Consider the following 72,089-nt stretch of genomic DNA (forward strand, 5'->3'; position numbering starts at 1 on the left):
TGTTCAACCCATGCCTTACCAGGGGCTCTTTCCCCCACACCAACCATGTGGTGTGTTCACCCAGAAGGAAGGAAGAGAGGCAAACAGCGTATCTTCTCTTCTAAATGTGCTGCTTCTCTTTCTAGAAACCACTTTCGAGATGCAAGCTGATGTCATGGGAGGAAGCAAGCAACACCAACCTTTCAAATACCTCCAAATGTGCCACCGTGGACAAGTCTTTAAACATCCCTGCCATGTTTTCCTCATGTGCAAACTGGCTGTAAATTTCAAATAGCAAAAAATGCATTTACCAATTATTGATGATTTTCATTCTTTCTTAAGTGTCCGAGTATCCCTTTTGCTTTCTTTCTGAGGATTCTTGTCCACCAGACTGAAGAATTCTATTGTGCACCATTTTTTAATGCTCAGCTAGAATTTATTTTTCATATTCACATACACATAAGTCCGACTGGATGTACATCTGTGGGCTCATACGGCTATAACAGAGTTCACAAATCCTAATCAGAGAATGAGACTGAATGAAGGCAACCACTTCCGGCATCCACCACAGGCATCTCATTCTCTTGGGTTCATAAAAGCATTGCACTGCAAGGCATTTAATGTTACAGTACATGTATGACATATAATACATATGTCTTTTTTATTGTTTTATGTTTATTGAGCAATTCTTGTAGTGGAGGCTTGGTGACCGTGAATGTATTAGTTTATCAGAAAATTTCTTTTTTTCTTTCTATAATTTTTTTCTAGATATTAGAATCCTGAATTGGCGGATTTTCTCTTACTCTTAACTCTTCAAACATGTGTCATGGTCTTTTGGATTTCATAGTTTCCTATCAGAAGTGATCCTGCCTGGTCCCATGCCATCTGTGGTAATTATATAACAGTTTGTCAATTTGAGGATTATGAGTGTAGCGGCGGAGTCTAGCCTGTAAATCCTGAGATTGCCAATAAGACCTCTATGTGGGCATGGCCTTCTACTGAGAATTCTGGGAAACCCGGTATTTCTTCCTTGGAGACGGGAGACATCTCTCTCTCTCTCTCTCTACTCACACCCTGGGAGACATTGCAGCTGACAAGACACAGAAAGAACTGTGCTAGTGCCCTGAGTTGGAGAAGCCACATGGACCTACCCTGATGCAGCCAGAAGCATGGACCTGGAGAAGCCACGTAGAGACCCCCTACCAACACTGAGATGCTCACAACACCACTGAAGCCAAAGACTTTCTACCCACCAGCCTGTGATCCTCCAACCCAGGCCATCATTGCACATGCATCGTTGCATGTATTTTGTGCACCTGAAGAGGACTTTATAGATTGGTATCAGACCTGGGGACTAATATTGGACATATGGACTTGATTTGGACTGGGCTGGGATGCTTTCTCAATATTCAATTGCTCTTGTATACAAACCTCTTTCTTATACACATGTGAGTTTCTGTGGATTTGTTTCTCTAGTCTACCTGGACTAACACACCATCCTACAACTGTTTGTCTGTTTCAGCCACTGTGCCAATCAATTCATTTTGTCAAGGGTCTTCTTCTTTTTCAATTTTTTTTTCAAAATGTTCATTAGGCACCGTGGAATCCATTGGTGATCTTAGCAATAATAGCATCATGGCTGGGATGGGGACAAAAATGAGGCTGTCATGGGCTGAAGAATATTTTCTTTATAGAAGTAGATCCTGCAAGTATAGACTAATTACTTGGAAGCATAGCAGTGAAAATAAGGAGAAGAAATGTGGGATCCTTTGAGGCAGGTGACTCACTACATTAAGCCTCTTATTTCTTTCCCAAACATCTATTGCTCTGTCTCCTCACACCAAGGCTAATCACATGGCCTTTCTGCGCTTCCTCACTCATGCCAAGCACACAGTTGGGTCTTAGATATTTGCACCAGCTGGTCCCACAGTCTGAAACTCCTCAGGCACCTGGTCTCCTCTGCACTGCTCACACATGTATTTTCTGTGGCCCTGTGTTCAGACATCTCCTTCTTAATTACATAAGAGGCTTTCCCAAGCACCACGTGTGAAGTAGCAATGCTGTCGTTGTTACATGATATCAAGTTGGCTGTAATTCATAGAGCCTCTATCCACAATAGAAGGAAACCCTGTCTGGTCCTCTTCCATCCTTATCCTTGTTGCTATGCCTGAGCCCATGGTTGCAGCTGAGGTAGTTAGTTTATTGTGCCAACCTGGCCGATAAACACCTGTGGGGTTAATTGAAGGGCGGAGGGATAAATGGCTCAGTGAGCCTCACCTTTCTAGTTCTTGGGTCTCTTGCTTTTTGATGGTCAGGCCAGGGTGCAGCTGCCTTAGCTAGTTTCCTGCTTCAGCTGGCAATGCTCACTTCCTGCAAGATATCCCCAAAGAGAAGCCACATGGACCTACCCCGATGCAGCTCTGGGTGCTGGGGCAGCCATGTGGAGACCCCTACCAGTGCTGAGATGCTTACACATTCACTGGTTCAGCTATCCTCCTGCAGTTGGAGTCATAGTGTGTGTTTTGTGAGATAGAGGAGGACTTTGTGGATTGGTGTCAGACACATGGCTATTGTTGGACTTGTGGGCTTGGGCAGCACTGGGTTGGGATGTTAGAATGTTTTCTTGATGTGCATTTAACCTTTATATAAGACTTTCTCTTATGCATGACTTTCTGTGGATTTGTTTCTCTAAAGTCCCCAGACTAACATAGCAGCCATGGTGTCAATTCGTGGAGATGAGGGCCTTCCTATCCTAGCTGCCTTTCCACTTTGCTGAAGATAATGTCATTCTCCAGGGACTAGTCTCTGCTGGCAATATATCCAAGGTATATAAGATGACATCTAGTAATAATGCTCTCATTTTCTTGCTTTCATTCTTCTACTGGTATCTATAGTACATTTTGATATTAATTTACTGACTCAATTTTTACTGTTTTCATGTTTCCCCTCCTCTCTCCCTCCCACTTTCTGTCCACTTAAGGTCCACTAATGGGAAGCTTGTCTGGTGTTTTCACTGCTTCATCCTTAGTTCCTACAACAGGGCCGCCTTGCTTTGTCCTATTCCGGCTTGCTTTGTCCTATTAAGTTCAGAGAAATCTACAACTTTCCCAGGCTGCACAGATACTGGATGGTGGAGTAGAAATGTGAAGCCTATTGTTAGGATCCTCACACTCTCCTCGCACATCTATCTCCATACCAACGCTGGTCAGTCCCACAGTATGCTGCTGGAATTTATTGCTGCAATTTCTTTACACCTATCACTTTTCAATCAGAAAGCTTAAGCCATCTGCTTCATCAGCCCACTTCCCTTCGAAACAAGACCCAACTTTAAAGTTCTTAATTTGCATCGAATAACTTTTACATTAGTTGATCAATATCTCCTTTCTAGATGAACATACTAGTTTCTATAGAAGAGGCGTGTCATAAGAGAAATTTTAGTCTAATAGAACTTTTCTATGAAAAACAACAGAGAAATCTTCAAATGTCATATTGAAATGAATGTTTTCAGTTAGCAAGAGGAAATGCAAGTGTATGGAGCAATATTACATGTATCTGAATATACTAAATAAGCATTAATTTATACATAAGAATTTTCTAAATACATCATGAAGCAAATGTATCCCACTTCTAGAATCTTACAAAGACAGAGAGACAGAAGTAAATATGGAGTAGATTACATACTCATGGAGTGAAATATTTCTAAATCTTTGAACATTCCAAATTCATTGTTCTGTTTGGTTTTACAATGTTTTTATGAGGAGTGTGTGTTATCTTGTATTAGTAAAACTACTCTTTAAAGCGAAAGACATTAATAGTCCAGGAAGCTATTATTAATAAGTGGAAGAGTTAAGATCTGGAGCCAGGTTTTCTAAATCTAAATACCACTTCCTTAGGAAAAATGAGGTTATTTACTGCTGTTGTAGAAATAAATAAAGTGAAGTATTTACTGTATCTGGGACTGGAGGGGATGATTTGACTATCAGATATCCAACCTAAGGTGAGATGAAATTGATTATGTGTGTATATATGCTCCTGACACATTTTATGTGTGCATTTGTGTGTGCATATTCATATCCTTGAAGACAAGCACCAAAGAGCAGACATGAGAAACTGTTCCTGCTGCCTGTTGCCCGTCAATCAACTCAGCAGGGTTGTAATGAGTCTAGCCCTCAAACCAGGGCATCCGACTGCTTGAAAATGGTTTAATCATGGTCTCCTGCATAGAGTGCTTGAGATTACAGAAAGAGAACAACTGGAAAACCTACCAAAGCAGTGACCCCGGGTTGGACACTGTTGTTGCTGGTGCCATCACAACCTTGTGAACAGTAGGAGAAAATGCTTCCCCGTCCTGCATCATCCTCGCAGCAAGGCTACGTTTGAGTCCATTTGGAATCCATTATGTCAATATCTTTCCTTGAGGCTCCTTCTACTTTATGAACATGATATTTTTTTCAAGGATTGAGCCTTCCTAAGGACATGTTCCATCTACATGAACTGAAATCTCACCAAGGGACAGTGGTGATGTGCACCTTCCAAGGCAAATGTGTCTGTTCTGAGGGCCTGGGGTGGCATATTCCGTGTTCTTCAGCAGCACTGGAATTGCTATATGCAAGCTGTTTAGTCTGGTTTATTCATGCTCCATCTTTTGCTTGCATATGAAGTGATTGAAAAGACTATGGTTTGGGTCAAATACTTCTTTGTCCTAAAAGTGGCATCCTTGTCCTTTGCTGTATAGTCACCCGATGCACTGCATCATTTTATTTCTTGACTATTGCTTCCAGAGCCACTGATTATGGATCCAAGCAAAATGAAATCCTTGACAACTTCAATCGTTTTTCTGTTATTGCTTACTGGTCCAATTGTGAGCCTTTTGGTTTTCTTTACATTGAAGTTGGATCCTTACTAAGGCTGACGTTCTTGATCTTCCTCTGTCAGTTCTTCAAATCCTCTTCATGATCTTGTTGACAAGCCTTCTTCCAATCTCGTGCTGCATTCTTTTTCACATAGCCCAGCCTCTCAGGTTGGACTATATTTCCCTACAGTCCAATAAACAGACTGAATAAATTTGGTGAGAGGATACAATCTGGATGCTAACTTTTTCTAGTATTAAACTGCACAGCACACCCTCGTCCTGTTTGAATGACTACTTCTTGGTCTGTGTACAGGTCCAACATGAGCACAACTAAGTGGTCTGAATTCCTATTCTTCTCAATATTATCCATAATTTTTAGGAACCACCCCGTTGAATGTCTTTGCATAGTCAAAAAAATACAAATATTCTGTGCTTCTAGCCAAGATCTCTATGTCATCAGTGATATCCCTTGTCCAGCATTCTCTTCTGAATAAACCTTGAATGTCAAGCAGTTTCCTATCAATGTACTTCTGCAACGCTTTTTTGAATTATCTTTGCATATTTTATTAGTATATGATGTGGATGATATTTCTTCAGAATTTTCTCATTCTGTTGGATCACTTTTCTTTGAAGTGGGCATGAACATAGGTGGACCTTGAAGAGTGGGGAGATATGGAAGAAAGGAAGAATGGAAGGAAAGAGCAGAGGGATGGAAGGCAGGAGGGAGGGAGAGAGGAAGAGAAAAGAAAGAAGCCAATTGCTTTGAGTCTTCTAGTCAATTGTGACTCCTGATGACTCCATGTCAATAGAGTATTATTGTAGTCCTAGTATCACAACAATTAGATGCTCAGCTGCTAACTGAAATGTGGCGGTTTCGACCCACCCTGAAACTCTATAGAAGAAACATTTGCTTCTGCAAAACCTAGAAAGCCGCATAGGACAGTTCTACTCTGTCACATGGGGTTGCTATTGGTCAAAAACAATTGAATGACACCTAACAGCAGTCTTATGAAAAACAGCTCACCTTTCTCCTGTGCTACTGGTGGAATCAAATAGCCAGACTTTAGGTTCATAGCCAAACCATTCGTGCCACCCAAGGAGTAGTGGTTGACAATGCAAGGAAGGAAGGAAGAGTAGCCAAGTTTACAGATGAACACAATATGATCACCTGAGGGTTTCCCTGGGCCTGGGTGTTTCCGAGACCAGAGAGAAACAAGCAAAGTGAGGAGGTACATGGCTAGCCAGGAGTCTACAGAGGCTGGAAGAGGCCGCACAAAGAAGGATTTGCTTCTCCTGTCCCCTCTTGTTCAGTTTCCACTTACCCTCCCCTCAGACTGTCTGACCAGGAATTTTGTTCATTTTTATAACAAATGTGATGTTCTTTTGGTAGACAGTCTAAGTCCTGAAATGGAGTCAGATTATCGTTTTGTTTATTTTAGTCTCACTTTAAGGATCTTATCTAGAGCAAATCTCCCATTATGGTCCACCCGAACAGGACACAATAGGAAGAGCCTCTTTATAAAAGAGAGAGAGAGATGGCAATTATTTACCGCAACCCATTAAACTGTCACGAAGTTATTCCTTAGTCACAAGTGCGGATTCATTGCTTACAGTCCACAGGCCCCAAACAAGGAGGGCAGAGATAAAACCCCGAGGTGCAGGGTAATTCTGTTGTCTGCATTTGGTGGAAAATTTGTCAGGGTTTTATGATGAATTAGTTTTCATGCTAAACTTTATTAAATTCTGTCATGGAATTCTTTCCCCTTTGGAAAAGACCACTCAGCCAATAAGACCGGAGAACCGCCCATGTTAGACCAATTCCAACAGCTATGGAGTGAAGAATCTGGAATCCTCAGAGTACAGACACATAAGCCTCATTAAATGAGTATAGACACTCTCCACAAAGCCCAAGAATGGTGGTTGGAGAGACGTGTGCGCCCTGGTCAGGAATCCTACAGGCATGCACTATGAAGGCTGTGGTGAAAAGGCCAATACCGACCACTCTTCCCTCATAAAACTTCCTCTGACCAATTACAATGAGAAAACTCTCTTAGAAAGGCCCAATTAGACTTCCTTTTGGTTTGGGTGGTAGTAGGAGCTGGGGAGTCCATTTTAATTCCTTTCCCTGTGACAAGTCAAGATCTGTGATGGCTTGATCCAAACTCAATGCTTGGGTCAAATACATAGAGGGCAAAAGGGACATAGGAAACGGCTGAATGAAACACTGGCCTGTGATCCAAAGAGAGGACTACATCATCTTGCTGAAACAAGCATGTTAAGCAATCAGCTGCTAACTGAGAGGTTGGCAGTTCAAGCCCACCCAGCTGCTCTGTGTGGGGAAAAAAAAACACATAGCAATCTGCTTCTGTCAAGTATCTAGCTGATAAAACCCTCTGAGGCAGGTGGAGTGTCTGACTTAAAAATGGCTTGACGACACCTAATGATAAAAAATTACCTGCACTGTTTTGAAGCTGATTATGGTAGCAATTCAATAACACCGCTTGATATGATTGAACTGTGGACTGATGCTGACTGGATTAGGTTTGAAAACAATGGTTCGAAATAAAATGATTTGAAAAAAGAGTAGAAGAAAAATACTTGCATTAGGCTGGGTTGACTAGACACAAAGCCAGGGACATTCATATATATATATGAAATAACTTTATGTCAAGGAATAATTTTATATCAAGAAGGCATCCTAGCCCATCTAACTCAAGTTCCTGGGTCTGATGCTAACCAGTGCCTTCTTCAGATTCATCTAGCTATAGGCTAATGATGCAGAAAGGTAGAGCTGGATGCTGGGAGATCACTTACTTCTCCATGCCCCAAAATTTGGAAAACAGCCTACCTAGCCGACCAACTGGAACAGATCCATGTTTGTGCTTTCTCCAAAGAAAGAAGATCCGATAGTATGTGGAAACTGTAAGAAAAATATATTGTTAATATCGCATGTAATTGAAATTTTGCTGAAGATCATTCAAAAATGGTTACCGCATTACATTGACAAAGAACTGACAGAAATTCAATCCAGATTCAAGTGATGACTCAAATAAGGGATATCAATACAGCTGTCATATAGATCGTAGCTGAAAACAGAGAATACCAGAAAGATGCTCATGGTTTGTTTTATTGACTTTGTAAAGGTAGTTGACTTAATGGCTCATAAAGATTAGAAATCACATTGAGAAGAATGTGAATTCCAGAACCTTTCTTTATGCTTATGCAGAACCTGCACATAGAGTAAGGGGGTGTTGTACAAAAAGAGCAAGAGGATACTGATGGGCTTAAAATCAGAAAGGGTGTGTGTCAGAGTGTGTCCCCTCACCATACTTGTCCCGTCTACATGCTCAGCAAAAACTCAGAAGTTGGATGATAGGAAGAAGAATGAAGCATCAGGCTTGAAGAAGACTTGTTCACAACTCACATTATGCAGATACATAGAGGACTTTAAGCACTTGATGAAAACAATCAATTACAATAGTCTTTGAGATGGAAATCAGAAGCTCTCACAAGAGAACCAACACGTCACACGGCAATAAAGGGATAAAGGATTAAGGTCATCAAAGATCGTCTTCCGGATCCTCAATTAACAGCCATGGAAGTAGCAGTCAAGAAATCAAATGACGTATTGTATTGGCACATCGGTTGCAGATGATGTCTTTAAAGTGTTCAGATGCAAAGACGTCACCTTGAGGACTATGGTGTGCCTGACCCAAGCCATGATATTTCCTTTTTCTCTTTTTTAATAAAGTTCTTATCACGATCCATACATCAATAGTATTAAGCACATTTGTACATAGGTTGCCATCATCATTTTCAAAACATTTTCTTTGAACTTGAGCCCTTGGTATCAGCTCCTCTATTTTCCTTCCTCCCCACACCCTCCCATCCTCATGAACCCCTAATAAATTAGAAATGATTATGATTTTTATACCGCATACCCTCCACTGGCCATGCTGTTTACCATGGTCTCCTATGCGTGGAAAGCTGGACAATGGATGGACTGGAGAATAACTGTGTCAGGGAAGAACATTGAATAACACGCGATGGAGTGCTGAAGAACAAACTCATCTGTCTTGAAGGAAGTACAGCCAGAAGTCTTCTTAGCAGCAAGCATGGTAAGACTTTGTCTCACTTACTGTGGGCATCTTATTAGGAAAGAACATCCCGGGGAAAGAATATCCTCCTTAGTGAAAGAGAAGGTCAGAGAAAAACAAGAACAGAATGGCAGCCTCTCAATGAGAGGGATTGATCCAGTGACTGAAACAATGGGCTCAGACATTGGAACGATAGTGAAGATCGTGCAGGACTCAGCTGCGTTTAGTTCAGTTGTTTTTCATGAGGAGTCAGAACTGACTCAATGGTATGTAGCAACGATACAGCAGGATTGTCAGAGCTGGATGATTGATTGGATGTGGACAGTCTGCTTTGATGTCCTATTTCACACGGACATGCATGTTGAGTTTGCTCATTCAGCATGATGAATGAAATCGAAAGCAATAGCTGCACCCCCAGGCAGTGATCTAGCGCATACTATGGAAGCTTTGCAGCTCTTCCTTTAAGTCTGACACATAGCGTGGAAGCCTTTTCAGTTCTGACAAGTATGCCTTCTTTGAAGATAGAGAAAAAAGGGTTGTCTGTGCAACAGAAGCAAATTGCTTATGTTCTGCAAGGAGATGTGTAGAATGATAACTAGAAACTGTAAACTTCATCCAAACTCACGGAGGTCAAGATCACATTTTAATTTTAGGAAGGTCTTAACTCTTTTATTATCCAAGTCTAAACCATAAAATCCCACAGGATGCCTTAAAACAAAATTCAAATTTCTTGTTTCATATTCAGTTCACCTTTCTATATTCCATTATTTATTATTAATAAAAACTATTATTTACAGAGCATTTACCATAGGCCAGGCATTTTTCTAAGCTATTGTATTAACTTATTTAATATTCATAAGTTTTTTATACAAAATATTAAAATATTCATCCCACAAATGAAGATTATGAAGATGTCAGAGATTAAGCAACTTGTTTAAGGTCAACATGGCAGAACCAAAACAAGTGGTAGAACCAAAGTTTAAATTCGTGTCTGGCCTGTTCTATAGCCAAGTAGTTCCTATAGGACCAATTTTCTCACTGAAAATGCTGACATTTTTAAAGCAAATATTTGAAGGCAACACAGAGTCATTCAAAGCAAAAATAAAGAAAATTGCTGGCAGAAATTTGACTCTGGCTAAAATTATAAAAGAAAACTCAAGTCTTACTGGCTTGACGGGCAAAAGAACAGAGTCTGGGTATCTACAGCCACTGGAAATTAAGGGAGTGACTCCGAGGAAGGCCAGAAAGAAGGCATCCCAAATCCTGTGTATGTGTTCTAAATCTGTGACTGAGCCAAAACCATGGCTACTGAGCTCCAATTCCCTGCTGCCCAGCTAAGGAGAAATTAACTTAATGGAATTTGAGCTGCGACCCTCTGCAGGGGAGACAATGTTTGCAGTTTGAGTTCAGTCAAGGTAAGTACCTATAAAGCCAATGAACAAAAAGAGAAGAACAAAGAAACTATCATTTTGAAGGCATATAACCTGCTTACAAGTCTCTAGAATATGTCAACCAAAGAGGCCAGGTTATAATCTCAAACTGATCAACCTAGGAAGACACAGGAAGAAGCGATCATCCTGAAAAGTAAAAACGGGCCACGAGCCAGATTTTGGAATTAGCATACAAGTCTTTGCAAGTAGCCACTTACATGTTTTCCAGAATAGGAAGACAAATATGGTCAAAATATTGAAAAATTAAGAATTCGCAGTAGAGATGGATAAGCTATAAAAAAAGAATCAATTATAAGTGCTATAACATAAAAAGAAATCACTTACTAGATATGATTAAGAGTAGAATAAGAAACATTACAGAAGAGTCGGTGAGCTTAAAGCTAGGTCAATGTAAGAAGCATCCCAGACTTAAGGACCAAATGGACCTGACAACTGAAAGAGAGCCCCAGATGCTTTGGGTCAATATCAGAAGGTCTAAAATGAATATGCCGTACACACTCGAGTATAAGCCGGCCCGAATGTCAGCCAAGGCACCTGATTTTACCACGAAACTTCACTAAAAATGTGCTGAAAAACTCGGCTTATGCACAAGTATGCATGGTAGTTGAAATCCAAGATGCAAAGGAGAAAGAGAATGGACACAAGACTATTTTAAAGAAACAATAACTGAAAATGTCCCAAATTTGTGAAGGGCATGCATTACAAATTCAAGAAAGTGCCTACCAAGTAGGAGAAATATAAAGAAAATCATGCTCATGAACATCATAATCAGACTTACCGAATAAAACAAAGAGAAAATACTGAAAGACAGCAAAAATGACATATTTTATGTAAGTAAAACTTTGAGGTAAGTTTACAAAAGTAAATGTATAGTTTATTCATATGGAAAGGGAAAAAGTCCCAGATAACAAAGGACTTATCAAAAGAAGAACAAAGTAGGTGGTCTTGCACTACCTGACCTCAAAACCTGCTACACGGCCACAGTTGTCAAAACAGCCCGGTCTTGGTATAATGATAGATACATAGACCGATGGAATAGAACAGGAAATCTAGAAATAAAAACAAACAATAAGCATAAAATGAGAAGGAGATGCCCTCTTCAATAAATGGTGCTGGAGAAACTGGACATCTATCTGCAGAAGAATGAAACAAGACCCTTACCTCACACCACGCACAGAAACGAACTCAAGGTAGATCAAAGACCTAAATGTAAAACTAAAGGCTAAGCTATCCGGGTCATCAACAAGGACATTGGGACCAATCTAAGGACCCCAGTGCAGCGCGCACACTGGCCACCAGAGATAGCAAAGGAAGCACACATAATGGAAGACAAATTTGATTGACGAGAACTATTAAACATGAAACACTTGTGTACATCAAAGTATTTCTTCAAAAAAGTAAAGTGAGTGCCCACAGATTGAAAAAAGATATTTAGCAATGACATAACAGACAAGGGACTAATGACTAAAATCTAAAGTACATTACAGGCCCACACCAAGCAAAACACAAATAACCCTCTGAGAAGTTGGGCAAAGGACCTGAACAGACGACTCACAAAGGATGACACCCAAATGGCTAAATAAACCTGTCAGAAAATGCTCTTGTTCACTAGCGGTTGGGAAATCTGAGTCAAATTATGATGAAATGCCATATGAGGTAGTTAGTTTATTGTGCCAACCTGACCAATAAACACATGTGGGGTTAAATGAAGGGCAGAAAGATAAATGACTCCGTGAGCCTCGCCTTTCAAGTTCTTGGGTCTCTTGCTTTGTGGTGGTCAGACCAGCGTGCAGCTGCCTTAGCCAGTTCCCTGATTTAGCTGGCAAGTCTCACTTCCTACAAGACTTCCCCAAGGAGAAACCGCATGGACCTACCCCAATGCAGCCCTGGATGCTGGAGCAGCCATGTGGAGACCCCTGCCAGCGCTGAGATACTTACACGTTCACTGATTCAGCTTTCCTCCTGCAGTTGGCATCATAGTGTATGTTTTGTGAGTTGGAGGATGACTTTTTAGATTGGTGTTGGACATATGGGTTAATGTTGGACTTGCGGCTTGGGCAGCACTGGGTTGGGATGTTTTCTTGATGCGCACTTACCATTTATATGAAACTCTCTCTTATACATGAGTTTCTGTGGATTTGTTTCTCTAATGTACCCAGACTAACACACCATATAACACTGATAACCATAGTCCAATTTTAAAAAACAGAACAACAAACACCGGAAAGGGTGTGGAGAAATTAGAACTCTTATACACTGCAGGTGGGCTTATCAAGATGTATGGCCTCTGTGGAACACAATATAGCAATTCAAGAAATACCATATGACTCAGCAGTGCCATCGCTGGGCACATATCCCAAAGAAATAAAAAAACAGATAACAAACAGGTAGATGCTCTCCTACATTTATTGCTGCACAGTTCATAATAGCAAAAAGTTGGAAATAGCCTAACTCCCCATCAGTAGAAGAATGACTAAAAAATACCTTTGCTATATCTGTACAATGGAACACATCCCTAAAAAAATAGTGATGACACTATGAAACCCCCTCATGACATGGAAAGATCTGGAAAACATGATGCTGAGTGAAGTTAGTCAGTCACAAAAGGACAAATACTATATGAGTATTTGTAGGGACAAGTGACAGGATGGGCACAGGCTCTGGCTTGCAGGGCATCCAGTCTGCTGGCCAGGGACACCAGACAGCCCGGTCGGGAGCCTGACTGGTACCAATGGACCATGCACCGTCCTCTCTAGGTGTGTATCTTCAAGGTCATTTTGGCAGGGGGATCTTCACCTCAACTGGGATCAAATTGTCGAGGGAGGGGGAGGGGATGATGACTGTTTAGTAGCTGCTATACAAAGTGATGATGAGTCCCCCTGGAACTGGCAGACATTCCCATCAAGGGATGAGGGATACTGATGGAAAAGTCAAGTCGGGAGAGGGGAAAGGGAGCAGACATGTTTGGGAAAAGACAAGCGCATAACCTTCGGTAGGAATGGGGGAGGACCAACTTCCAAACGGGGGAAAATGACTAGCAATGTTTTTAAGGTCCCTAAGGGAGGAATATGTCTGGTAATATGCACTTAATAAGCCATATTGACCAGAGTTTCTGTACCCCCTGTCCCTTGGGAACATAGGTCAAGTTCCATAGAACCCTGGGGCCATTGAATCTTGGATTTTCAAGGCACACAACACACCCCCAAAGGCCATACCAGTGTGACCCAATGTGGAAACTCCATTGGGTGAACTTGACTCCACCTGACACACACCCGTAACCTGAGAACTTAAGACTGAAATTACTTGCTGGATGAAGCAGCAGAAGACAGCTATACCAAGAGTAATGAACTGTCATTAGGCCCGATGTTGACTTAGTACATCAGTGTCCTACTTGTTGTATTAAAATGTGTATTATTCTGGAAGACCAGTGTTGACATTGTCCGTGAATATTATTAGATATTTGCCTGACAACTAATTCCCACTTGTTTGTGTAAGAAGCATCCAGCCATGTAAAGATGTATTCTGTACAAGTGAATAATTCCGGTTTTTCGATATGCAGTTGGCCTACATTGGTTCAATCTCCCTCTCTCAACAGTGTTTACATTTTTTAAATTGCCATGGGATAATCAATGACACTATTAACAGAAGGTCCTTATGTTCCATGGGGATGATTGATAAGATTCTCTACCATAAAATTAACAGAGGTCTCTCAGGGCAGCCAGAGGCAGATAAAAAGCATACATCCAGAAATGGATTTGGAGCTCGCACTTAATCCTAGCTCCAATCTAAGAACAATTAGTTCTTACCACATGGCCTTGCTAAATACTTGCCCTCATGAAGGAAACACAGAAGATATGGGTGCTAGAGAAAAGTGTGGGTGAAGAAATGAGATGCTGCCTGGCCATCAGAAAGAACAGTGTCTGGGGTCTTAAAGGCTTGTTTCCAAACAAGTAGCCATCTAAGTGAGATATCAACTAACTCCACAAGGAAGAAGCACACCAACATCTGTGACCCAAGGTTTGTAAATTACATAATCCAAAATCGAAGGAGGGAATCGTATCAGTGCTTAAATTGTGAAGTTCTGGTTTTCAGGGAGCTATGCATGACAGTGGAAACCCAAGATACATTTGTGGGATCTAAACAGGAAATAACCCTCCAGTGATTTCTCTCCAACCATAATTGAGGGATGAGAATAAACTAGTTACCAAAGAGAGAGCATTAGAGATGATGACAATAGGAGATGAAAATGACAAACCCGCCTTGAATGGCTAAAATCTTGTCACTTGATCAACCCTGTGGCACACTTTGGACTAGATCTGGCTTTCAATATTGCCTGTGTATGCGTGCCTGTGTGGTTTCACAATGGGCTTTATCTCAGAGGTATTTTATCATTTTGGGTAGCCTTATCGTTTTTCTGTGTTTTAGTATATGAAACCCAGAATTGATGAACCTATAGGGACAACAAGTAGACTAAGAGCTCCTGGGGGGTTCACTCGGGGGCGGGGAGTGCAGATGGAAGCAAGAGGTCAAGAAGGAAGAAACTGCTTTGAACTTGACGTTGGTAGCAATTGTACACTACTGCTTGAAGTGACTGAACTATGGAATGGGATGACGTCCAGATTTGCTCCCAATAAAATGGTATGGAAAAACAAACAAACAAACTATAGTTCCAGTGATCATTAATTTTCATCATTCCCCAAAGGATGGCTGAATAAAATCTCTCACATATTAAAAAACAGCTCCTTCTAAGCCAGATTTATATCCCTTCCAAAAATATCCTTCAGGAACGATCCAGAGGCATTTATAGAAATTTATAAGTTCATTCTAAAGTTCAATTCCAATGCAAGCTTGGATAGAAAAACAAAAAACAAGGTTGGAAGAAACTGTACAAGATGAATGTTTAAAAAGAAAAATCTGTCAGTTTCTTACCTGCTAAAAATAAACTGGACAGTAGTGTGATGGCTCTGAGAATTTACTGGACTTCCGTTTGACAAGGTAACCTACCCTGGCTTCTTGGGTGCTGTCCGAAGTCACGAGACTCTTGAGCAAGAGGTAAGGGTACATTTATTATTCAGGCCATCACAGCCAGCCAGGTGTCAGCCTTTGTGCCACTTTCTCATTCTGCAGTAGTGTGAATGGTGTGAAGAGAAGCAGGCAAGGCCCGCCCATGTGGAGGGTTCCATTACAAAAGAGAAGCCCTTTTAGGGAAGACCAGTGGGAACCCAAGTATTTTATAATGGGCAATAAACCTGCCTGATCTCTGACCTCCGGAGACATTATCTTTATTGCATTGGGCAGTAAGCAAAGCCCCTCCTTAGCTCTGGAGGGAGACACTATATCTTCTAAAACTGTAATACAAACAGCCTGAGGTGGAGGGGGGGCAGAGGCGGAGGGGGGGGGGAATCATCTGGAGAAAGTGCAGGCAGTTCCCTTGTCATGTATGAAGAAAAACAAGGGGCAGTATTGTCTCCCAACAATACCTACCTTATGGACGCGGTAATTCCCTTCTTAGATATTTATCCAAGAGAAATGAAAACCTTTTCCCACTAAACCACTCATTCAAGAAGGATTATAGCAGCTCTCCTCATAACAGCCAAGACCTGGAAGCAGTCCAAGTCTCCATCACGAGGAGAAGAGATCGGGGAAGTGGGGCACATGTGGCTGAAAGGATATTACTCGCCGGTTTAATGTACCCAGCGACCAATGCATGCAGCAGCAGACATGAACCTCGAAGGCAGGCTGTTGAGTAAAGGAAGCGCCACACAAGGGAATATAAACCATCCAAATCCTTCGATGCCCATTTCAGAACAGGCGACCCGAATCCATGGTTGAAAATGATCAGAACAATGGCTGATGCCCTGGATCTTCACATGGCATTGGATGGCACATTCCTCCAAACTCACTGAATGGTGCACTTGATGTGTGTGCTTTTCATTTGTATACAAATCTTGTGTCAAAGGCAGGGGGCAGAGATGACCTACAATGACTGAACTCTAGCTAATGACATGTCTCCTAAAGAGTTGGAGGGAAGTGTCGTGATGTCCTATAAATAGAATCCAAATCGATGGCAGTGAGGTCGGTTGGTGTCTGTAATATACGGTGAAAGGTGGTGTTAATGAAACATACAAATTTCCTCTAGTTCTTTAATGCTTCCTCCTCCCCACTATCATGACCCCAATTCTACCTTACAAATCTGGCAAGACCAGAGCATGTACACTGATACAGATAAGAACTGGAAACACAGGGAATCCAGGACAGATAAACCCCTTGGAAACAATATTGAGAGTAGCCATACCAGGAGGGGAAGGGGAAGCTGGGGGAGATAGGGGGAACCAATCACAATGATCTACCTCTAACCCTCTCCCAGGGGGATGGATAACAGAAAAGTGAGTGAAGGGAGACATCGGTTAGTGTAAGACATGAAATAATAATAATAGTAATTTATAAATTATCAAGTGTTCGTGAGGGAGGGAGGGAGGGAGGAAGGGAGGGAGAGAAAAAAATGGGGAGCCAATACCAAGGACTCAAGTAGAAAGAAAATATTTTGAAAATGATGATGGCAACAAGTGTACAAATGTGCTTGCCACATGGATGGATGGATGGTAGTAAGAGTTGTATGAGCCCAAATACAATAATTTTTAAAATTAATAAGATATATAATTGCCTGAAGGGGGGCAGAAAGATGCTAAAATTTGGACTAATGGATGGATAGAAAGGCAGATATTTGAATGCTGAAACAACTATAGAAGTGCCTGTTCTACACTCTAATGGTAAAGACAGGAGTGTTCTCTATAAAATTCTCTAAATTTTTCTGCAAGTTTGAATTTTTTATTAATAAATGGTGGTGGAAAAAAAAGGAACAAAATGCACCTTACTTAAAAGAGAGAGAGAGTGAGAGAGAGAGAGAGAAACACTGCTTCAGATCTATTTAACTCCAAAATCCAATCTCTCAATTTGTATGTGGGGTTTTTATCCCTTATGACTGGCGATACACTTGTGTCCTCTTTAATCCCACATTTTCTTACTTCCTTAGTTTAGTCAGTGCTATTTCCCCCACCTATAAACCTCATGCCCTCTAAGCTTGGATGATCAAACCGTACTCAATCTATAAGCAGAAATCCATTATCTTCCTTTTAGAGAATCTGCCTCCTTTATAATATCCAAGAACCCCAGGATCTTTTATATTCCAGAACGGGGGTGATCCAGCTTCTTTATCCAAATAGGCAAAAGAAACTAGGCACTGTTCAGTCTACTGCTTCTTGTACTACTATTTATGTGGTCCCTGAAGATTTAGTCTTGTCAGTGCTGAATCTGGCTGCTATAACAACTTGCTGGTCAAGACCCTCACACAGATCACTTTGGTTCTTTGGGGCAAGATGATCCTAGTCAGAAATAAGTCCTGGTATGATTAGCTTTTCCAAGATGGAAGCTCTTAGAGTCTAAGAGTTTGACTCGGCTATTGGAAGACAAAGTTCTCTTAAGAGCACAGAGTCAGGAGGGCCTGAGACATCTGCCAGCTCTTGGACCCAAAACGGTTGTCTTTTTACCCTCAGTGGTCAGGTAGTTTTTCTTACTCACTCAGAACACAATGAATCTGATTCTACCCTTTCCCCCAAAATGTGGAACTCCCCCTAATAAGTATTCATCACGATCCTACTACAACTATTGTTTCTATTCGTATGAGTCAATTCCCACTCATAGAGACCGTTCAACAGAGGGAGATGCTGCCCGGTTCAGCTCCATTCTCCCAATCACTGCGACACGTGCGCCCTTGTCGCAGCCACTGTGCCAGTCCCTCTCTTTGAAGGTCTTCCTCAAAGATCCTAACAAGCATGATGTGTTTTCTCCAGGGACCAGTCTCTCTTAATAATATATCCAAAGTGGTTGAGACAAAGTCTCTCCATCCTGGCTTCTAAGAGGTAGTCTGCCTGTTCTTCTTCCAAGACAGATTTACTACTTCTTCTGGTCCTCCAATCAGATTTAATATTCTTCACCACCTCTAGACTTCAAGTGCATTGATTCTCCTTCAGTCTTTCCTAATTAATGCCCAGTTTTGCATGCATCAGAAGCAATACAGAATACCGTGGCTTGGGGCAGGCTCATCTTAGTCCTCAAGGTGACAGGTTGGCAATTTTTGCCTTTTAACTCTTTAACTTGAAAGAGGTCTTTTGTCCAATGCAGGATATCATTTGATTGCTTGACTGCTGCTTCCATTTGGGTGTTGACTCTGAATCCAAGTAAAATGAAATGATGGACAACTTCTATCTTTCCCTTGTTTAATATTACCACCACCACCATACTAATAATAATTATAGTTCCTGGTGAACACAAAGGAATATGTTCTTTCAAGAGAAGTTCTCCAAGTTATTTTAAGATTCCATGCTCAACAGATCAGGGAGAATTGAGAATGACAGGAGATGGAGGCGTGCAGGTGCACCACCTTTGATCATTCTCAAAGCGATCTTCTGACACCTCTCCTAATGAAAACAGTTTTCAAACACAAATTTTAGTCTTTGATGCAACATCCTCTGATAGTTGACCCTGGAACAATGAGGGGGTTAGGAACATCGACCACCCGGGAGTTGAAAATTCACGTATAACTTTTGACTTTCTCAAAATGAACTACTCATCGCCCGGAAGCCTTAGCAATAACATAAACAATCAATTATCACATAGTTTGTATTTATATAGATTATATACTGTACTCATAGTAAAATAAGCTAAAGAAAAGAATATATAATTAGGAAAATCATAAGAAAGAAAAAATATACTTATAGTACTATACTGTTTCTATTATGAAGCTCTGATAGCTACACATTGAGCTGCTAACACAAGGTCAACAGTTCAAATCCACCAATTACTCCTTGGGGAAAAGATGAGGCTTTCTGCTTCCATAAAGATTTAAAATCTCCGAAATCCAAAGGAGCAGTTCTACTCTGTCCTTTAGGGTGGCTATAAGTTAAAATTGCCTTGATGGTAGTGAGGTGTGTGTGTGTGTGTGTGTGTGTGTGTGTAAGTTTTGTTTACTATATTTAGTCATACCATAAGGTTATGATATCTGCATTTATGATTTTTAAAACCCGCATGTAAATGGACTCATCTAATTCATACTTGTATTGTTTAAGAGCCAACTATACATTTATACATGAGTATTTTTAAATATATATTGATGTGATGGTGATTAATAAAATGCAATTTAATTCAAAGATATTAATACTTCCTGGTAACCTTTCATCATTTCTTATTTCTCAGTAAATGGAAAGTCCAAGAGCTTTCATTTATTTGTAGGGAGGTAAGAGGAGAGTGCCTAATAGCAAGACAAATTTTAGGATATGGAGATAGTGTTTATATGCCAAATTTTGTGACATTCATCTCATATAAGTTTCCTTATTTTATCCCAAGTCTGTAGTCGTTTGTAGAGAGTTTTTAAAAATCTGCTATTTTCAAATTCCATTTTTCTATGATCTTTTTGAAGCACCTTCATACTGTGAGCCTCTACCACATGCCAGGCACTGTCCTTACATTCTGTGAAGAGAAAAATGGACGCTTCCACGCACTGAATTGTCTTTCCGCAAAATGTGTGATACTTAGTGGTGTGGAAATGATGTAATAATGTTAACTAGCAGTCATGTAATGATGCAATTAATCACCCCCCAGGATGCGATCTGATGTGACCTGCCAATCAGTTGTAAGGAGATTAGGATGGGATGAAATACCCTTAATCAGGTCACATCCATGACTTAATGTAAGGGAAGTTTCCCTGGGGTGTGACCTTCATAAGCTTTTATCTCATGAGAGATAAAGGAAGAGTCGAGCAGAGACTGAGGATCCTCAGTACTTCCACCAGGAAGGAAGAGCTGAGAGCCGGATGTGTCCTTTATACCCAGCGCCCCTGTGCTGAGAACCTGCTAGACACATGGAAATCTCCAGGGAATGCTAGTCCCACAGATGCTAAAAGGACTCAAAAGAGTCCCTTCTCCTAGAACTACCACCCTGACGTCAGACTTCCAACATCCTCAACTCTGAGAGAATAAATGTGTTTGTTAAAGTCTTCTACTTGTGTCATTTCCACTGCAGCGGCACGGGAACTATGACAGGCACCATCCCTGGCTTGATGGAAGCCCACGATCCATCTGGGGAGACTCGGAGTTACACTATCAGCAGAGGAGTGACAGGTGCCACTGTAGGGGAACACAGAGTGTGAAGGGAAGGATCCACCACTTGTCTGGAAGTTTGTTATTCTGCGGCGTCTTTCAGGCTGCTGTCATCCTGGAAGTGATTCCATTAATATATTTAAGGATTAGCAGAGTCCACCACGGTGGGCAGGTTTCATCAGAGCTTCAAGAGTAAAACAGACCAGAAGAATGGACTGGAGATCTATTTCCAAAAATCAGTCAGCGAGCACCCCAAAGATCAGAACAGCATGGTGTCTGGTGTAGTGCAGGAGGGCGAGGCCCCGGTTAGGAGGCGCTAACTCACAAGGCACAGTGGCCATAACAATTTGACTTGAGCCTATCAAAGATGGTGAAGATGGAGCCGGAACACGCCACAGGCTGTGTTTCTGGATCCGCCGGCACAGCAGTTAACAAGGGTGGGAGGAGTTATTAAGGGGATTTGATGAACTTGAAAAGGATCCAAAATGTTTTTTGCCAAGAGAATTATGTTTAAATGCAATCTTCAAGGACAGGCAGGAACTAGCCAAATGAAGAGGGCTTGAAAGCGTATTCTGGTAGAACGTAAAAATGGCCTGGTAGCAGGATCCATGTCTCCTCCCCATGGCCCATTGAACTTCCTAACTGGGGATGGGTTGACGGGGAGGAGAGGAATCAGGAGCCACAGCTTGAGGCTAAGTCCTTTGAGCCAGTAATCAGGCATACGTCCACCCTCCAAGCTTCCCATCCATTCTGACACCAGCTGTGCTTCCCCAGCCCTCTTCTCTGTTGGGTTTGATCCTTCATTGTAAGACCTCCTCAGAAAATATAGGTCTTAGCGTTATGGAGTTTATTAGAGAGGTGTTAGATTATCATTCAGGCTCCGGGAAGTCACAGGATACAGTTCTTCAGTCGGCAGTTTCTTCTCAGCGGTGTCCACAGACAGACCTCCCCCTGCCCTCAACCTCTTGACCCTTGGTCCCTCAAACCTCCTGGATGATCTTGTCATCTTCCCTGCTCAGGCAAGGGTTACAGAGCTCTGCAGCTCCATCGATAAGAATGAACAGGTTCCCGCTCCTCCAGCAAGGTTCCCATTTGAAGGTTCTCAGCGTTCCCACTTTGAATGGGTGAGTCCAGCTCTGCCCAGCGCCCTGAGTCAAGCCTCCTACCCAAAGATGCTGAGCTTTCCTGCCCCGTGGGCCAGCAAGGCCACTGCAGTCTCACTTGAGTTTATTGGTTCTGCTGCTTCTACAGCTGCTATTTACCTGCATCATCTAGCACGGTCTCCAGTGTTACAGCTCGCTCTTTCCTTTCTAGGAGGTTCTCAGTGCACAGAAGGTGCGAAGGACATCTTCCTCCTGGATCTGCTTCTTGGTGGTAATGGATCCCCTTGTCTGCCTCTGGGATGTCTCATTTTAAGCCTAGCTGGACGGCAAACCTGACCAACACCCTCCTTAGGGTTCCATGCATCTTACTTGCTTGGTTCTAGTCTCACAAGAGTTTCACGTGCCTTATGTGCATGAGCGACAAGCTGTTCAGTCCCCCTAGAGCAGTGGTTCTCAACCTTCCTAATGCCACGACCCTTTCATGCAGTTCCTCATGTGGTGGTGACCCCCCCCCCCCCCCAAGCATAACATTATTTTCGTTGCTACTTCATCACTGTCATTTTGCTACTGTGATGAATCAGGCGACTCCTGTGAAAGGGTCGTCCGAACTCTAAAGAGGTCTCGAACTACAGGTTGCGAACCGCTGCCTTAGTGGGTCTCAAGCACCTTATTTGTAGAGCCACCCAAGTGTCGGGTGGGAGTTACAAGACCATGGTGAGAAAGGCCATGTGAAAGTGGCCCATGGCATTGCTAACAGACTTGTGTCCGGGCAGAAGGGGCAGTTGAAAGAATGACAAACTTCCATTTGCTGGTGGGAGAGGCAGGTGAGATGAAGTTGGAGAGGTTGACAAGGGCTCCATCCCAAAGGGCCTTCGGAGGCATGTTAAGTTGGAGAAAATGGAGGTCAAGGGCCACCAAGGAAAAGGCCTCCAGGTTCCAGAACCAAGTAAGCCTGGAGCCAACCTGGACTGCAGCCTCTCCAGGTGTAAGCCCCACAGGTGCCTTTTGACAGGAGACCTGGGGCAGCAGGCGCTGCAGAATGGCAATGGAATGGGGCAGCTCTGAGCCAACGCCTGTGTTGTTGACAGAGCATGAACAGTAGGCGAGAATCCGCTGGTCCTTATCACCCACCTGGGACTGTCCGGGCTAATTAATCATGATGACAGCTCCCTGGATGCAGGTCAGAATGACTTTTTCTTTCCTCCTCCTCCTGAAGGCTGCTAGTGTAACCTGCCCGAGGCAAGACTTCTCTTGACTACATTGGGTCCTCGGTCTCGTTGAAAATGATGAATGCCTTTTGGCAAAGAATAACATTTTGATAAAGCCCCTTCCAATCAGCATCCAGGTTGACAGAGAGCGGTTTTCCGTGCATGCTTTCACAGTCATTGGACAAGAAAGCCAGCTTTATCTCTGGGCTCTGAATCAACTAACCTAAGAGGCCTTTTATGATTCAAAATCCAATAAATCACCTGCCTTTGTCTCTAGCCTTTCATGAGTAATTACGGTTGGGGCTGCCACTTCAGTCTGAACTTTCTTCCAAAAGCCAGTGTGCATACAATTATTCCTGTGGCTGACTCCCCAGCTGCCCCAAAGACCACCAGTCGGATAGAGACTACAGGCACGGCCTCTCCGCTGCTCAGGGAAGCAATGATGCAGGCTCTTCGCTGAACATTGTGATCTTATCCCTGTTGGTTTGACTTCCAGTCAATGTTGACTCCTGAGTCTCTAGGACAGGGTAGAACTGGCCCCTGTGAATTTCAGAGACTTTGATTGTTGTTGTTGTTAGGTGCCATCAAGTCAATCCATTGTGACCTTATTGCAAAACACTGTTCATTCTTGCCCCATCCTTACAATTGTTCCTGTGCTGGAACCCACTGTTGAAGTCACTGTATAAATCTATCTCCTTAACGCCCTTTCTTCTCTTTGTGCCCCTCTGGCCTCTCCTGTTCAAAGTATAAAAGATGAAGTTCCCCATCCTTGCCTCTAAGGAGTGCTCCGGCCCATACATCTTCTAAGACAGATCTCTTGGTTCCTATTAGCAGTCCCGGTACTTTCAATATTCTTCCTCCAGCCCCACAGTTCTAATGCACCAAATATTCTTTAGTCTTCCTATTCAATGTATGACTTCCACATAGGTACGAGGCGATTGAAAATACTATGCATCAGGCCTAATATCCTTGATTTTCAATATTCTAGAATGGTCTTGTGGAGCAGCTTTAACTAATGCAACTCTCCTTTGATCACTTGAAGGCTGCTTCCATGGGCATTGATTGCAGGGCCAAGTAAAACAAAAGCCTTGATGGCTTCAACCTTTTCCCCATTTATCATGATGTGACCTATGCGTCCAGTTGTGAGGTTGTTTGCAATCCACACTGAAGGCTGCAATTTTCATCTTTGATCTGCAAGTGCTTCAAGTCCTCCTCACTTTCAGCAAGCAAAGTTGTGTCATCTGCTTATCAAAGGCAGCCGTTAATAAGTCTTTCTCCAATCTCGATACCACTCTCTTCATATAATCCCACATCTCTGGTTATTTGCTCAGAATACAGATTGAACACGTATATTGAAATGATCCAAATCCTATCTGACACCTTTCTTACTTTTAAACCATGCAGTTCTCCCTTGATCTGTTCACATCACTGTTCCTTGGTCCATGAAAAGGGGCTCATGAGCACAACGAACTGCCCTGGAATTTCCATTCTTCTCAAGGCTATCCATAGTTTATTATGATCCACATGGTTAAAGACCTTGGCATAATCAATGAAACACAAATAAACATCTTTCTGACATGTTATGCTTTCAGTCAAAGTCCATCTGACATCCGCAATAATATCCCTTGTTCTGTATCCTCTTCTGAATCCAGTTTGAACCTCTGGCAGCTCCCTGTCAATGTGTTGCTATCTGTTGTTGGATGATCTTCAGCAAAGCTTTACTTGAATGTGATATCAATGATACTGTTCTATAGTTTGAGCATTCGCTTGGGTGACCTTTCTTGAAATGGATCTCTTCCAGTCAGTTGGTCAAGTGACCATCTTTCAAATTTCCTGGTTCACATGAGTGAGTGCGTCCAGGGCTTCATCAGCTAGTTGCAACATTTCGATCGGTGTTCCATCAATTCCCGGAGCCTTGCTTTTGGCCAGTGCTTCCAGTGCAGCATGATCTTCCTCCTGCACTATTGGGTTTTGCAAATAGGCTTCCTCCTGAAACAGTGGAAGATCAACTAGTTCTTTTTGGTACATGACTCTGTATATTCAGTCTACCTCTTCTTGATGTTCCCTGCTTCTTTCAATTTTTTACCCATGGAATCTTTTAACATTGAAACTCAGCGTTTGAAATATTTCTTCAGTGCTTTCATTTAATATAGGCTGAGTGTATTCCTCTTTTTTTAATTTCCTAACCCCAGGTTTGTCACATTTGATTATGATATTTGACTTCGGCTTCTCGAGCTGCCCTTTGAGATTTTCTATTCCGTTCCTTGACTTCCATCATCCCCCCATTTCCTCTGACTCTCTGCGACTAAGAGGAAGCTTCACAGTCTCTTCTGGCGTCCACTTTAACCTTTCTTGCCTCTATTCTTTGTTTTTGTTTTTTCTAGCTTTTTAAAAAAATTTTAACAATTTATTAGGGGCTCACACAACTCCCATCACAGTTCACACATATACACACATCAACTGTACAAAGCACATCTGCACAGTCCCCGCCCCAATCACCTTTTTCTCCTCTTTTCTTTTTCTACACTTTACCAGGGACCCACACAACTCCCATCACCATCCACACATATACACACATCAACTGTACAAAGCACATCCATACATTCCCCGCCCCAGTCACTCCCAAGGCATCCGCTCTCCACCCAAGCCTCCCGCATCAGGTCTTCCCCTATCTTTCCCCTCCCTTCCCTTTCCCCCCTCCCTCATGTGCCCTTGGTAATTTATACCTCGTTATTTTGTCATATCTTGCCTCTATTCTTAATGACCCTTTGCTTTCTTCATGAATTGTCTTCTTGGTGTCTTCCCATCAGCTTCCTGAACTTACATATGAGCAGTTGGTGGTCTATTCCACACTCAGCCTGCTTTTAGCTGCTGATATTGAGCTTCTCCATCTTCTCTTCTTAGAACTACAGTCAGTTTGATTTCGATGTATCCCATCTGGAAAATTCAAGGAGTACAGTCGCCTTTTGTGTTATTGAACAGAGGCATGGGTTAGAAATAGTCGTTGAACTCACAAAATTCTACCATGTAATCTTGAATAGCAGTTGTATTGACAGGATTTCCTTGAACTCAGGTAAATATAATCCTATCACAGAGAGCCTTGTACTTTAAGATTTATTTTTAAATGTCCTTTTTGACAATGAATACAATATCATTCCTTTGGATTGTGTCATTTCCAACATAATAAATCATAGAACTTTTTGATTCAAAATGACCAATACCAGTCTACTTCAGTTCATGCATGCCTAGAACATGAATCTTTATGTCTTCCACTTCCAATTTTCCTAGATTCATACATTGAACATTCCAAGTTCTGATCATTAGTAGGCTTTTGTAGCTCTCTTGCCTTACCTTGAGTCATACCCCAACAGCAGATGGAGACCTTGAAGGCTCCACTCCCATAGGCTTACCCAAATCATGTCACCCAGGTTTACCTCCACTCTGACAAACAGCTCCATCTTGGTGACCTTTTGAGTGTCCTCTGTCCGAAGGTCCATCCTCTGGCACTGTATTAGTCTGGGTACTTTAGAGAAACAAATCCACAGAAACTCATGTATAGGAGAGTTTTATATAAAGGGAAAGTGCAAATCAAGAAAACATCCCAACCCAGGGCTGCCCAAGTCCAGAAGTCCACATTAACCCATATGTCCTACACCAATCCACAAAGTCCTCCTCCATCTCACAAAACACACACTATGTTGTTGACTGCAGGAGGAAAGCTGAGTCAGTGAACATGTAAGCATCTCAGCGCTGGCAGGGGTCTCCAGCACCCAGGGCTGCATCAGGGTAAGTCCATGTGGCTGCTCCTAGGGCATGTCTTGCAGGAAGTGAGCCTTGCCAGCTGAAGCAGGGAATAGGCTAAGGCAGCTGCACCCTGGTCTAACCATCAGAAAGCAAGAGACCCAAGAACTACCAAGGCGAGGCTCACAGAGCCATTTATTCCTCCACCCTTCAATTAACCCCACATGTGTTCATTGGTCAGGTTGGCACAATAAACTAACTACCCCGGGCACTATCTCCAACAATGTTCTGCTTCCCTTCCTTAGAGCTTCAATATCTGACCCTTTTTCAAGGATATACATTAGGTTTTCAGCAGCTTCGTCCTCCAAAGTGGAGAGCTGAGTCCTTCTCTGATGTTTGTTCTTAGTCTGGAAGCTCTGCTAAAACCTGTTCCCTTTGGGTAACCCTGCTGGCACTTGAACTACCAGTGACACAGCTTCCAGCATCACAGCAACACACGCCCCCCACAGTATGAGATACTGACAGATGGAGCAGCTGGTGATTCTAAACTGCTAACCTTGCAGTTAGAATCCCAGCTCAATGACTACACCACCAAGGCTCCTCTGATCCAGCCCAGAGATGCTCAAAAATAAAGAAGATTTGAGTGCTCAAGAGGAAATGAGGTCTTAGAGAGGTACACACGCATTCTCCCAACAATTTGATGAATTTGTAGTAAAGATGTTGGGAGTATACTGAAATAACTATCTGTGGAGTGTTTATTGCAGTGTAGTATAAACAAAGTAATCTAAGAACACGTTATCACTCACTCAATGCCAGAGAGCTGGTTCTGACTCATAGCACCCCTATCAAACTGAGTAGAATGGTTCTTTGGGGTTTCTGAGGCTGTACTTCTTTACAAGGGCAGAAAGCTTCATCTGTCTCCCTTGGACTCACTGGTGGGTTCAAACCACTGACCTTGAGGTTATTAGCCCACAACCCACTACACTACTAGGGTACCATCTAACCTTACAGAACTCATTAAATCATGGTATAGCATAACAATCATGCACACGAAGCTGTTACTAATTATGCTATTGAGGAACATTCAGGCATTTAAACAGTCAAGAAATATTTATTTGGCATCAACAATGTGTGAAATATTCATGGAAAATAAAGTGGAAAAACCGATCCGTCTATGAAATTGTAGTCATAATATGCATGCATTTTTTCTTAAAAATGTATAAATATGTCTGTAAAAATGCCTGAAAGATATAAACACCAAGACGCTAGCGATGTTTGGTTTGTAGGCTGTTGGTCCAGGGAATATCTTGTTTTCATCAATAATGTACATATGTTAATTATGTAATCAGAAATAAACTAATATAATGCTGCTTTTTCCCCCTCTTTAATTCAAAGCCAAGCATGTTGTTTACCCTTACATAATGGGTGTGATTTTGAGGAATGCGTATCACCAAGATTATCAAGAAAAAGAGTCATTGTCATGGAGACAACTCTGACTCGTGGCTCTGCTATACTACTGGAGTTCAACGGCGCTCCATAGAGTTCCAGAAGTAGTAGCCAGCCCTTTCTTCTGAGATGTCCCTGGGCTAGCAGTCCAGTGAAGCAGCCATGTGCACTGTGCTTCCCACACTCACTGCCATTGGGTGATTCACAGGCAAGTAGAAGGCAGAATAGAACTATCCCTGTGGGTTTCTGAGACCATAATCTTTATAAGAGTAGAAAGCCTCATCTTTCCCCCATGGATCCATTGGCGCATTTATACTGCTGATCTTGTTTGGCTCCTACCCACAAGGTCAACAGTTTAAAAGCTCCAGCCCCTCTGGTAAGGGCCTTTCAACTCCCATAAAGAATTGATTTCTTAGAAAACCACAGGGGCAGTTGGACCTGTGCCTTAGGGTAGCTGAGACTCAGCATGAATTGCATTGCAGTGAGTAAGTGACCACTGAGTTTATCATTAAAAATGGCCTCCCAAGTTATCTGAGCCCAGTCCTGCTCAGAGACCCCTGGAGGGTCACCAGGAGTCAGCACCAATTCGATAGCAACTTGTTCTTCATTGTTGCTACTTTGGCTTTGTTTGTTTGTTTTTGGTGAGTTGGCCGCTAAAACCGTGGGAGGGCATGAAGTTGTCAAAGAAGAGTTTGTGAAAGCAAACAGAAAAACAGGTGCTTGGAAATAAATACAGTAGAACCCCGGACCTGGACACTAATCTGTTCTAGAAGGAGAATCAGGATGCAGTGCGGTCGAATTCCAAGTCAATTTTTCCCCAAAGAAATAACTGAAAATGGATTAATCCATTCTCGACCACCAAGTTTTTTTCCCCAACCTTGCCTTTTTATACAAAACATTACAGAGAATATTCAAAGTGAGTAATTTCAGAGTTAATATAATTTAAATAAGAAACAACATTTAAAAAGTTTTTAACAATTACAGTATGGCACATACCTTGAGACTGATGAGGATCTGGATCTCAGGTCCTAGAGGACCCGCATGTGGAGAGGGGGTGTGGAGAGAGATTCATTGTTTAGAAGGGGAATCCCCTTCCATAAAATCAACTGGTAGCTGAGCTGATTTTCAGGAGGTCCCTCCCACCTCTTCTTTGCCTTTTGTTCCCTAGGACCTAGCTGGCTTTCTCTTAAATAAAAAAAAAAAAAATCTGCTTAATGTGGTCTGCTGTTGGCATTTCCTTAACTGCTTTCTAAAAGGGTTTACTAAATTATCATCATCGACATCGATAACTTGGTTAAACAGTTCCTTATCATGGTGATTCTTTTCAAAAGACTCTTTCTTAGGACCCATGTTTTTAATCTAAAAAAGGTACAAAAACTAACAAATTATAGTAAAAATGCTTGGGACACAATTGCAAAGAGTTTAAACAATGCATACTAACAACACCAACTAATGCCAAGTGACCGAAACACAAAATCACATGCATTGGGTTGGATTCCGATGTTTTGTTCAAGCTTCAATGCAAAAAGTTTTCAACATTTCGCATCGAAATCTGATTATGTCGGGTACTGATGCGGCCGCGAACCGGGGTTCTACTGTAGGGGAAAAGAAAGAAGAGATAAAGAACTAACCTCCGCTAGCTCTCTTCTAGAGCACAGCACTCTGCTGGCACTTGACGTATATCCTCCAGCATGCGCTCAGCCTTCCAGGACTGATATTGCCACCCGTCTTTGGTGACTAAGAGGAGCCCAGGTGGAAGTGTAGGTTACCTACTGGGCTTCTAATCACAAGGCCACAAGGTCAGCAATTTGGACCCACTCTTGGAAAAGAATTGAGGATTTCTACTCCTGTAAAGATTTACAATCTCAAAACCCCACAGAGGTGTTTCTACTCTGCCCTATGGCATCACTGTGAGTCAGGATCGACATGATGCCAGTGAGTTTTGTTTTAGATAGATAGATAGATAGATAGATAGATAGATAGATAGATAGATAGATAGATAGATAGATACATACATACATACATATATAGATCTAGCTATCTACACACACACACACACACACACACTCACACACTCACGAGGATGTGCCCAAAAAACTCCCGGGATTTTTATCAAAGCTATATATTTCGATATTTTTTACAAAACAACCTACCACCTTCAAAGTACTCTCCATGGCACTTAATACATTTGTCAAATCTGCAATTACATTCTTAGAAACATTTTCAAACTCATCTCTTTGGATGGCTGACAGCACCTCCCTCGGGTTTTTTTTTCTTCACCTCTTTTATGTCCTCAAATCACTGTCCTTTCCTGTCCCTCTACATTCATGGAAACAAAAAGAGGTCACACGGAGTGAGGTCAGGTCACTCAGGTGCATGGGGCAAGAGAGATATACTGTTTTTGTCCCCAAAACTGGCACACTGAGATGGCTGCATGAGCAGGTGCATTGTCGTGGTGGCAAAATCAGTTCCCCATCTGCCACAAATCAGGCCTTTTTTGTCACACACAGTTATGCAATCTTTTCAGAACCTCTAAATAGAAAGCTTGATTAACAGTCTGACCTGGTGGAACGAACTCCCAAAGCACTACAAGGAGTTGACACTTGTCCATTCAGGAAGTGATAGGCATCCAAAACAAAGTTTGTCATCAACCAATAGTTCACCTTTTTTGAGATGAAAAAATCACTCAAGCACTTGAGTTTTTCCCGGAGCACTGTCCTTGAACGCTGTGTTCAACATCACAACAATTTCTCCAGGATTTTTCCCAAACAGGAAATAAAATTCCACAGCCACGAGCTGTTCTCTTAAATCAGCCTTCACAATAAATGAGGTTCATGCAAACTGATTTTGTGAAAAAATACACTGTGACCAGAGAGAACCTTCCCAGGCAATGCCACTGGGTGCACTACCTCACAGCCAGTTGCTCAATGCTCATCTTAGTAGGGAAATGCATGGTAGGGAAAGCTCTGCTCTGCCTAGGGCAATTCCATTTTGGGGAGACATATAGGAAACAGAAACACATGTTGTTTAAGGAGCTTACTCAGGGTATTTGCTCAGAATTCATCTTCCCAGTGAGGTCTTCCTTGGACACTTTAATTAGAATGACAATCCATCTTTTTGGTATCAGCTCCGCTTTATCTCTCCCTCCCCCACCCCACCCCCCAACAGTCCACCTTCTCCACATTCTTCAACTCCCTCCCCATCTTTCTTGACTGGAGTGCTGGTTTTTGCTTGTTTGTTTGTTCAGTGTGTGATGTACTGTATATTTCAGTTATTTATTTTTTATAGCTGCCTCTGACAGCTAAAAAAATGCCAACTCTAGGAAGGCAGGTTCTTTTAATTTCTCTCTCTCTCTCTCTCTCTCTCTCTCTCTCTCTCTCTCTCTCTCTCTCTCTCTCTCTCTGTTTTGTTTTCTTTTTCCCAACAGTTTTATTGGCATATCATTCACATATCATACAATTCAATCATTCAATCACATCAAGAAGAGTTGCACAATCATCACCACAATCAGGGAGAGATGGAAGAAGAGGAAAGAAGAAATGTAGCAGTTACATAATTTCATGCCAACTTGAGATATAAGAGTGTAGGGGTGGAATCTAGCTGTCAATCAGGCCTGATGGTGACTCCCTATGGGTATGATCTTCACATAAGAAGGATCCTGGAAACGACCCCCTCTCTCTGCCTTCACCTGCCTGCTGGTGAATTATGCTGAGGACTTCGAGAGTCCTAGAGATATGCCCACTGCCATTGATTCCATGGACTTGCACCCACCAGCCTGGGACATCCCTGCATTCTCCATCATTGCTTGTGACTGCGTGAGTCTGAAGAGGGACTTGTGGACTAGTATCAGACGTATGGACTCGAATTGGATTGGGCTGAAATGTTTTCTTGAGATACAATTATTGCTCGCTATAAAACTCCTTCTGACACATATGTGAGTGTCACTGGCTTTGTTTCTTTGGGCAACCCAGCCTAACGCAAGACATTGAATTACAAAGGAGAGAAGATGCCTCATAGTTCAAACCCTCTTGAGAGAAAGAAGCCCGCTGCCCCTCCACAGATGGTTTGTATTTATGGTTCTGAGACCAAATAGTTTAACCATAAAACGGGGCCACTGAGGGAGCGATGCAGAGGCAGAAACCAGAGAAACACAGAGGCATGCCCAGGGACTCTAGACCAACTCATTCCATTGGCCCAAGGCTTTCCTGAGCCAGACTGCCTCGCCCTTTCCTCAGCGCTTGAGGTGCAATTAGCCGGTTCAGATGCAAGGACCCAAAGGCCAAGAGGGCAGCCAAGTAGCAATTTGAGGCTGCGTGCAGGCTGCAGCAAACTGACTCTCCCGGAGTCTTGGGGCCCACTGGCAAGCTTCCCTTCAGACAGCCAGCACCAAGGCAGCAGGAGCCTCCAGTACTTGGGAAGCCCACAGGGCACTGGGGCCCTGCTAATTGTTTGGCAGATGTGAATGGGAACAACAAAAGGGATTAATGAGCATGTCTCTCCAAAAGTAAGACAAATAGCTGGCAGAGTGTACACGGAGTCCCCTTCTCCTAAATTCTATTGTGCTTGCTAATACAGAGTAAAATCTCACACAACTGTCCCCCCATTGGTGAGAAGTCTTCAGCCACTGGCTTCATGGGAAACCCTCTACATGAAGGAGAAAAAGCAAACCCTTTAAAGATAACAATAATTTGTAGGAGAGGTTTCTCCACAGCAACTTCCAGAGGCTCAAAGGCTACACCCAGCTAAACCTTATACACATGAGGCCATGCAATGACCATGAAGTGGAGCCAATGTAGCCACCACTGTGCCATTCCATCTACATTTGATTCAAGTCCAATACGTACCCAAGGGCTCCACAAGGACTTCGATTTGACCTGTAAGAAAAACAAACCCACTACCATTAAGTCAATGCCAACTACTGATAGGGAAGGCTGGAACTGCCCTTGTAGGTTTCCAAATCTGCAACACTTTACAGGAGGAGAAAGCCTCAACTATCTTGCTGGGGCAGGCTGGTGGCTTCCAAGTGCCAACCTTGAGGTTGGCAGCCCAATGTTTAACCACTACACTACCAAGACACCTATTTAACCCATTTAAACATCAAATCCTTACATCCATGTAGCTCCAGAGTACACAAGTAACTTATTGACATACTGCTTGAGGTTAGATGCCATCAAGTCACCTTCGACTCATAGGGACGCTATGTCCACCCGAACCACGCACAGCTTGGCGCTGCCCCATCCTCGCCATGGTTGCTCGGATATTATAACCACTCTTGATTTGCTCAGATTTCTTGAGAGGCAGAGGGACCACCGGAGGACCGGCCTGTGCTCCTTTGTCTTGATAATGGTTCTATCTCCAGCATCTAACCCTCAGCCAGCCCCAGGGAATGGAAGATGAAATCATAAACACCGGCAGACTCTGAAGCTGAGGGCCGGGCATGGGCAGTTTTCCCATGGCGCTTCACCTACACCTTCACGGTGGATGCTATAGCTTCCTCTTTTCACAGATGGAGAAATTGAGGCTGGGAGAAATCCAATGACCTGCTGGGACCACAGCTCTTCTCCCAAATGCCAAGTTGGAAGGTGAACTCATAATGTCCAGCTTCAGAGGCTGCTCTCTTTGGTTTTGTTTTTAGTAAATTATGTGTTTTGTTATTGTTGTTGTTGTTGAAAACACACGCTGCAGAGCATAGGCCATTCCAGCAATTTCTTCACATGCAAGTCGTTGACAAGGATGGCATTATTCAATCTGTGCCACCGATCCCACACTCCTTTTCCAACTCGCTTCTCCCTCACTAACATAAACTTACCACCTCCTAAGCTTCCTGTCTGATCTTCACATGGGCGGTTAACAACTTGACCCCACATAGTTCTTTAAGAGAACACAGCGCAGACACGCTTTATGAGCTGAGCTGAACTCTGGTTTGGTGGAAAGAAGACGTCAGAGAATGGTTTTGGTTTCAAGCTGAAAGATGATCTCAGGGCAATAGTTTCTAGAACTCATCTAGGTCCAATGGCTCCAGAATGTCTGGATTCCATGTGAATTTGAAATTCTATTCTGTATCACCCCCTATTTTTCCATCAGAATTATTTCCTAGACTCTTTGGTCAAAATGACCAGTCATGTTAGCCGGGCACCATCCAGTTCTTCGGGCCTCACGACAAAGAGGTTAGTTGTTGCTGGACTTAGCTACACTTTCAATTCCTCCTCTCTCCTGAACTTTTTCTTCCCTCTTGTCCTCTAGCTCAAGGGTGGGAAGATTTTTCTGCCAAGAACCTTTTAGATATATTTTATTGTTATTATTTTAGATACTTTTACTTTGGGCTCTTACATCTCTTATCACAATCCATACATTCATCTGATGTGTCAAGCACATTTGCACATATGCTGCCATCAGCATTTTCAAAGCATTCTCTTCCCACTTGAGACCCTGATATCAACTCCCCATTTCTTCTCCCTCCCTCCCCTACCTGCCTTCCCTCATGAACACTTGATAAGTTATAGATTTTTTTTCCATATCTTACATTGTCCTCCATCACCCCTTACCCACTTTTCTGTTATTTGTCTCCCTGGGAGGGGTTCTAGACTGATCCTTGTGATTAATTCCCCCTTTCTCCCCGACCCTCCCCTGATCCTCCTGGTATCTCTACTCTCCTTGTTGGCTCTCAGGCCAAATTTATCCTGGATTTCCTGTGTTGTGAGCTCTTATCTGTAGCAATGTGCATGCTCTGGTCTAATCTGATTTTTAAGGTAGAATTAAGGTCATGATAGTGGGGTGAAGTAAACACCAAATAATTAGAGGAAAGTTGTGTGTTTCATCGGTGCTATACTGCACCCTGAGTGGCTCGTCTCTTCTCTGTGACCCCTCTGTGAGGGGATGTCTTATTGTCTACAGATGGGCATTGGGTCTCCACTCCATGCCCCCTCCCATTCACCTTGGGTATGGTTTTATTCTGGGTCTTAGATGCCTGAGACCTGATCCCATCGACACCTCATGATCAGTCTCATGCCATACTGGTCAAATATTTAGTTAACTTGTCCCTAATGTGATGGTTGGAACTGCTTCTATTTTTGGTGAGGTGTGCGATGTTAGAGGGTATTGATGATTTTGCAGGTCTTATATGACCTCTCAGCTGGACATTCCCCAGATGATTAGAGACCAATTGCTGTGCCTTAGATGGTCACTTGCAAGCTTTTAGAACCACACAGAGTCAGTTTTTTTTTCCATATTATCGTATATGCTTTCTCTCCATTTTTGACAAATGAAAAAAAAAGTGCCTACTTGACAAATAAGAACCAGGTAGCTGAAGGTCACACAGCAACTCCATCTTAATAAAAGCAAGGCTCCTAAGCCTTCTCTAGCTACAAGTCTAGTGTCCTTCCCTCTGCCTAGAAATCTGCCCAGTTGTCGCTTCTCATTCAGTCCGCACCACAGTACTCAGAGACTAATTATGTTGGTATCCCTGCTTAGAAAGGCCACTGTCCATCCTCATGCTGGTGTGCCGTGGAGGCTCCCACACCATCCATATGCTGGAAGCTGTGCCTCTGACATTTCAGATTCAAGCAGAGTCACCTCTGGTGGACAGCTTTCAGCAGAGCCTCCAGACTAAGACAGCATGGTAACCAGGTGATCTACTTAACAAAAACTAGTCAGTGGAAATCTCCTGCATCGCAGAATAGCTGACAAAGGGGCTGGAAGATGAGTGCCATCGTTTGGAAGGCATTCAAACCACGCACTAGGCTTGGGCATGCCATGGGTTGAAGCTGGGTTACGATTGGGCAATGTTTTCTTCTGCTGCACAAGGGGCCACTAAGAGTCAGTGGTGCCCTGACACCTACCACCACCAACAGATTAGGGAAAATAAAATCTCAGGTGCAAAGACGTTAAGGAACTGCTCCAGGTCACCCAGCCGGGTAGTGGCCAAAGCCAAAGTCACTGCCATGGACTTAATGGCAACTCAACGTGACCCAATAAGACAGGGGAGAAGTGCCCATACTGCTTTCTGAGACTGTAGCTGTTTACAGGAATAGAAAGCCCTGCCTTTCTCCCGGGTGGTTTTGAACTGCTGACCCTACTGGTGATGACTAAGCCACCAGGACTGTCCTTGTTAATACTGCTAAGCACTCTGCTATACTGTCAGACAACGGTATGTGTGTGTGCGTCTCAGTTGTTAAATGATAAATGAAATGCTTAAAATAGTGGCTGCCACATGTTAGACATCCCCATTAGAAGGTTCAGTTCATGTAAACAGAAGTCTTGGTTTTATATCTAGGGAAGGAGAGAGGCCTGTTAGAAGTAGTAGTGGAGGAAGGACGAGGTCAGAGGGGCAAAATGGAGAAGCTAGAAGACTTCCTTCACCTTCTTGGTCCATTGGTCTGGCTGGGAACCCAGTGGGAAGAAGAGATGGAGGTGGAAGCTAATGGAGACTTGGAGATGCTGGGTCCAGGGAAACAGCTCTGGGGATTCCATGGCTGAGCGCAGCATCCAGTTGCGGAGAAGGTGCTTCTCCTTGACTCTGCCAAAACAACCCAAACCTCTTCTAGGAACAGTGGGAAGTAGACCCGACATAACCCTGGTAACAGTGCCAGTCAAAAGGGGAGGCATTCCCTAGCAGGTGAGAAGTCACCAGCCAAAGAAACGGGAGGTGGGGCAGGATAAAAATTATTTATGCCATCTCTTGCATTTCATCTAGTCCAGTGGTTCTCGACCTTCCTCTTGCCGCGGCCCTTTCATACAGTTCTTCATGTGGTGGTGACCCCCCAACCATCAAATTATTTTTGTTGCTACTTCATCACTGTAGGTTTGCTACTGTTGTGAATCATAATGTGATATGCAGGGTGTATTTTCATTGTTACAAATTGCACATAATTATGGCATAAGGATTCATCACAAAAACAATATGTAATTATATATTGTGAAATACTTATTTCTAATTACAAATAATGAAATGTCTTGAAGCATGGTGTAGCATGGGTAACCGTCTTCATGCCCGGTACTGTATGTGGGTGCATCTGCATGTGGGCGGACCTGCCTGGAAATGGATAGAGGAACGGTGTCTGGATTTCTGATGGTCTTAGGTGACCCCCATAAAAGGGTCATTCAACCCCCAAGAGGGTTGCGACCCACAGGTTGAGAACCGTTGACCTAGTAGCTTGGGAGCTTCCAAAATAATGGGAGTCAAGGCTGGGGTTCTGGCCCTCCAGTTGTGTGCCGAGAGGCTGTTGAGGGAGGAGCCATGGGGTGGAGTTGTAAAGCTGAGATAACGCATAGGCAAGTGGTTATCTGTGTCCCTGTCGCAGCATGCTGGTGTTGTCCTTGCTGCTGCTCGTTCCAGCTCACGGGCCCTGACGTAGAAGAGGAGGAGCTGGTGCCTCATCTCTTGCCAACTTCACGATCACTGCTAGGTTAGACCATGGAGGATTCTCCCTGTTTGTTACTGACCCTGTGTTTTACCAAACCTGAAGTCCTTTTCTGGTGCTCCATAAATAACCAGGGGACCAAGACCTTTGGCCACAGGGAAGGTTAAAAGAATCTCAAATTAACTCTGAATTACACCATAATGATAGTCAGTAACCCTGGCTAACTGACGCTGTGCTATAAATACAAGAGGTTTTCATTCATTGGCGGAAAGAACCAAGGAAGATAAAATCCTTTTATTGAGGGGGGTCGGGGGGTGGGAAGGGGGGACAAGGCTAGCCCAAGTTGACACATTGAGCATTTCCAAGCATGAGAAAAGTTGGGATTCCGCAAGGGCATTTTGACAGCACTGAAATTGATGTCCGGCCTGGATGAGATAGCACCCCACATTTTTAAACAGTTTTGGTCAGAGGAGAAAAATGTACAGCGGGTCCCTAGCTAATGAGGCCTGGTCTTCCTTTTATGGCGCTCTTGTATGCAATTAAGGTTGGCTTCGTGTAAACCTCCAGCGCACTCAGACTTTTAACAGCCTTATGGATGTCAGGGTGGAAAAGAAATAGTCTCCTGTTGGTGCTTTATGCGGGGAAATTATTGAGATTAACAGCTTGGGCCTGGCAGGTGTGACTTTTTCCGGCTTAATGTGATGGATTTCCCAATGGCAGCTAGAGCTGATAGCACCGAACTGTTGATGGAAGGAAACCATGGTGAAGTTCTGACACTTGTGTGAATGCCAGAGCCGGCCAGGGCTTGCCTGTTGACTGTGAGCTTTTCAGAGAGCCAACAATCGGGAGTATGGACAGAACTAGGACACAGGGAATAAGAAGAAACTTGTTCTGGAGAATAAATCGAATCCTGGGGGTCCAGAGGAACTTAGAGAGAGGACAGGGTAACTTAGGAAAGTGTGTCACAACCCAGCTCTTCATAGTTGGAGCTCAGGTCACCTAGCGCTGTGCTTTCCCACCATTCCAAATGGCTTCAAAGGACTCTGCTGGATTCAGATCTGGGCTTGGTCCTGGTTTTACCATTATCTCTGTGTCTCTAGTTTCCCTCCTTCACACCTGTGATCCCCATTCTTCATCCCTAGTGAGTCTTCCGAAGTACAAAGCAATATGTGTGTCAAAACCCAGCCCCCACTTACCACCCTTCAGTGACTCCCCTCTGCTATCCGGGTAATTCTCCTAACCTGGTAGATAGCACCCTAACCTAACCTTGCTTCTCCAGTATCCCAATCCTCAGCTCCTCTCACCCAAACTTTCGATCCTACTGTGGGTTCCCAAGGCTGTAACTCTTCCTCTGTCTTCCTTCCACGGAGCAGCCAGTTGTTTCAAATTGCTGACCTTGTGGTTGGCAGTGCAATGTGTAACCACCACACACAAGGACTCCTACATCTCAGGAAGCTGAAAATAAAGTATACTCAGAGCTACATATTTCCTTGTAAGTGGTGTGGCTGTTATTAGGTGTCATTGGTCCCAATAGGGTAACGTCAAATGTAAACGGTAGACCTGCCCATAAGATTTTCCAAGCTTTAGTATTTGTGGCAGCAGAAAGCCCTATATCATCCGGTGGTTCTCTCAGGAAGCCATTGACTGGGTTCAAACCGCCAACATCTCAGTCACCAAGTGCTTCATCAGTACACGTAGTTAGGGTGAGATAAGAATTGGTGAAATGGGCATCTTAATGCACAACACAAAACAGCCTGGACTACTGTCTACAAAAGTAACTGAGTTTAGAACCATTTTTTTAAATGCAGTTTTGCTCTGTAAGAGCAAATCTAGAAGGTAGTTAAGTAATATACTTTGGGACCACTGGCTTGGTTTTGGCATTCAGTACACTGAATGAAGACATTTGGGGACTGGTGATGCTGAGTGTGACTAGGCCATAATGAAACTGAAGGGAAAAACATTGCCTTGCTATAACACTACTCTTAGTGTGACCTCTAATATGTAATGTGTCCTAAACTTGCTTGTCATGGGATCTTGATGACCCCAGAAGGAAACTATGGCATGAATATGGTCTCCAGTCTACAGACGAAGTTCAGAGGTGCCCCCGAGTCATTTACCAAGATCACACTGCTACTGCACATGGGGTGAGGACCAGACATGGGCTCTTCTGGTCCCCAATCCCTCTCACCATCACTTACTAGAATTCTTCTATGGGCACAGACTTAGCAATTAACTGGCCTGGGTTGCCTAAAAAGAAATCGGACTTATTGGTAGGATGCCCAAGATGATGGTCCTTGCTTATATACCTGACAACGTGAAACTGAGCCCATCCTTGAGGATCGCCTTTGACCAACTAGCAGGCAGGAATATAAAGCCAACAATAATACCTGAGAGGAACATAATCCTCAGGACAGTCAACCATAGCAGACTAAAAGGGAAGCAAGGGTCTAAAAAGCAAAGTTCAGAAGGCAGGAATTGCCGAGAAAGACAGGGGAATAGAGACAGGGACTCCAGCAAAGAAGTGGGAAGAGGGTGGTTACACCGAAGGAACTGCAGTCAATGTTATGCAACAACCATTGTGTGTGTGTGTGTGTGTGTGTGTGTGTGTGTGTGTGTGTGAATTATAGAACAGAAAGCTGATTTGTTCTGAAAACTTTCATTCAGCCCACAACAAATATATATCAGGTTGATAGGCTTAGAACTAATATACTTTTAAAGATAGCAAGATCCCTTAGTCATAGGCATTTGTCCCTTCTCAATTTTCATACGATACAGGTAGGAAGAAGGTACTTTAAAACTAAACATCTAGTGACTTCCTACAGGAAAACGAAGATGGGGCAGCTTCCAGATTCCTGAAAATATTCCCTTTGTCAAGCATGTAGCTTAGCTGCCCCTGACACAGCCTACTGATGCAAGAATAAACCTACATCACCCAAACTTGGACAAGCTGTGTACCTGTGCCTGTAATCTGAAGTCTGAACTACCTGGAAATCAGGTCCCAATAAAAATGAGAACCCTGGAGACACAGTGGTTAAGCCCTCAACTGCTAACAGCAACAACAACAACAACAAAGAAGGCACTAACTGGGACCCATGGTTGCTCCATTCAGTGATTTGCACCCATAAAGATGATAACTGTGTAAATCATGGAGGAGCTCTACTTGCTCCATCCTACAGGGTCGTGATGAGCTAGAATTGACTTTAGGGAAGTGGACTTGATTAGTTTGGAATAATCAAAAGAAGGGTTGTCAACCTTTGCTCTACATTTCTGAGGCTCTGTTGTTTCTGCCTATCACATTCTTGGTTGTTCATTTATTCCTCCCAACTTATTTTCCCAGAGTGCTTTTCTTTGGTTAGACAGCATTGGGTTTTGTTGCTGACAGTTAAAGAATTTCACTAATTCACATAGGATAGAAGAAGAAAATGTTTGACGTAGTGACCTAGTGCTACTGTCACACAAATACTGGGAGAGACTTTGAGAAATGGAAATCTACTTCCTCACATTACTGAAGGCTAAAACTCTGAATCCAGGCATTGGCTCTTAGAGGTTCTTCTTTTTCTTTCAGCTTCTGGTAACTTCCAGTGATTCTTAGCATTTCTGGGTCTATAGATTCTCTTTCTTAACAGGTTCCTAATTTTGAGGGGTGTCTTAGTCTGGGTACATTAGAGAAAGAATCCACAGAAATTCATATATATAAGAGAGAGTTTTATATAAAGGGTAAGTGCACATCAAGAAAACATCCCAACCCAGTGCTGCCCAAGCCCACAAGTCCAACATTAACCCATATGTCTGACACCAATCCACAAAGTCCTCCTCCATCTCACAAAACACACACAATGATGCCGACTGCAGGAGGAAAGCCGAATCAGTGAGCATGTAAGCATTTCAGCACTGGCAGGGGTTTCCACACAGCTGCTCCAGCACCCAGAGCTGCATTGGGGTAGGTCCATGTGACTTCTTCTCAGGGATGTCTTGCAGGAAGTGAGCCTTGCCAGCTGAAGCAGGGAACTGGCTAAGGCAGCTTTACCCTGGTCCGACCATCAGAGAGCAAGAGAACTGAGAACTAGAAAGGTGAGGCTCACTAAGCCAGTTATCCCTCCACCCTTCAATTAACCCCACGTGTTTATCGGTCAGGTTGGCACAATAAACTTTAACTATTTCAAGAGGACATAACTCAATCCATATAATACCAGGTATCGCTGTTCCAGGGTCCGTCAACAATATCCACCTCCCAGCACTCATAAACCTCTCTCAACTTCCCAGCTATGTGAAGGGTCAGACTACCTCCCATCATTATCCTGAAGTCCAAGTCCTCAATTATCCTCTTGCAATGGCAACTTGTTTGCATCATCATCTAGAATAGCTCAACTACTCTGTTGAGCTTTTTCCTACCTCAAGTTTCTCCACTCTAGAGTAAGATTTTGACATAACCTTTGTATATCTCAATGATTTGTGTTTCTATATTATATTTTTAATCATATTGTGAGTTGGGTGAAGGTTTACAGAGCAGGTCAGTTTGCCATTCAACAACGCACACATTTTGTTTCATGTCATTGCTTACAATTTCTGAAATGTAACATTACTCATCCCTCTTCCTTTCGGTATTTTCCATTTCCTTACTCCTTGTTTTCTAACCCTTCTGAAATTTTATCCTTGGCAAATTTGCCCCTTTGAACTCAAATGGCTAATTCTCCTGAGGCATGCTCCTCTTCCTGCGTTCTCTACTAAAGCCAAACCAATGAAACATCGATGTGTGTATGTCTACAGAGAGGTGTAAATGGAGGAAATAGCTCACACAGTTGTAAAGTCAGGCACGTTCCAAGTCTGTGTGTGAGATTCCAGGCTTCTCCAGTACTTTATTAGTAACTATGGTCACTGACAATCCCCAAGATTTGTAGGCTGGACAACAGGCTCCGGGTTGTACAGGCAAATGAATGCGAGGTAGGCAGGTAAAGACAGCAAGGTACTAATGCCTTCCAGGATCAGCAGATAATACATCAGGCTGCTGGTCAAATCCAAAGGACTGGGAGTTAGATGATATGGGAGATGCAGAATCTAGACCCAGCAAAAGGCAAGTAAACCTTACCACAGATTCTACTTATATCGGAAGGACATGATACTCCTGAGGAGATCTTATTATGGGGGCTTACTAGGTCTTAACTGCCCAACCACAGAGAATCTTAATCCAACCCAGTTGACATAAAACCTTAATCATCACACTCTCTCATGTTATTGATCCCCTTATAAATCTGTCTATTGTTTGACTGAAAACTGAGTCATGTGGGTGAGTTCACCTCCAGACAGGCTGTATTCTCGGGGCTTCCACCAATCTCTATCCTTCCAGTAAGTCTGGTCTCTTTTATGATTTGGGTTTTTTCCCCCATATTTCTCCCAGTCTCTCTAGGACATTCTAATGTGACCCTTTCCAGAGCAATTGGTAGACGGGCACTATCTAGTTCTTCTGCTCTCTGGGCCATAGAGACTGGTGTTTGTGTGGTTCCTTGATCCACTGGACAAATTTTTTCCATGTTTCTTTGATTTTCTGCACTTTTTTCCCGATGCGAAGAAACCAGTAGTTGTACCTTAGACAGGACCAAATATCTTAAAGGAATGAGTCACGGGGTTTGGGAGATTAGGTTTATGGTCTTAGGGCACACAAAAGTCAATTGGCATAACATAGCTTTTAAGAAGCCAGCCACTACTCACCAAAGTAGGGTGTAGAATATTGTCTTTGTGGACTATGGTATGCAAACACACATGTAGAAATATCCTCAGTAAAATCATTATATAATCATGGGTAGAGTCATATAGGTGTATGACCTGTTCAGCCTGAATATCTGTTATTGTAGAGTTGTGTCTATGATGTATTGTGTTTTTTCCTCTACAAGGTTTTGCGTTCCAGATGAAATAAAACGACAGCCTTATTCCAAAGATGAATTCTGTTCCTACCTTTAAAGGGGAAAAAAAAGTTAGTAAACTTTAAAATATTAATTTGTTCCTGTATTTAGTTTCAAAGGTTTCAGAAATTTGGGGGATCACGTTAACCATACCCCAAAGCATAGACAAATTCAGTTTTCACCCTTTTGTTTGAAAATGGTGCTGCACACAAAGAGGCACACTTGAACTTCTGGCTTCCTACATTTTTGCTAAATTATCTACCCTCCATTGATATTTCTAAGGAGCTCTGGTCTTATAGGGGCTAGTATGTTGGGCTGCTCACAGAAATGGCAGTGGTGTAAAACCACCAGTTGCTCTGCTGGGGAAAGACAAGGTTTTCTACTCCCACACAGCCATCCTCATTGCCGTCCTATGGAGTTCATGCTGACTCGTTGTGACCCACAAGACCCTCTCTGAGTTTCTGAGACTGTAACTCTTTACAGGAATAGAAAGCCCTGACTTTCTCCATTGGATTGGCGAGTGGTTTCAAACTTCTGACCTTACCAATCACAGCCGAATGTAGAGGCTCCCATATCAACATCCTATATGAACAGTTCTACTCTGTCCTATAAGGTGACTATGAGTCAGAATTGACTCAATGGCAGTGAATTTGGTTGGTTTGGTTTTGATACTTCTGACTTCCCTTCAGGCCACATGACACTGATCTTCACCTTAATCTGATGCTTCCCCTGAAACTATACCAGTAATTTAGAGCCAAAGAGAATAATCTGCAGGGGAAATGCTTCTCTCTGTCTCCAAACTCCTTCTCAGCATCTGGCGTTCCTCAGGCAGCTGAGGTGGACAGGCCACGTGGTGACAGGCAAATAGAAAACAGACCTCCATTCGGGTGGTCTGTCCATTGTGGGCCAAGGAACAGAACAGCGAGCAGTAACAGCTGTCCAGCCAGGAGGCCAGAACATCTCCAGTGGAGACAGTGACAATGGAGTCTTCCCTGAGGACCTGCCAGCATGCTGGACTCCTTCCCACAGAAATCACCCAATTGCCAAGGGGGAGGATAGGACTGTCTTTCTTCACTGAAGAGGTTGCATATTTTGGCCAACAAACCCCACTTGAAGAGCATGTCTACTTTTGATGAACAGTCATCTCTGCGGAGGGTCAATCACTTTGTAAACAAGGATTCTCTCTCTAGTGCTCTGGGGTTCGGAGAAGAAAGCGAAGGGCGAATTGGCTGCCGGCTCATGCCATGGAGCCAGAGTATAGACGCGGTAGAATGGGCAGCTCTTCTGCTCCACTCTTGGTTTGGAAACCACTTCACTTGGGGGCCATTTTCCTCAATATGTATTTGAGAGGGTTGAGTTGAATCAAAATAGAGAGGAATAATTAAGCATCTAACTGAAACGCCCCATGCCACAGATGAGCGAACTGAGATTCAATTCCTTCAGTCAACATGTTTATGGGGTCCTGTGCTAAGTCAGACAGGGAGTCCTTGGGTGGTTAAGCTTTCAGCCACTAGCCAAGGTGCCTGGGAGGAAAAAGGACACCCCAGAGGGCTGATGGCCATTCTTTCTAGTTATAGGTCATTCACTATCACTGCCACCGGACATCTTGATTTTAGTTGTCATCAAGTTGATTCCAACTCATGGTGACTCCGGGGGTGCAGAGTAGAAGCACTCCACAGCGCCTTCAAGGCGGTGACCTTTCAGAGACTGATCAGCAGGCCTGTTTCCTAGAGGCATCTCTGGGTGGGTTCAAACCTGCAACCGAGCATTGAACTATTGATTCCACCGAGAGCCCATTAGTCCAATTAGCCACGAGCTCATTTTAATTTCAAATTGAAATTAGTTGAAAAAATATTCTTCAGTTGCACTGGCCACTTTTCAAGTACTCAACAGGTGTACATAGACTTGTCGTTGTTACTGGTGTGGAGGCAGTTTGGACTCATGACAAATCCATGGGCAAGAGAAGGAAACGTTTCCCTCCATCCTCACCATGGTCTCTGTGTTTGAACCCATGGCTGCAGCCCTGTGTCAATCCATCTCCTGAGACTCACTCATGCTCTTTTTCACTGAGACGGTCCTTCACCACGCACAGTGCCTTCTCCTGCTAATCTGGCCAACGTGCATCAGCCAAAGTCTCACCACCCTTCCCTCCAAAGAGGATTCTGGCTAAACTCCTTCCAAAATAGATTTGTTCACTCTTCGGGCACTGCATGGGAGAGTCAATATTCTTCGCCAGCACCCTAAGTCAAAAGTATCCTCCTTCCTCTCATCCACTTTACTCCTTGCCTGCCTTTCCCATGCTCATAGGCTAGAGACGACAACATTACTGTGAAGCTAGACTATTTCCATTATCACCAAAAGTTCTGGAAGGCAATCCAGTACAGAACTGTGTTCTGAGCAGCCATCAGAGTATATGATTCCTAGCAGGCTCCCATTGAACAGGTGGGGAGTTCGTTATTTGATCCATCGAACCAAGCAAATTGAGGTTAGGTTGGAAGGACTTTTAGCAGGAGCTGACTTTTTGGCTGATTCCCAAGGGTAATCACACAAATGGGTGGGTCAAGAGGAGGGGAGAACATTCCGGATGGGGAAAAGACACTGATTTAGTGAGAAATGGGGAGGGAAGTGGAACCACCAAGCCATTGTTCTCAAGTTCTCTTCTCCCTGCCAATAAAACATCATCCTAGGCAGCCTTTTCTTATCAAACTTCCTCCACAGTCCGTGCCCTGATCTGGTATTGTGACGTTTGCTGTGACTAATTGGGCTCTTGGCACTTCAGTAGTCAGGCAATATTTTTTAATCTTATTTTGTTTCATTATTAAGTTTTGATTGGAGGTGAAAGTATACACCCTAGAGAATGGCAAGATGTTTTCCAAAAAACTTTCAACCCACATGCCCACTGGTTCAAATGTCCATATAATTGTTATGAAAATGGGTGGATCCTAAAGGGCCCTGGGGTAAGGAGAGGACAGCTGAATTCTGAACAGGAACTTTCATCAACGTTAATCAAATAGTGCAAGACTTACTGCGAAACTCAACTCTTTGTCTTCCAGGTGACTGCAATTCATAGTGACCCCTGGAGGACAGAGTGGAATTGCTCTGTGGGGTTTTCAAGGTTGTATGGAACCAGACTGCCTCGACTTTGTCCCAAGACAGGGCTGGTGGGTTTGGACTGCCGACCTTCAAATTAGCAGCTCAACTTTTAAGTCAATGTGTCACCATGGGTCTTCAGTTATGACGAGAAGCTGATAAACTCATAGATTTGGTCATAAGTGCGTTCTAACAATCACCATTTGCCTCTCAAATTTAAAACAAACTCAGACTAAAATTCACTTGGGATTCTGAAGCCCAACTCTACCGCTTACTACTGTATGATCGTGAACATGTTTAACATTTCTGAAGCTCAGTTTTACCTCCCATAACGTAGGGATAACAGAGGTATTAGCAATATGACACCAGCTAATGTATGTAAGACGGCTCTGGGTGGTACAGTCAAACCCTCAGCTGCTAACTGAAAGGATGGAGATTCAAGTTCACACACAGGTGCCTGGGAAGAAAGGCCTAGTAATGCAGGTCTGGAAAATTAGCCACTAAAGACCTCATGAGCATAGTTTACTCTGATAAACATGGGATCACTAGGAGTCAGAACCAATGGCAACTGGTTTCACTTTATTAATGGATATTTTTCCAAAACCGTTTTATTGGGAGCTCTTACAAACACTATACCATTCCCTAGTTCAGTCACAGCAAACAGTATTGTATAATCATATGTTGTGTCCTATTAATTTGGAAACATGCTTTTCTTTCTTGAAGTACTTGATATTGGCTCCCCTTTCCCACTGCCGCCTTATCCCCCAGGAGCCCTTCTTCTACTTGTCTCGATACGCTCATCCATCCTGGGTTTCCTATACCAAAACACAGGGAAACATCTAACAATTTCAGAGGGACACCCACAATGGCAAAAGACATCAGAGATGGACCCCAATATGAAAACACACAAACACAACGTATTGAAAACCAGATCAGGCCCAGAGTGTACCGGGGTGGGGGTGAGGGTGGGGGAGTGGGTGGGGGCGGATCAAGTGACAATATTTTAACTGTTTAAATCATGTTTTTTCATTTTGATCTCTTGTAGGCATCTGTCCAAGACTCTCTGTTTGGTAATCGGTTTATTCCCATCTGAGCATCGTCTCATGGTGATCCAGTGTACAACTAGTTCATAGGGCTTCCTAAGCTGGAATCTTTACAGAAGCAAAATGCCTGCTCTTTCCCCCGTGAAGCAGGTAATGAGTTCTAGCAGGCAGCCATTGGGTTAGAAGCTGAACTCTTACCCGCTGCACCACCAGGACTCCTAATGAGAAACACAGTCAGCACTGTATAGCAGTTTATTAGAAAGCATTAACAATACAGGACTGAGACATCTATGTTTTTGCCATATTTATAAATTTCTACAATGAACTGGTATTAATAAAGTTCAAATTAATAACCGGAATGATATTTATCCCTATAGTATTAAACCTCCCGACACACTGCCATCGAATCAATTCTGACTCAGCAACCCTATATTGGGGCTCTGATATGATAACTCTTTACAGGGGCAGACAGTCTCATCTTTCTGCAGCGGCTGGTGAATTTGAACCACAAACTTTGCAGTTATGAGTCCAACACATCACCAGGGCTCCTTTGTCTTACAACGGTGATCATTTATTAAGCTCCTGCTTTATACCAAACAACAGCCCAGAAGTGTCTCCATTGCTCAGATCTTCTCTTTGCTCCCACCCTACCTTGAACTACGGACAGTCCAAGCCTGGACCAGTAACGGTCTTGTATTTGAGTGTCCCGTATTCACGCTGCTCTCCCTCCTTTGTAAATGTTAAATCAGGCGCCATCACCTTCCTATCCCAAACCCTGCCACATACACCTCTAACAAGTCAAGTGGAGATTCAAAACTGGCATGAGTAGGGATTTCTTAGACGCTCATTGCATCCCCATCACCGCGACGTCTTGTGCTACCTTTGTCGTGTGGAAATAGACTTAAGACAATAACTGGTTTACCAAAGGCTCCAATAGAAGTCACCGGTGGAGCTGAGATGCATGAGCCGTGCCTGAATCCACACCTGTGTTCACAGCGATATGATCACAGAGACATAGAATGTAAAGGCCTCATAGCACAAGTGCCTGAACCCATTCTTGGGCAGTGGGGCCTCAGAAGGGCTGATGTGAATCTCTCCATTGCCTTGCCCCTGGAAAATACCTTCCACAGAGAGGAGGAAAGAGAGAGAGCAGCACTGAGGTTCCGTTCCCAGCCCTGTTTCCACCCCACATTCCCACTGCCTTTCCTTAGCACTCCTCCCCCAGAATGCTCTTTACCTTAACACCAAGGAAATGCCTGCATGATGACTAACATCAGTCTGAGATGTCTAGGCTTCTGTGCTTAGCAACATGCCAAGAGGAACTCTGAGCCACAGACACACACTCAATCTCTGTTGATATTGTCCTTGCATGCAGACTGACTTGGGAATTAAACTATTTCAACCCCCAGGGCACATTTCCTGTCATTTTGATGTTCTGTGTACATTAATGGAGGAGCCCTGGGTCAAACTCTAGGCTGCTAATCATGAGGCCATCCATTCAAACCTAATGGCTGCCTCTTGGGAGAAAGATGAGGCTGTTCTCCCATGGAACTTACAGTCTTAGAAATCCTATATAGGAATCTAGAGCACTGGATTTTTTTTTTTTGTACATTAGTCAATAATCACTTTCTCAGGCTTATATTCTGCATTCTTCATTTCAAGTAACTTAATTCCACTATACGTATGCTTACTCATGTGTATAATTGATATTCAAATATTGTAGATGCAGATATAGCTTATTACATGTTTACAAGTCTGTGCTCATAACTTCAGCTCCTAGCTTAAGGCTGACAACTTGTAAATGTATCTCTCCATGCCAGACATATCCCCGAAGCTTCCGACTCATCTATCCAGCATCCCACTCAACAGCCCCATCTTCGTGTCTCAAGACAAACAAATTCTCAAGTCCAGAACTAAACTCAGGATTTGTCTCCTGGAGCCCATTCATACTTCCAGACTCCTTATCTTGGGAAAGGACAGTGACTTCCCAACCGCTTGTTCAAGCCAAAAGCCTGGAAGTCATCCTTGACACCACCTCTCTCTTCCATCTACCCTCCCCAATTCCTAAAAACATTACCCGTTAAAGGCATTCATTCGCCACACCACTCATTTCTTTAGCAACTGTTTAGTGTTCAGCCCTGTTCCAAAAGTGGGTGGTGAAACAATGGTGAGTGACACGGATATTGACTCAATCTCTTGTAGTTCATAGTCACAGCCAGACCAGTGTTTCTTGCTAAATGCATGAACAGTATAATACATTTGTTTTCTTTTTAATAAGATTTCCTGGGTGGTGCAAACATTTAAGTGCATAGCTACTAACCAAAAGGTTGGCAGTTTGAATCCACCCAAAAATCCTTGGGGGAAAAGTCTGGCAATCTACTTTCAAAAGGGAACAGCCGTTATCCCTATTGAGCACAATTCGACTTTAAAACACATGGCTCACTATGAGCCAGGATTGACTCGAGGACAATGAATCTATTTGTATGTTTGGGGTTTTGTTTCCTTTTTAATACAAGTTCATACCACATAAGACTTTGCATAATTTTATTCAGCAACAATGATATATCTTGAGGTAGACCATGGCTATTATTGCCAGGTTCTATTGAATCAGCTCTGACTCAAAGTGACCCTGTGGACAACAGAACAAACCACAGCCCAGTCCTGTGTCATCTTCGCGATGTTTGCCGTGTTTGAGCTGATTGTTGCAGCCATCTCACTGAGGGTCTTCTCTTGTGCTGCCCCTCCACTTTACCAAGCATGGTGTCCTTCTCCAGGGACTGGTCTCTCCTGGGAGAATGTCCAAAGTTAAGTTCATGTGAGAAGCATGTCCAACGCATATGCTCCTAAGGAGCCTTCTGGGTATACTTTATCTATAGCGAGACCAAGAGTAGTGGCTAAGAGTTTGGACTTTAAAACCAGTCAGTCAGCCAATCATTGGACTAATACTTTATTATCTACCCACTATGTGACAGGCACTGTAGAAGATATTAGGTATTTAGTCCATAGCAGACAGTCTCTGCACTCATGCAACTCCGAATTCCGGCAGATATTCTATGATCCTTTGTGGGGTTCTTTTCTCATTGTTTTGGATCCCACCCCTGGCTCCTTGGAATAATTCCCTAGGAATAGGGATGTGTCTACCTTGGCGGGAGAAATAAACTTTGGCTCTTTACAGAAGTCAGAAGTCTCCTCATACTCATTTCCCTGGGCTCCCTTGCAGCTAAGTTACAGGTTTGTGACCTGGTATGACCTATCAGAAGCCTCTGTAAACTGGAAATGATTTTATTAAAAGAAGACAGCACCAGAAGAAGTCTATTTCAGCTGAAGCCGTTGTAGCTCATCTAGCTGCAGAGAGGCTGGAAGGAGGGGGTTCTAGCATGAGCAGCCCAGTGATGCAATAGCAGTTTAAGCGGATGCGTCCATTCACCATGGGATCCTTCCCCATCCTTGGTTGTTCAAGGTCATCCCATATCTTTCATTTCTCTTCCTTTAAACGAACCGATACTGGCTTCTGTTGTTTGCAATGAAGAACCCAGGCTGAGTTGAATCCCAGGCCCTGACAATAGTGGCTGGTGTCCCTGGACATGCTACTACCTTCCTTCAGTTTCCATTTCCTCACTTGCAAAGGAAACTACTCAGTGCACTGGTTCCTGGGTTTCCCGAGAAGGTTATCTGTGGTTATGAAGCTATCATAGTTTTGATGTTCCAATGTGCTCTCATAGAACGGCCATCATTCAAAGAATTCAAAGGATGAGTTTCCATGTCTACCTCTTCTATGTCTCTACCTCCTTCCTGGGCCAAAGTCTCCTTCCTGAGCTTCAAGTCAATTCATCCAGATCAGGCCATTAAAACCAGGCAGGCCTCCCATGTAGAAGATAGAACTCAGATATAGACAGACCTGGGAATGAATCATGGCTCAGCCACTTACCGGCTTCTTGGTAGCAGATGAAGCGCTTCACATTTCACATTCCTGAGACTGGACACCTTAATTGCAAGATGAGATTTCTCATGCATCTGTTCATGTCACCACAAGAAGGTAATGAATAGTCCATAATAGAGATATGATTATTTGTCAGTGGCTTACCAGACAGTAGGGGGGAAATAGGCACATCACCAATACCTTTGATGTATCATTGAGCAGTTGGCTGTGTTTTAAATTATTAGAGCTGATCATCACAGCAGGCTTTAAAGAGGTATTATTAAAATAGAAGAAGAAACCGAAGGTAGAGAAATTGAATCCAAACTAGTATTTTTCTCTTGGTACCAAAGTTTTAGGAGATATCTGGCTGCTTTCATTAGAGACATATATCTTGTCTATTTGGACCAAAAGTTGTATTAAAAAAAAAAAGCTCTCCATCGAATCTTCCTTGTGTTCTTGTGTAGTAGATGTTGATCTTTGTGTCATGTTAATCCTTCAACCACTGGCCTGTTATGTGACTTTTGAAGGGAAGCGAGATCTCTGCTCCCGATATGAAAGCCACGGAGGACACTTCCTTCTCTCTGGTAGCTAGAGCCCAAACATGTGGTCCAAGGTTAGTCAATGAGAACTTCTCACCAAGTGCATGACTTAGGATCAGTCAAAGGGATATTCCGACTCAGGCTTTTAAATATCAAGCAAGTAATGTAAAGCCAGAGGAATGACTGATGGCTTAGGCCCAGTGACAGCAAGGTCCAGAGCTAGAGACCCCTGTCCAATGGTGACAGCAATGTTAACACCGCTGGCAGCTGGCTAACAGACTTCTACTGTGTGACTTCAGCTGGAGCCGAACTTCCCTGGAATTCACCCATTTCCTGCACTTGGGTCTCCAGTCTCCCATCAAGTTTGGACACTAATCAATCTTTTTTTCAATGCACGCATTTACTGTTAAGCTCTTTCTTGCCTCCACAAACCCGCGATGATGCCCCAGAGTCAAATCCATGTGACGTACTGAGAAGTTCTCTCTAGCACACTTGGCCTCAGAGTAAGAGTTATGAACAGACGGGTCTGGGTTGAGCTCCATCCAAGCTCTAGAAGTTACAAAAGAGCTTTGAGTGACCAACAGGGTAGGCACCTAACAAAGACCGCAAGGACCGAGGCCCGCCAGGCTCCTGTGTTCTGTGGACTGTGTCCACACTGTAAAATCCATGGTCACATATAGTCAAGCTCAATACACAAACAAGCCGTTCCCAACCAGAGCCAGGAATGCCTGAAAAAGACACTGTGAGAGGGGAGTTACAAAATGTCTTCAAAGAACAGCTACCACTGAGGAAGAAATGGACAAGGGTCTTGAGCACTAGAAAGGCTAATTCATGAGAAATCTGTGTAAGAGAAACACCCGTATGCGGAGCAAACACTTCACAATGTCTGAATTCAGAGGCTGCTGCTGAATCCTGCGATTTATCAAAAGGGAAAGGCACTTAAAACTCTACAATTAAGTCGTGATGGAATCTTCCCAGAATATCCAAACCTCCCTACCATGTGTCTTGAGGTGGTGCAATGAATTTGCACTCAATTGCTAACTCTAAAGGGTGGTAGTTGAAACCCAACCAGAGGCCCCACCCCATAAAGGTAGAGCAATTCCACTCTCCATACAGGAGGTCATTATGGGCCAGAAGCAACCCCATGACAACCAAGGACAGCCACAGAGAAGCATGTGTCTCCCAAGCATGCTTCATGTACCGAAGTCGAAACTTTTATAACAGTTATGTAAGATTTCTGTGATTCATCCTTGTCTTTTGTTTATTTTTGCAGATGGGGGAACTGCAATTCAGAGAGGTCAAGTGACTTGCCCAGGGTCACACAGATATTAAGCGGCAGAGCTGGGAGGTGAGCTCCAGTCTCTTGGCTCCGAAAGCCACATTCTTTCCACTAATCCACGGTGCAGTTTCCTTCCCAAGGCAATTGTCAAGACTCTTGGCCAACAAGTGCTAACAGCTAATGCCTCTGAGAGAGGAATGAACAGGAAGTCTCTTGGTGGCCCTGGTGACATGTGGGGGTGGCTCCCGTGAGATACAGCCTCATAGGGATGAGCCAAGCTGTCAGAGAGGTGGTGTGATTTCTGACTTTGTTGTTTTTCTCAGGAAGTCCGGGTGGGGTTATTAATGCAGGAAGGGCAGGGCGGACAGAGAGGGGAAAAGTGAAAGGCTTTGTTTTCCCTCCTCATCGTTGCCCTGAATGGAGTTCACAGTCCCCAAAGCCAAGACAGCAGCCCCTCGGCATGCAGCTGCCCATCCGACAAGCCCCCCACAGCCCCTCACCCCAGAGCCTTCCCCGGTAGGCTGTCCTGGCAGGTCCGCTTCATCATTGGCTCCTAACGGAGGACTCGTCTGTGCTTTATTAGGCAGCACATCCAGACATAAGTAAGCACAAGAAGTGGGAAATACAATAAATGTTCAGTCTAGGACAGCATGCCCTGGGAGATGATTTAGTTAGCGCCGGATTCCAGAGCCTTGTGAGGGAAAAACTACTCTGCTCACCTGCAGCCTGAGGAGGGGACACCAAGGCTTGGTTGGAAGAGTAGCCTCCTGAAGAGAAAGCAGAGCTGTCCTGACAAGGGACTGGTCTCCGCAGAGGGGACCGCCACCTCCCACAGTGAAAATGCACTGACTATGGCAAAAGCATGAGGACCATTTGGGAGGGGCAATTTTTCTCCACCCTAGAGGGTCACCTTAGAACACATCTCAGCTATTGTCTCTTACTTCTAACCACAGAGGTAGGGCGAGTTGCCTGGTAAGTGAACAGGGGTCAATGGTCTCTGTTTCTGGAATACCTGGTGCTAATCTGTCAAAACCCCTGAGGACGGGGCTTTGACCCTTCCTGACATCACTACCCCGTGCAGTGTGTTGCACTGTAGAATCCAATTTGTCTTCAGGTTGATTGCGCTGAAATCTAATGGAAGTTAAAGGTGAGCAAGTCATTTGGGTTCTCAATCAAAGTGGCTAGACCAGGCTCTGGTCAAGAAGACAGAAACTTGTCCCCATCTGTCTCACTGCTTTGTCTGGTTCAGAACCAGATGGAGAAAAAGGTGATAGTGATTGTACTCTCTCAAAATTCTACTTATTAAAAATGATCTTTGTATTCTCATACTCCTGAGGCGAATGCATTCAGAATAAAAGGAGGATTTTTGCAACTCCTCCAGTTTAGACAGAGAATGTCCCCAAATCACTGCCAATGGTCCAAAACCAGCCCTGTTACTTTACCCCAACTTATTCCTGTTCCTCACCTTGAAACCCCCTAACCATTCGTCATCCTACACTCCTATAGCTTTCTGACACTCTAACATGCCAGCGCTTTCCTCAGAAGCGGAGCACCAAGGTCACTAACAATACAAAGAGAGATCATCATAAATAATGTCGAGATCCTCATTGTCCCACTCTCTTGGGCCACAGCCTGGTTAGGTCAGCTTTGTTAAAGTCTGCCAAGCCTTAAGCTGGAAGGAGGGTCTCCCCACAGGCTGCTCGGTCCCTGGAGTACTGGCAGACATTCCTATCCAGTGAAGTAAGGCACTGGGTCGATATGGCGTCATTGGGTATACGTGTGTGTGTGTGTGTGTGTGTGTATAAATGCTAGTGCATATACAAGACTCAGTATCTGCATCCATCTATACTCTAGAGTGCATCAATTTCCAACTAAAGACCCGCTTTCAGCTCCTTTTGTATTAGCAAAGAATTGGAAGAAGTTGTGCACACTGAATGCCTGTCAACAAGGGATTTGGGTGGTAATCTGGTCAGGGCTTAAGAGCATGGTCACAACCTTTGCATAGCATTAAGGAACACTTGATTGTACAAAGAACATGGCATGCTAATAGGCATTCCAAGGATACCCAAGCTTCCCAGTGGCACATCGTCCTTAGCTTTGCCATAGTCCAGGGGATACTTTTCCAAGACACTGACACTCTGTCACTCATACAGTCTGCCTGCGTAGATGTACCACCGCCCTGGCCCTCCCTGGGGTCTAAATCTTTATTTCCTTCTCTCAACTCCTAACCTTTCCTTGGAGTCTTATCCAAAGGCCTCTGGGACTGGGATGATTTTCAAGGACAGGAGTTGGGTCGGGGTCACCTCCGTTCTCCAGTGCCCAGCAGTGCAGCGCACAAGGTCGGCACGCAGGAAATGTTGGTTGCAGCAGAAAAGCACTTGGCTATGGTTCTTAGTAAGCAACCACTTTACACTATGTATGTGCATTTTTGGTATTTGAGTGTCAAGGGGACTCACTGATTTATTTCTTGTTCTCACCATTTTACAGATGAGGAAAGTGAGGCTCTGAGATCACCCATTCCAGGTCACATGGCTAGAAAGTGTTAGAGAGGGAGAGGATTCGAGCACAGTTTGTCATCATTGAGTTCTGGTTTCTTCCACTTGCCTCTTCAGAGCAGATTCCCATTCTCCTCCCCCCCCCCATGAGTTCACTGCAGCACGTACTACCTAAGACAACAGAGATAAAATGGCTTCCCTCTCAAGCTACCACCATCAAAACAGCCATAGCCTAAAATAATTTTCAAGCTCACAACACCTAGTCCTGAGATCTTTGCTCTGTGTCCAAAACTATGCTAAGTCTGATTAGCACCGTTTGTCTGATTATTCCACTTGATCTTTACAGCAACCCAACCGGTAGGTACGTTGATCTTCCATTTTACATATTGTAATTCTGAGATCTGAATCCAGTACTTTGCACAAGGAGTCCTGGGAGAGGCAGATGGTCATCAGTCTAGGTTGTTAGCTAAAAGGTTGGGGCTCGTACTAGAAGCAAAGGTTGGGGTGTGTACTAGAAGCAAAGTAGAAGCAAGGAGTCCTGTTCTAATCTGACACCCATGGAATGGCCACGAGTCAGAAGAAACTCAATGGCAACTGATTATTGTCACTTACTTAAGATCCTGCACCAGGTCAACTGTGTATACTTACATGTAAATTCTGAGCTCTGTCCTTGGCGTTCATTTCATGCATTTGGTAAGGATAAAGAGAGGTGCTTCCTCCTGGCCTCCAGGATTATTCTCAACTCTAAGCTCTCACTCTTTGCAACCAAAGCCCACCCAACAACCCAACCAGGCTGCAGTCATTGCAGTTGGCGATGTCGGCTAACCCTGCCATTTTCTCTACAAGTACCAATTACCATTGAAAAATCAAGTCCAAATCCTTGCAATGCCCTGTTGTGAGAGGAGAACTATAATCAAGGAGTTTTCAATGACTGTTTTTCTTTTCTTCTTCTTTTTTTTTTTTTTTTTTTTTTGAAGTACAGTCCAGGTCTTTCTTTGGAGGCACCTAGGGTTGGACTCAAACCTTCAATGCTGAGTTAGCAGTCAAGCAGGCTAACCATTTGCATTACAAGACACACTCTCTCTTGTATTTCCTAGCTTCCCAGCCAAGGAACATAGTGTTTGTTGATCATAATCCCTGACACTTCGAACTTACCCTTGGAATCAAAGCACCCATCTAACCAAACCCTTTCTGAATATGTACTGCTCACTTTTAAGGGTGGTGATATTGCTAGGATTTCTGCTACCAGACCCAGGATCAATCATAATGCAAAAAGAGTATGTTTCATTTGTTCTTGGATGTCCTCTATCTGCTCTAGCTTGGCTTATTACAATCATTTAGAAATTAGGAAGGCTCACCGAAAAAGAGGGATTATAGAAGTTTTAGACTCCACCACCTTATTGCACAACCCAGAGAATGCCTTTCACATTTCCTCTTCATGAAGTGTGAGTTTCTGCAATGCTGGTAGTCCAGCTTGAAAGTCAGGAGTCCTGAATCTCCTACCTGAATGTTTGGCTTGTCTGCATTGTTCCTGTGCTCCATCTTCCATCTCACACACACGTGGACACACACACACACACACACACACACATGTAAGCTTCAGATCTTGTGTCCAGGATCCCATTGGATCCCATCCAGAGGTCTGCTGTGCCACGAACACCCCAAATCTAAAACCCAACAGTATTCCCCAAGTATCCCTCAGATTCCTATCCCTTATTTGTAAGGGGAGGAAACCCCCAAAGAAAATAAATACCCAAACTGAAGAGTCCAGGCTTGGCCACGGAGGCAGAGAACACCAGCCCATTGACTGCGAGGACGGGTTCCTGGAACACAAGAGACTGCTCTCCACCACGTGGTCATTAACTCTGCCAGACACAGGACTTGAATGACTCACCCTAATCTAATGAATGTATCCTCTACTGAGCCTACCAGCATCCCATCCTGCTATCCAACCCCTTCCCCCCTGCCACCTCCAGAGCTCTTTAATGACAAGCCCGTGCATTCTGAGTCACTTTCAAGCCAGAAGGCTGCATTGTTGGCATTTATGCCTGGGCCACTCAGTGACATGATTGTAGGAGAAACAAAGCAGGCATGGTTGTAGTAAGGCCAGAACCAGACAAGAGAATCATCGAAGTGTTAGGCCTACTTCCAGTGGTCTCAGAAGGAAGCAAGCAAAGCGATGTTTGCTTATGGGCTTCAGTATCTTCACTTTGTTCCTCCATGGTTTCTACCCATTTCTGTTTGCTGAGTCACAGCTTGAAGATTGTACCCCTCCCTGATACTGCACCCACCCCAGGAGTTTCCCTTGTGCAACCAGCACCTACATGCAGGACTCTGTTGTTGTTGTTGTTAAGTGCCCTCTAGTCAGCTCCAACTCACAGGAATCTTATGTACAACAGAACAAAATATTAACCTGGTCCTGTACCATCCTCACAATAGGAAGTATGACCCAGCCACTGGGTCAATCTGTCGCATTGAGACTCTTCTTCATTTTCATTGACGCTTTTCTTACCAGCATGTGTCCTTCTTCAGGGATGGTCCCTTCTGATAACATGTCCAAAGAAAGAAAAATAGCAATCTTCCCTTCTAACGACCATTGGCTATACTGCCTCCAAGATAATAATTGTTCAATCTCTGGCATGGTATTTTCTATATCCTAACTGTGTTACTTTGGTAGACTAGAGAAACAAATTCATGGACACTCATATGTGTATAAAAAAGAGCTTTATATTCAAGAGCAACTGTGCATTAAGAAAACATCCCAGGCCAGTCCAGCTCAAGTCCATAAGTCTGATAATTAGGCCATATGTCTCATACCAATCTATAAAGTCCTCTTCAGACTCACAAAACACACTCAATGATGTTGAATGCAGGAAGATCACAGGCCAGAGGGTGGGAAGTCTTGTGGATCCAGTGGTGTTGTAAGCATCTCAGTGCTGTAGTGCTGTAAGGGTCTCCAGGTGGCTTCTCTAGCTCCAGGGTTCTGGCTGCATCAGGGTAGGTCCATGTGGCTTCTCCTCAGGGACGTCTCACAGGGAATGGGCCTTGACAGTAGAGTCTCCAAGGGAATGAGCAGAGACGGAGTGTCTTCCGCCTCCAAGAAGGGTTTCCCAGAATTATGTAACTACCACATTCACCAATACCATAATTCAAAGGCGTGAATTAATTCTCTGATCTTCTTTGTCCAACTTTCCTATGCATATGAAATGATTGCAAATGTCATGGCTTGAGTTCTCACTACCATTGAGTCAATGCTGACTCATAGCAAACCTAGGAGGGTTTCCCAGACTGTAACTGTCTAGTCTTTCTCCCTTAGAGCTGCTGATGGTTTTGAACTGCTGACCATGGGGATCCCAGCCCAACGCTTAACAACTAAGCCATCAGGGCTCCATTGGCTTATGGGAGGATCTTATTCTGCACAGTGACACCTAAGCTTTGTAACATTTCCAAGGTCTTTTGCAGTAGATTTGCACGATGCGATGTGTCATTTGATTCTTTTTTTGACTACTGCTTCCACAGGCATTGATTGTCGATGCAAGGGACATGAAAACAATTTGTCATGCTGTTGCTTATTGGTCCAGTCGGGAGGATTCTTGTTTTCTGAAGGTTAAGGTGTAGTCCATACTTCCCTCTTCATCAGCAAGTGTTTCTCAGTGTCCCCTTCTCTTTCAGTAAGCAGGCCTGTGTCATCTGCCTGCCGCCGGTCTTCCTCCAATCCTGAAGGCAGGGTCTTCTGCCTAACCCCTCAGATTGTTGGTTTGGCAGGACTCTCAGGCAATGCAATTGGGAAGAAAGGTTGCAAGGGGGTTGCATAATGCAGACAATCCAATGGGAAGAGTTGGAGTGGAGACGGTGAATACCTTCTAGATGTCAATTGACAGGCTGGCACATCTTCCCAGCAGAATGTTTACTCTAAAAGAGCAAAGATGAATCACTGGCTCTTTGCCTGCAGTAAACCTTGGGCCCTGGTCAATATTGGGTACACAGTGGCCTCTCAGTCGCTTGTTACTAAACAAATTCATAAATGTATGAATGAAGCTCTCCATGTTTAAGACAATTTATGGGTGATTATCATACAGATTTTACACATAAAAGAAAGCACCGAGACCCTATGAAGTGAAATCACCTGTCACAGGTAGAAAAAAATTTTGAGCCAGACCTGGAACTCATTTATGACACTTGAGACATATAGAGAACCTGCAGATAGTTATCAATATATTTCCAGAGACTGGAGCAACCAAGCAGAAAACACTTCCTCTCTAAAATGAGCAGCTCTGGCTTACTTTGTCTACATTATACATCAGATATCTACTCCGTTATATTGATAGCAACATGAACCTTCCTGCACTGTCCCTGCCTTACACACCAGTTACAGCCCAACTGTGGCAAGTATGACACTTTATTGCACTTTACAGTCTAACATCACATTAGGTCATGAACTCCTTAAAGACATCTTGTTTATACCCTCATCCCCAGCACCTAGTCATCTCCATCCTGTTCGTTGCATAAGTAAATGGACGAATTCTCATGATAGCTTGCATTTCAAAAACAGTTTCTATTATCTCATGAAATCTTCGTGTGACCTAGTGAATTATTCTTAGCAGCTGGTACAAAAACTCCACTTGGTGGGGGTAACAGCTTTGGTGGAGGGAAATGCCTCGATACATTGTTCTGATCGGTGAAAAACTCACCAGGGCAGGGAGATAGACCAAGACCACAGAGAAAGGGAAAGCATCTCTACACAAGTCAAGAAGCCAGGCGATAACTTTGTGGAGGAGAGGAAGGGAAACAGGGATACTGTGAGAAGACTCACCACGCTAGAATGGACTCTGACAAAAGTGAAGTGAGAAGCCCATGAAACAGGTCAGTGATGGAGTGGCCAAAGACCACTTAATGGGTCTTAAAGAGAAAGCTGAGACTTTCCAATGTGACAAAGAGTTAACCAAGAAGCTCGCTGCCATTGAGTCCATTCTGACTCATTGCAGCCTTGTACAATAGAGTAGAACGGCCCGCTAGGGGTTTCCAAGACCCTCAATCTGTACAGGAATAGAAGGCCTCAGCTTTCTCCCACCAGGCGACTGATGGCTTCAAACTGCTGACCTTTTGGTGAGCAGCCCCATATGTAACCCACTATTCTACGCACAGAGGCAATCCCATTCTGTTCTGGAGGGTCGCTTTGAGTCAGAATCAACTCAGCAGTGAGTTTGGTGTTTGGGAAATGCTGTTTCAGAAGTAGAATTCCCATTGTATTCTCCATACAGTCTGATTTCTCAGATTATAGATAAAAAACGTATAGTGAACTAACCCGGATACCTGCCTTTCTTGGTTTGGAATTACGAAGCATCCCCGTGCTCTGCTTGCAGAATGCCTCTTGGTCTGAGGACAAGTTCTATATGAGCACAATGAAGTTCTCTGGAAGACCCACTCTGTACACTGTTATCCATAGTTTGTTCCCATCCTCACAGTTGAGTGCCTTTGTATAGTCAATAGAGCACATGTACACATGTTTCTGGTGTTCTCTACTTTCAACCAAGATCCATTCGATGTCGGTAGCGCTATCTCTTGCCCCAGCTCTAATCCAGCTGTTATAGACTCTTCTTTAATTCTCCCTACATTCCTACAAAGCGGGTATTACCAATGAGGTCGCTGTTGCTTATTAGCCATGCAGCTTATAAGCAAGGAGGGAGCTATTTGAATCCATGAAACTTCTGGCTCCCAAACCCATGCTTGGTCCACCGAGCTTTAGCGTCTCAGGGAAGATTATAATGTGGACTGGGGGGGTAGGGGGGGCGGGGCGGGGGAGAAACTAGCTGTTTCAAGTGGTGCCAGGCCCTGGAAAGGCAAGAATAAAGAGATCGATTCCAACAGTTCTTACCTGGAAGCCCATAGACTTTCAAGGGATCTGTAGACAGAGTGCTGGGGATCTCCGGGTGTGGGGAATTATCAAATCTTTATTTTTTGCTGATTCTCACTAAAAAGAGTGCCTTTAAGAATGGGAGCCACAAACCATGGAGCCGTTACTTCCACTGCACATGACCAGGAACCGAGACCTTATCATGGTAGCGATGTGGCCGCTTCTCCCCTCCTTAACAACTCAACAGCCCCTCAGATACATGCCGTTAAATGGAGTCTTTGGCCTGTCTCCTAATTAATTACTTGGCAGTCTTGTGAAAAGGCAGATTTCCAGAAGCCACATCCAAACTACAAAAACACGGAATCTCATGTTCTTACCTGGACATTTTTGCTCTCTGTACCCCAGTCAAGGAAGCAGTAGCTGGCTGCCTACAAGCACTCAGTAGGCTGTGTGCTGGCCACCAGGGATTCCATGCACTGAGGAACTACAGTCTAAGGGTGAGCTCAGCATGTAAGACTCAGAAGCTGACCTGTTCTAGGGGTACAAGGATGTGGCTGTCAGCGCCATCACGGGGCTCATCTTAAACAAAGCACAGGGGTTCCCAGCTTCAGAAGCAGCTCTTGGGTATCCGAGAAGTCTCATTATGCAGAGGCTGGAGAAATGACTGAGTCACGAGCAGATGAACAGACAAGGGAAGGAGAGGGCAGTGAAGGGACCCTGTGGACAGTGTTGGCTAATCTAATAAACGAGGTAAGCATGGGCTTACTTATGAATCTATAGAGAACAATTTTTATAGGCTTTTTTTTACCACATCAAAAATTCTGCCTCTAGATATACACTGGTACAGATAGGAACTGGACACACAGGGAATCCAGGACAGATGAATCCCAGCTGGCTGGGGGCACCAGCGAGTCCGGCAGATGGGGTCCAGCCCCAGCTCTGCTGTCATGCTCTTGAGGAACCCGCGTACAGTGAAAGGAAAACAGCCCTGCTTCTTCCTCCTTCTTCCTCACCATCCTCTACCTCCCCCACCCGCTCCTTCATTCATCCTTGGTATATGTGAGGGGTTTCTTGTGTGTGACAACTTTTGTGTAGTGCCCACCGACCTAGATGGGTCAACCCCAATGCTGATTGTCAGCCTGAAGGTTTCCACCGGCTGATTTTGCAGCAGATGTCCAGACTGCTCTTCACAGTCTGTTCTTAATCTGCGAGCTCCTCTGAAACTTGGTCAGCTCAGTGCCTTGTAGGCTTTGAAAGGACGACGGGAGCCTTTCCTTGCTTATCACAGTTCCTCCGGGACAGGCTCTCAGCAGACACTCGGTCCATCTCCCAGGCAGCCTCTGCCCCCAGTGTTGCGAGGGGACGTGAACCATCCTTCATGCTGACAAATCATTTCTGCCTCCGGTGTTTTATGAGGTCTTCAGGGGCCCTGTGGCCTAGTCGGCTATGCATCACGTTGCTAACCACAAGATCAGCCGCTCGGACCCGCCAGGGAATGATGGGGCTGCCTGCTCCCATAAAGATTTAGAATCCCAAAGGGGAAGTTCTAGTCTGTCCTGCAGGGCCACTTTACGACAGCGAGTTGAGTTAAGTCTGGCTCTGGAAACACTGGTTTTAGGACTCTGTAAGACACAAACCTCTTTGGCAAATCTACCGGGGTTGCCTCCCTGTAGCCAGCCTCTCTCTCCCCCGATGCACACCAATTTGCCATTTACTCCATCGCCAACTCTGCTTTTCCTATCTATAATGAAGTGGGAGCATGCTGGTAGGAGGAACCTCATTTAACCAGGGCCAGTGGTCCAGGCAACCCTAGGACCTTAGCACGTCAGGGTGGAACTGTGGCCCGTAAACCCCTGGATGGCTGCTCTTTTCAGAAGTAGATTTCCAGGCCTTTGTCCCAAGGTGCCCTGGCTGCACCTGAGCTGCCAGCTTCTCAGTTAGTGGCTGAGTGAGTAACCGTTTTCACCAGCCTTGTGGCATTGTTCTTCTTCTTCTTTAATCATTTTATTGGGGCTGCCTACAGCTCTTATCACAATCCATACATCCATCCATTGTGTCAAGCACATTTGTAACGTTTGTTGCCATCATCATTCTCTAAACATTTTCTTTCTATTTGAATGCTTGGTATCAGCTCCTCATTTTTCCCTTCCTCCCCCACCCTTCCTTTCTCATGAACCCTTGATAATTTATAATTATTATTTTTTCATGTCTTACACTGACAAATGACTCCCTTCCCCCACGTTTCTGTTGTCCGTCCCCCTGGGGGGGGGGGTCAAATGTAGGATGTATGAGTCTGTTCTGACTCACAGCGACCCCAGGTGGACAGTGTAGACTCCTCCATAGGGTTTCCAAGACTGTGGCCAATGGGGAGCCAAGCACCAGGTCTGTTCCTCGAACATCTCTGGGTGGGTTTGAATCATCCCATTTTCAGCTAGAGATTGAGGGCTTCACTCTTTCACCATCTAGTAGTCCCAGGACCCTATCCAATCTCACACCCATCAAGTCCAGGCCAACTCATGGCAGCATTTCTACTAGAGCAAACAGCCTCATCTTTCTCCCATAGAGCTGCAGGTGGCTTTGAACCATCAACTTTGCCGTTAGCCCAATGTTTATCCCATAGTGCCACCAGGGACTGTGAGTTCTCTAAATATGAGCATGTTGGGACTTTCTCTGACTTAAGAAGTGTTAGGAAATACCAGTAAACCAGTAAAAAAAAAAATGTAGTAGCATGGTGTCCGACTCAGGGTGGCCTCTTGTGCTGTGGAATGAACTTCATTCCACAGGGTTTTCAAGGCTGTGGCCGCTCAGAGGCAGATCCCTAAGCCTCTCTTTCTATAGTATTTGGGAAAGGTGAGACAGCATCTTTGTTGCAAAGAGATTAGGACAGGGCTCACAGGTGAGGTCACTCTCTCCGCATCCTGATACCACAGACAGACACACAGGGAACCACTGATAAGGCTCTGCAGTGAGGAGACCAAGATCCACCAGAAGAAGACCACCTGCAGGCCTAGGAGGAGCTCAGGGGTGGAGGCCGGAGCCTCAGCATGCAGGAAGTGATTGATGGTGGAGTGGGCTGACTCCGGGTCAGAGAGTGTCTGGCACTCCTCCGAGGTGGACATGCCAATTGGGGGCTACAGCTCCTGGCTGGCTGACATGGCAGCCCTGGAAATCAGGGAACAGGTGGTTCCTAAGGTACGTGGGGTCCATCAGCTGCCCTGGGTTGGACTGGATGGCCTCCAGAGCTCAGATCTCCAGGTGCAGCCTGTCCTTCCCCATGATGATCAGCGGGGCAATGTCAATAATGAAGTTGTCAGGGTTGCTTTGGCCATCCTTGGTGGTGTTGGGTGTCTCCTTCCTGACCCTCTCCATGGCCACTGGGAAATCTAGGCAGAACTTGTGGCAGAATGCATCAAGGGAACTGGCTTCAGAGCCAGGGACCTGCCAGAAGGTGGCTTGGCACTAGACTAGAATCAGGGAGCAGGTGGCTGTGTACTTGTCAGGGATGACACAGCCCTTGATACCTGCCTTCTCCGGAGCCTCTGTCACCTTTTCCACTGTGGGAACTGCGTCGTGCTGTCCTCCTTCTCAACCCCCCAGGCATTCGTGTGTAGCTTCACCTTGTATGGATTGGGCTCGTTCTCAGGAGCTCACCCAGTCCTTTCTTTGGATGTAGCTCCAGGTGAGTTCAATTCGGTACCCTTCTGACGAGCAGTCAAGTGCTTACCCTCTGCTCCACCTCGAAGACACCTCTCTTAACAGTGATCTATTCGAGGCCTCTTACAAATCCTCAACCATGGTCATACAGTTCTGAGTTACAGAACCTTCTCACCAGAGATGCCAAGAGAACACAGTAAACATTTATTCAACTGCCCCGGTCTTTCTCTCACTCCATCAAACACACTCCTTCCCTGGTCAGTCTGAAGCAACACCTTGCAAGAAGAGTCAGATTATCCGAGTTAGAAATGGTTTTGTGTTTGGCTATTTAATCTCTAAAACAGACTTTGACCTTCAAAAAGGAGACCAATGGGAAGAAAGGTGCAGAATTTAAGCTATAAAAGGAAAATAGAAGAAGAGGCGGCCAATCTCTACAAGAGGGTTACCTGGGCAGATAGGAGACAAGGTAGTCTGGAGGTGATAGTGGATGATGGGCAGCACAGAAGTGAAAAGGCTCAAACGGGGTCCACTAAGGAGAAGGGAGAAGCATTGGGGGTTACAGGTCTGTGCCTGGAAGAAGCCAGCCAGGGACTGCAGACCATGGGCCACCACCAATGGCAGTTCAGACAATGGGGCACGGGAGTCTCCCTAGTCCTTTATCTCTGCATGGCACCTCCTTGTTTGCTATAGATCATCTAGAACAGAGGTTCTCAACCTTCCTACTGCCGCGACCCTTTAATCTAGTTCCTCACGTTGTATTGACCCCCAACCATAAAATTATTTTTGTTGCTACTTCATAACCGGCATTTTGCCACTGTTATGAATCGGGCAACCCCTGTGAAAGTGGTATTCAACCCCCAAAGGGGTCATGCCCCACAGGTTGAGAACTGCTGAAATTCTAGAAGGATGTCACCTACCCATGACCAGAGAGTTACCGATGCCTGTCCTCACTTTCCCATGTGGCATATCCCCATTTTGTCAGTCATCCAGAGCACTTATTAACCCCCCTGACAGCAAGAGTGGGTTGCCAGAGGAAACCTTCAGGCTTGAGTCTTGGAAGTGTTTGGTCAGTAGAGAAACACCTTTCTGTTCAAAATAATACTGGTACATTTTTTAGCCTAACTGCATCTGTAACAATCCACTCTCTAATGGACTCAGCAGGTTAGCAATCCCTTGTCCATGGTCAGAGGCTTATTCCACATGTATTTCTCCTTCATTTCCTTTTAGCACCCTGCCATTTGATCTCACTTATGATACATTTAAATTGGTTCTAGTTTTTTAATATTTTCTGCTTTCTTTTCTATTGAGGTTCTTAGCGGTATTGCTTTGTTAGTCTTGTTAGTTTTTTGTTTGATTGATTTTTAATGTTTTTCTGTATATGAAATATAGGATAGGCAAATCTATAGAGACAATAAATAGTTCCAGGGGGTAAATCAGGGGAGGTTGGGGGTTAATGGGGAGTGAATAACGATGAGTAAAACAAGAAGAAAATGTTCAAAAACTGACTGTGGTGATGATTGTACAACTCTTCTTGATGTGATGGAACTATTGAATTGCATATGTGAATTATATGCCAATAAAACTGTTGGGGAAGTATTTCTTTAATTTTTATTTTTTTAATCAATTTATTGGGGGCTCGTACAATTCTTCTTTTTAAATCATTTTATTAGGGGCTCATACAGCTCATCACAACCCATACATACATCAGTTGTGTAAAAGCATATTTGTACATTCATTGCCCTGATCATTCTCAAAACATTTGCTCTCCACTTAAGCCCTTGGCATCAGGTCCTCATTTTTTCCCTTCCCTCCCCACTCCCCACTCCCTCATGAACCCTTGATAATTTATAAATTATTATTTTGTGAACCCTTCCTTCAACACCTGGATGGAGGGTATGACTGAGGGGTGAACTTCAGAGTGCATGAAGCCAAGGTCATAGGAGCCTCAAACAAGGTCCCTGGAGAGGCTTGAGAGGAAGGAAGGTGAGAGTGTTTCTTCATGGTAGATCTGGAAGGGCAGTGAATTATCCCCTGCCTGGGTATTGGAAAGGTGGGGGGAAATGCTGATGGGATTCACCTGTGAGTACTTGTGAGCAGAATTCCCTGGAATTCCATCCTGCCCTGTAAAAAATGAGCCCTCTGAGAAGTAGGAGGAGGGATTTCATTACCAGCAAGAGCAAAAAGTGGAGCTCATCCTGTGGACCGGAGATCCTTGCTCAGTCAACCTACTGGACCCAGAAGATAGCTATGCCGTCAGGGGAGCAGTAGCAGAACCAGGAGCCAGAGCACAGAACAGAGAGATGGGCTTCCCAACCCATGGAACAAATAAAGCTGAGTGCTTTGGTGTAGGCGGCTGGCTTGCGGAATGGGCTGCCTCTGGGTACTTAATTGGGGAATTGAGCTTACTGACCCTTGGGAGTGGAGCTGAGTGAGTACCTTTGAGCTAAAGTTTACTGGAGTAGGGTGTCTCTGGGCACTTAATTCCTGGAGCTGGGTTTGCTGACCCATGAGCTTCAGCTGAATGCCCTTGACTGACAGCAGAGTAGGATGTCCCTTTGGGCATTTATTATCCGACATGAAAGAACTTTGTAACATGTCCTAAAAAGCAACTCAACCCTGAGCATTTCTCACTGGCATTGCAGCTTAACTTTCTTAATAAATCCTGTAACTATGAAATTTGTCTGTGAAATAGATATTAGAACCCAGAGAAATAAACGAGAGAATATTAACTAAGACATCACAAGATCCAAGACAAGAGTCTTGGCCATAAACCTTGTGGAATTACCTTATGTTTTCAAGGAAGTGAAAAAGACACCCACCACCACCACCACCACCACCAAACCAGAAAATAAGCAAATCTGTTACCCATGGAGGGAAAGGGACTGACCCTGGATGAGAGGGACTGACATCGTGGCTACACCAATAGGCTCAGGCATGGGAGCAAGTGAGGATGGCCCGGGACCTTGCAGTGTTTTGCTCTGTTGTGCACGGGGTTGCTATGGGCCCAGCCGACTCAAGGCCGCCTAACGATAACCTTACCCCTGGAGTCGATTCTGACTGGAGGCATTCAGGGTCACAGAGACAATCCCATAGGTTCTCTTCGGTGTGATATTTACAAAAGCAGGTCACCACGTCTTTCTGCTGACGCTCTGCTGGGTAGGTTGAATATGTTTGAACCACCAAGCTTTGGATCAATAGGGAAACCAACTGAGCCTCCCGGCAACCCAACCCTGGGATCTTTACCATCACCACTAGCACTGCCACCTCCAAACCCCCCCACCCCCCCCCAAAAAAAAGCCAAGAAGAGCTTTCCTGCCAACCCTGGCAGGTGGCGACCCAAGCCAGAGTGATTTGCACTTGAAAAGTAAAGGCAATATCTCATTGCTCACACCAAGTGTCTGAGCGAATCGGCAGATCCCGCTGAGGAGCGCTGAGGCTAGGAATTGGCCATCCTGTCTCCAAGGCGCTGCCTCAAAAGAGCATACAGAGGTCAGGGTGAGCCTCTGCTGCGAGCTGGAGAAGGGGCTTCCAGGGCCAATGCCCCATTAGAGAACTGACTTTTCTGGCCCAGCGGCGACAGAGACACCGCGCAGCTGACCAACGTGCAGTGATTACGTCGAGTGTGCTCAGAAGACGCTGACAATAATTTATATCTCCCAGATTTTATCGCCATGACTCACCTCCGCTACTGCCGTGGGGCAGCTCCCAGGGAGCGGGTGCCTGCCCGACACACCGCGTTTTAGGCGGAACATAAAGGAAAACACTGCAGCTAATTAGAAGAGAAACTCTCCCTTGTCACAAGCAGCCCAGTCGACTTCATGCCTGCGCAGCAGAAACGTGATCAAACTCCCAAGTCGGTCCTTAGATTTTTTTTTTTTAAAGTCAGATCGCTCAGCCATGATCTCAGAGCCCTGCGCCCCAGCCAGTGGCCCTGAGCCAGGCTTTGAAATATGACCTAACTTTGGAGAGGGGGGGAGAGTGTCGGTGACGGAGTGGCCATTTCTGGCACGTTTCAACATCGCGTCCACTTCCCTAGGAGATCTCATCCTTCTTGGGCTGCCTGAGAAGGTCAGGGGTGTCTTCCCCAGCTCCCCACCAGCAGCTCTTTGGCTGAACCAATTGGGAGGCCCTACCTGACAGCCTGGCACGGCACCAGAACTTTCTGGATTGATTTGCCCTAGGGCTCTGCAAACCTTCCTCGGCTCCACCTCTCCAGCAAGCGCTTCTCTCTGTACTGGCCACTTGGCACCTAGCCACACTCGCTCGCTCCTCTATGGCTGGCTGGCCACATTCCATCTGAAAAGTCGACCTGCAGCCCCCAATAGCACAGTGATTTAGAGCACTGTGTGTCAGTCGATTAAGCAACAGTATGTATTTGTAACCTGGATTTCTGGCTAACCAGTCTGGGGAGAACGGTGTGGTTATGTGTGGGGCTGTGAGCCTCAAGGTCAGCGGTCGGAAATGACCAGCTGCTCCCAGGGAGAAAGAGGGAGCTTTCTAGGGTAAAGAGTTACAGTCTCGCCCACCTGCAAATTAATTGGACAGTCCCTCTCAAAAGAGCCATCCAGAAGGGATGATAAATCCCAGTGCGGTATAACACTGATGAAATACACAGCTATCCTCTAGCTCTTTAATATTTCTTCCCCTTCTATTATGGTTTTTATTTGTTTTACCTCATTAATCATGTTAGACTTGCGTGTGTGCATTTGTATAATTAAGATCACTTGATACATGAAAGACAAGATAGATAACCCTTCAGAAACAGTAACAGGAGTAATGGTTCCCTGAGGGAACCGGAAGCAAGGAGGGGCTGGGATAGCAGCTAATAGCACTGATGGCTGTATAACCTCACTCCTTGGGGGGAGTAAAGAACAGAATTGCACATACATGGAGGTGCTGGAGGGTGTAAGAAGTGGTGAGGTAGTTGGTTTATTGTGCCAAGCTGGCCGATAAACACATGTGTGGTTAATTGAAGGGCGGAGGGATAAATGACTCTGTGAGCCTCGCCTTTCTAGTTCTTGGGTTTCTTGCTTTCTGATGGTCGGACCAGGGTGCAGCTGCCTTAGCCAGTTCCCTGCTTTAGCTTGCAAGGCTCACTTCCTGCAAGACATTCCTGAGGAGAAGCCACATGGACCTACCCAGATGCAGGCCTGGGTGTTGGAACACCCGTGTGGAGACTCCCGACAGCGCTGAAATGTTACACATTCACTGACTCAGCTCTTCTCCTGCAGTCAGCATCATAGTGTGTGTTTTGTCAGATGGAGGAGGACTTTGTGGACTGGTGTTAGACATAGGGGTTAATGGGTTAATGTTGGACTTGTGGGCTTAGGCAGCACTGGGATGTTTTCTTAATGCACATTTAACCTTGATATAAAACTCTCTCTTATACATGAGTTGCTGTGGATTTGTTTCTCTGACGTACCCAGACTGACACATGTGGCAAAATCTAAGGCTTCCCGGGGGGGGGGGGGGAGGGGGGAGGGGGGAGGAGGGAGGGGAGGCAGGGGACAAGGAGGGGATAAAGAGGAGAGGAGAGTTTCTCTTTCTGTGGGCCAAACGGGTTGTAATGAGGAAAACTTGGCGGCAGAAACATGGATGGGACAAGGATGAGCATGAGGTCCTGAGACGGAGAGCTGAGCCCAGGAAACGTAAGGAGTCGGGGGAGGGACAGGGAAAAACAAAGGTGAGTGTGGGGATCCAGCCTCCAGCCTCTGAAAGAGGAGAGTGGAGACACAAGAGGACATGTGTTTGAGGAGAGAAAAGATGAATCCCAAATCTGGGGCAGTGGAAAGACTGGGAAAGAAATCCCTTCTCATTATTTGCTTTTCTTGGCTCTTAAAGGGATGTGAAAGACAGGCAATGGAAAGAGAAGACAACAGACAAAGTGGTCCATCCAAATTGTGGTGGCAAAGTATGGTAGCCACATAATTTCATATCAACTTGAAGGTGTGTAACAGTAGAGGGGTGGTATTCAACCTGTCAATCAGGTCGATGCCTGATGGTGCCTCCTTATGGGCGTGGCCATTTCATAAGGAAGGCCTTGGGAACCCCCCTCCCCGGCCTTCACCTTCCTGCTGGCTGACTCTGATGGCACCCCGAGCCCTGGAGATACATCCACTACCACGGGATCCAAAAGACTTTGCACCCACTGGCCTGGAGTATTCCTGCATTCTGCATCATTGTTTGTGACAGCATGATTCTTCAGAGGGACTTAGAGACTATTATCAGGCTTATGGGCTTAAATTGGCCTGGACTAGGGTGTTTTCCTGATGTATAAAACGTCTTGATATAAAGCTGTTTCTTACACAGGTATGCTTGTCACAGGACTTCTTTCTCTAGTCCACCCAGCCTAACACACAAAGAGTGCTGACTATGCCTCAGACTGCCAGAAGAATGAACAGATCACTCTTGGAAGAAGTACAGCAGAAGGCTCCCCAGAAGCAAGGATGGTAAGACTCCGGTGCTCCCTTTAGATGTATCCTCAGGAAAGATCAGTCACTGGAGAAGGACATCGTGGCTGGCAAAGAGTCAGTGGAGAGAAGCCTGCCATGAGCTGGAGTTGTAACTAGCCACAGCAATGGCCTCAAGCATATCAAAGATTATAGAGCAGGATTGGGCAACATTTCCTTCTTTGCCTATAATACACGAGGCCGTCATGATTCAGAGCTGACTTGATGGCAACTGACAAAAACCAAGGCCTATGTGTGGGACTGCCCGTCAGTCCAGCTGCCTTGAAGCATGACTTGTACCACAGAGCTGAACCCACTTTGAATCAAGGGGCTGACTTTTTATATTCTAATGTCAGTTATCATTGGACAGAGACTGTGGGAAACTGGTAGAGCTCATATTGTCCCCCATTGAGGTGGCTCTTGGGGCTGAAGGCAAATCTCTAGACAAGGGGACAGTTTTGAGTCACGAGCTTGCAACAA

Source organism: Tenrec ecaudatus, chromosome 6 (assembly GCF_050624435.1).
Source record: "Tenrec ecaudatus isolate mTenEca1 chromosome 6, mTenEca1.hap1, whole genome shotgun sequence".
Lineage (NCBI taxonomy): Eukaryota > Metazoa > Chordata > Mammalia > Afrosoricida > Tenrecidae > Tenrec > Tenrec ecaudatus.